Genomic DNA, 60,948 nt, shown 5'->3' on the forward strand with positions numbered 1-60,948 from the left:
GTGCCAGCCCCCTGCTGCGTCCGGGGCAGGATCCATCTTCTGTCCGGCCAGTGGCGGATGCTGCCCCAACAAGCTGGGCAGGAGGTGTCACTGAGCCCTGGGGGCCCCTGGAGCCCCTGCTCAGAAACTCTGGCTAGAAGCCCAAGTGGCCGTTCTGGAGTCCTGGATGGAGAGGAGTCAGTGTCCCTGGGGGCTGGGGCCCCCTCCAGATGGATGCAGAGCGGCCTGGGGACCTGACACTGCGGGTCGAAGGCTCGATCCCGGGCAGGGTCCAGTTCAGATATGTCCCCGACCGCCCCAGGCCCCGAGGCCTCGGGATCTCGTGCCCCTAGGCAGAGCAGCCCCAGACAGCATCCTCCAGCATTTAGTGGGTTTGGGATACTGCCTAGCAAGTGGTTCAAGTGCAGGCTCTGGCGCAGACTGCCTGCCTCAGATCTCAGCCACACTTAGCCACTGTGGGGCCAGTGTAAGCACTTCCCCCCCTAAACCCCCTGCTCCTCCTCCCTTAACAGGCTGTGACAACAGCAGCCCCTCCACGCAGCAGGCGGGAACTGCAGGAGGTGACTGCCCAAAGCACTCAGCACCCAAGGGCTCAGCAAGTGTCCCTGTGCTGATTCATGCTGCTCGTGCGGAGTCGGGCCTTCCTCCAGGCGCTGCAAAGCCCACCTCTGGCAGCCTCTCCACCCCACCCCACCACCCACCCACAGGCAGCTCCCAGCCAAGGAGAGCAGAACCCTCCTCACGCCATGGAGGAAGCCAGCGCCACCTCCCCAAGGCCCAGAGAGGGTCACACAGCTGCCACAGGTTCTTTCTTCCTGGGATGAGGAGGGTCCTGAAGCCCCCCCACCTCCGCACAAGCCCTCACGTGCACAACTTCCCACCTTCAGAGAGATTGCCCAGCTCCCCAGCCCTGCCCCGTGTCCCGCTGTCACGCCATCACCCCATCTGTCACAGGCGGCTCTGAGCTGAGCATGTGGGTGCACTGCCTTCCCAGGTGCTCTCGAGCAGGGAAGCAGGGAGGGGGAAGAGCTCCGAGGGCAGAACCATCTCTCCCCACTCCCCACGTCTCCGCTACCCCATTTGGAGGTCCTGGGGAGGATTCGGGGGTTGAACAGTCCATTGGTCACATCGTTGGAGGTGAAGACGATGACATTGCCTTTGGTGTCCCCATAGCAGAACACAGCCCTGTGATAGTCAGACCTGGGAAAAGAGGGAGACAGAAGAGGCCACGGAGCCGGCTGGGTGTGTCCGGTGCAACCCTCCCCCGCTCCCCGGCCTCTGAGGCCCTCCTCCACCTTGGAAGCGAGGGCAGATCCCACACAACTTTCCAGCCTTGACCTCAACAGCTGACAAACGTGGGCCCAGCCGCCCAGATCCAGACCATTGGTGAACCAGGTCCAAGAGAAATCAACACTTTTTTTTAACCAGAATAAATGAATCCCTGGTCCTTCAGCTGCTCTTTGTCAAGTCACCCTACTGATGGACCATGATGTTCCCAGAGACACAGCGGGACAGGCCGGGTTTGATGGCTGACTTGGTGAAAGGAAGAGGGGCCGACAACGACTCTGAGGTCTGAGTGACCATGAAAGGGGACCCAAGAGAGAAGCAGCTTGAGGGGAAGAGGACACAGGCACAGAGGGTGGGGATCTTTCCAGTGCTGCTTCCAGAGAGGCTTTCTGGGGGTCCCAGCCCCACTGCTGCCAAGCCCCTGCACCGGTCTCCCAGGAGACTCACCAGTAGTCCAAGGTCAGGACGCAGCTGTCCAGATCAATGAAGGTGAAGGCCCGGACACATTTACGGTTACTGATATCAAAGAACTCTGGGGAAGAGACAGAAGGGGAGGCACACATGAACCCAAACCCACATCCCAGGCCTCAGGAGTCTCTGGTGACAGTGAGAAGCCTCACTACCCACCACCCAGCAATACTCTCAGGGGACTCTAATTCATGCTCACAGTTGGCTGGGTGACAGCCCTCTCCAAGTGCAAATGCATGGCTTGCATGGCTTCCAGTGGCCAGGCGCTGGCCTGGGGAGCCTCGGGGACTCACCTATCTTCTGGTCGGTCGACGCAATCGCAACCAGGTTCATGTTGTGCAGACACACCATGTCAATGACCCACATCTGCTGGTTGTGGAGTGGATGGATCCGGTAAAGCTGCCAGAGGGAGAGCAGAGGAGACCTGGGCTGGGGAGGCTGACCAGGAGAGCACGCCAGGAACACAGCCTCCCCACAAACCCTCTCCTGCTACCCAAGGCCCTGGAGCCAGGCACACACCTGGTGTGGAGCCCAGCCTTACCACCAACTACCAACGGTGGGGTCTTGGATAAACTCCCTGCCCTGAGTCTCAGTTTCCATATCTGTAAAATGGGCTTAAAGAACACTCATCCTCACAACCCTTTAGGGAGTTTGACAAGCTCATCAAAGTTTTAAATGTGCATAGTTTGTGATCCCAGGATCCATTCCAAGAGGCATCTACGGATGTGTTTGCAGGTACTCACAGAGAAGTGTAAGCAGGAACGGGAACTGCTGCCCAGCTACAACAGCAACAGGCCAGAGTCTGTGCCTGGAAATGACACCTTACAAACCCACACCACCGATCACTGCCCAGAGATTAAGAACGAGGGAGCTGTGTACATACAATGCAGAATAGTTGCCAAGATCTGTTATTAGTGAAAAAGCAAGGTGACCAGCAGCATTATAATGTGCTACCATTTGTGTATTTAAAGAGAAGGGGGTCGGTGTATGTACAGGCTGTCCATGGAAAAGTACCCCCAAAGTGGTCACAGCAGTTGCCTCCAGTGAGAGGAATTAGGGTCTGGGAGAGGAAGACCGACTTTTCCACGACCTGCTCCTCTCTGCCTGAATCTTTTTTCTCTGATTTTTATTGAGATGTAATTGACGTATAATACTGGTATTCGTTTTGTTTGTTTTGTCCGAATCTTGTTTACCATCTGCCGGTGTTGCCTGGTCAAAGCGGCTTATCAACGAGAAACTGTCCTGCCAGGTTGTGAGGAACGAATGGAGCCGTGACAGCTAAAGCATCCATGTGCTGCCAGCACTGGGAGGAGCTGGGCCGGCATGGGTGCCTCCTGCACCGGTGCCAGCCTCACACAACCCTTACACAGACAGAATTTGAACCGGCACTCCAGGCAGGGGACACCACGAACAAAGGCAAGTCAGCAGAAATGAGCTGCCACGCCCAGGGAAGAGGAGGCCAGCCCGACAGGTCTGGGTTGGAGAGGACGGGCCATGAGTGAGGGGTGGCCAGCGGCGGAACTTTTATTTTACTCCCTGAGTAGCGCCATGCGGGCTCCGAACTGTCCCATCAGAACTCAGAGCACCAAGAGCAGGGGCCTGAGCTAACGGCTCAAACAATGCACCAGGGCCCCCAAGGCCCCTCTCTGGCCCAGGACTGGGGTCTATCTAACCCACACACAATGGAGGTGATGGTAATGCCCATCACCCCCCTAGACCCGTGTTCACACCAGAAACTGAGAGCCCTGGGGAGCCTCAGAGACCTGCCCGAGGTTGCACAGCTGGTAAGTGAAGCCCAGACTCCAGGGCCTTCCAGCTGCACAACCGTGGCCACGCAGTGAGTGTTCGAGGATGGTGCTTGGCGGCTCACTCTTGCCAATATCTACTTGCCAAAGCAGCCCCTCAGGGAAGGATGCCCAGGTCTGTGGGCCTTCTGGGGGAGCCTCCCTCTGTCCTCTTCGGCCCTCCCAGGCTTTGGCCCTCAGGAGCGCTGAGGTGACCATGTAGTAGCCACAAGCAGGAGCTCAGGCTATAATGTGCCCCCCTGATAAGCACACAGAGAAAAAGAGGGTGGAATGTGCCAGAAACCCCAGCCTCAGGAGTACAGGTGAGAATCCCCCTTGGTCCTAGGCTACCAAGTGCACCCAAGAGAGTCACTAGAACTGCACACACCTTGGTTCTCTCCCTTGGCAACTGGGGTCAGGAGGATGATACAGAATCCTCCTGCCCCAAAGGATGACCCCTGATGCACTTAGGAAACACTCTGCAGGCACATAGCATGCTCACTCAGCCTTCTCTGCAGAGCTGGGCCCTCATCTGCTGGAGGACTCTGGCCTGGCCTGGCAACAGCAAGTACACCGGGGTTTTCCTGAGCATTTTATCATTTACTGTGCTTGGCCAGGAGCTGACGGCACAAACGACCATGACAACGACGATGTCAGTTATGTTTATCAGGTGCTTGCCACATGCCTTGCCCTGCTCCAAGCACCAGGCATGGATTATGTCATTAAATCCTCCCAACAACCCTGTCTGTAGGGGATACTATTATTAACCCCACTTGACAGATGAGGAAACTGATGCACAGAGAGCAATATAGTAACTTCCAAGGTCACAGAGCTGGGGGGTGGTACAGTCAGGGCTCTACGTCTGGCAGTTGGCTCCGGAGCCCATGTTCACAGTCACTGTGACTTCCTCCCTGGTCCAAGTAGAGGATTTGAACCAGCAGGACTTGGGGGTGGAATGGGTGTGACAGGGAAAGGAAAGGAGGTTGATCTCCAGCATGAGAACCCTGGTGGATGATGATGCCATTCACTGACCTGGAGGCACAGGAGAAGGAAGCCTGGTGGGCAGGGAGGGCTACAGTGACATTCAGTTTGAACAAAGTGGGTTTAGGGTGTCTGTTGGACATCTAAGTGCAATGGACATCCAGGTGGAATCCTGCTTTCAGAAGAGAAATGCGAGGCTCATGATCCCATGGGGAAGCCAGGACCTGATCCCAGGAGCAAGTGTGGCTGTCTAGCCCACGGGTCCAGAGAAGGAGCCCACTCGGGTCCAGGGCATGAAGGCAGAGGCTTTCCAACCACCCACGTGGGCCCCACTCACCGTAAAGGAGCTGGTCAGCGAGAAGGACTCCGACCAGAATTGCAGGATCCCGTCCTTGGTGACAGTCAGGAAATGCCCGATCTTCTTGAACCGCTGGACTAAGAACTCCACTTTCACAATCTCACACCCATGATTCCTGCGGAAGGTGATAAGAGAGAGGAGCCCAAACCAAACCAGAACAAAGAGCACAGAGGAGGAAGGACAAAGCTTCCCTCACAGGCACCACGAGAAACTCGGGTGAGTTTCTGTGAGACGTGGGCTCTGCCCCTCCTCCAAAGGGGACTGTCACCACTAACAACCGTGGCCAGAAGGAAAGAAGACCCACATGGGATGCTGGGCTGACACGGGGCTTCCAGAGCAGTAAGTTTACCCCATGAAATAGCCAGTCAGCTTCCTCATGATGGGATGGGCCAAACGAGACAGGGAACAGATGTTCTTTCACAGGAAAAACAGTCCACAGGAGGCGAGTGGAGTGGGGCTTGTGAGGAAAACTGCAAAATAACAGTGTTTCCAGCAACTACTCTAGTGCTTAGAGATGGGGGGGTGGGGGGAATAGGGCCCAAGAACGAGATAAAAGTAGATAAAGGGATGGTGAGAAATCAGGGCCTTGTGAACCCAACTCTTCATCTCCAAAATCATGCCCTGAGCATAGCTAATAGCTCCTGGGGCATGCCTGGCCTCGCAGGAAGCCACTGAACGGCCTTCCCAGCAAATTTCAATGCCACCTTCCAGTGGCTTCTTTCCTGTCCCCAAGCTGGCTAAGCCAACTGGCTATTAAAGGGCCAGACACGGCACAGCACACTCTCTACCACTTGATGTGCCCACACCTCTGGGCTCCAGAAGGGCAGGTGATGTTGCCTCACCTTACAGGGAGCCAGGGGCTAACCGTCTGCCTGGAGGTTATGTCCTGGTTCCCAGCAGAGCTGGGACTAGAACCCAGGCACCTCGACTCCGACTCCAGCCGGAGCCCTTTCCACACGTTGCCATGGACGTGAGCTGAGCCGTGACTTAAGGATAACCCACGTCACTGGGAAATTCTACTGTGTTACAGACTCTGCACAAGAGACGGGGACTCGTTATCTGGACACGGCTCTCCCCTCTCTTGCCCTCAGCCCACAGCTCTGCTCAGAGCCTGACCAATTTTCTCAGTCACCCCTCTAGCCGTCCCTTCCAATTCTGCCTCCTCTGTCAGGGCCAAGAGACTGTAGGGAACAGACCCAAGAGGTGAGAGCTCTAAAGTGAAGAGTGCCCCAGGAAGCTGTCCCCTCCTGAGGTCGCAGCTTCCTCATCTCCACAGTGACAGCACCTCCACGGGATCAAGGAGATGGTGCGCTGGGTGAGCTTGGCCCAGGCTCAGTCCAGGTGAGCCAGTTTTCAAAGTTTCCCTTTCCTGATGGTGATGAAATATTATTTGGCTATCTTCTCCACCAAGTTGGACATGCCCTCCAGGTTAGTAGGTTGAGCAAATAAATAGGAGAAAACAGGGACAAGCTTCTTGTTTCAGGCCCTTGGGATCACCCTGGGGAATCAAACGTCCCAGGAAATAGACCAGCAAAGGTATGACGACACCCAGCAAAGTTTTCATGTAGAAATTTATGGTTACAAAGTGTGTCATCACTCATATTTATTGGCTATTCCTCAATTAAATCTTGACCAAACTGTTTTCAAAGTTACCCTTTTGTGGTTTTCATCACACCGTCTTCTCTATTAAACTTCAGGTTGGTTGAGGGCAGAGACACCCTTCTAGTTTGTGGTCTTCTCCGTGGCCTGCTCTGGGTGTGGTCCCGGAGACAAACTCACCCACAGCCCCTCCTAACCAGGCCACAAGTGGAGGCCAGCACATCTGTTACCACAGGACCCGGCTCCCGGGCCCCAGCCGCCTGCACGGGGCATCTGGTGCCCCAACCAAGGCGGACTCCGGGAGGAGAGCAAGGGGCCTGCAGCAGCCCAGCTCAGGAGGCCTGGGCCCACGGGCTGGATCCACTAGAATGTTCCTCGTTCTTAGGGAGTTTGGAGGGGTGGGGGAAGACAGGGCCAGGGCACAGAGAGAGGAGGAGCCACATGGAGGAGAGAGCCCGCAGGGTCAGGCACAGATCAAGGCAGGGACAGGAGCCACTTGCGCCAGGAGTGATCCAGGGGCTGCTCCCGAGGCCTGGTGCGGGCTTGAGGAGCAGTCTCCTGTGATGGCTCTCACTCCTGTCACCTCAGAGGAAAGCCCTATCCCCGCTATGTGAGCCATCTGTGCCCTGTGGATGAAACCACAGACCTGCTCAGCCCCAGCCAGAGCAGGAAGCAGGAGCAGCGTCTATGCTGCTGATAGGGAGGGTCCAACAGAGCGACCCCACCACTGTCACTTGGCCTCTCTGAGCCTCAGTTCCCTTGTCTGCAAAATGGGGACACAACGAGGGGATGCTCAAGCCCACCTATGGGGTTGCGAGGCTGAAATGAGCTAAAGAATACCGAGCTGCAGGCGTGGTGCCAGGCCCACGGTGGCCCCACAGACAGGCACGGGGACTTAGGAAGGGGCGATGCAGGGCTGGCCCCAGCCTGGTCCAGACACACCCTTCAGTCCAGGGAGTCCAGGGAGAGGCTCCTTACAGGGGTACGATCCTCATGGGAAGGTGGAAGCGCAGGCGGCACTGGCTCCTCATCATCTTCTCCTTCCCCTTGAACTCACGCATCACGTAGTCCAGGTACTCCTGCTGCCTCGGGAAGAAACGCCAGCGGGGAGGGCGTCGGCCAAACTGGCTGAGCCCTGGCTTCCAGTGCCTGTCCTGTTTCTCCCAGCCCCTTCCAAGGGACTCCGGGAGCCCCCTGAGGCTCTGGCCAGAGGAGGCAGCCAAGCACCAGAGCTGTTCTTAGATCTGGATTGGCAAAGGGCCTCTGTGCGTGCATTTGTGAAGACAGCACAGCAGCGCCTCCCTCCTTAACGCGTTTCTGTAATCCTGGATAATCCTCACGTCGCTCCACATTTGCCATTGCATCTGAGTCTCTTTATTCACCCCACTTTATGGATAATAAGACTGAGGCCCATATAAGTATAGATGAGTTGCCCCAGCTCATATATGAAGAAGTCAGTAGCTGGGGAGGACCCATAAGCCAGGCCACGAGGGCAAATCTAGACTCTACTGACCAGCCTCACGAAAATATGGCCAAGGTCGAAATTGGCCACCATATGAAGCTATAACAAGAGACAGGGGACTTCCCTGGTGGCACAGTGGTTAAGAATCCGCCTGCCAATGCAGGGGACACGGGTTCGAGCCCTGGTCCAGGAAGATCCCACATGACGCGGAGCAACTAAGCCTGTGCACCACAACCACTGAGCCTGCGCTCTAGAGCCCGTGAGCCGCAACTACTGAGCCTGCGCTCTAGAGCCTGCGAGCCACAACTACTGAGCCCACATGCCACAACTACTGAAGCCCGCGCGCCTAGAGCCCGTGCTCCGCAACAAGAGAAGCCACCGCAATGAGAGGCCCATGCACCGCAAGGAAGAGTAGCCCCCGCTCACCACAACCAGAGAAAGCCCACGTGCAGCAACAAAGACCCAAAGCAGCCTAAAATTAATTAATTAATTAATTAATTTAAAAAAAAAAAAAGAGGGAGCTATGAACAAAGATCACTGTGTAGATGACAGAGTGCTAGAAACATGTTTACTATAGAGTATTAGAGAAATGAAAGCAAAAAACAAACATAAAGAAACAGAATGTACATCTATGCTGAGGGGGAGGTATGACAGAGCTGTTAACACATGGGCTCTTGAGGCAAAACCCCTGGGTCTGAAGATTGGCCTGGCTGCTAACTAGCTCTGTAACCCTGGGCCAATTTACTCCTCTCTTGCCTCAGTTTCCCAATCTGTCAAATGGAGGCACATTACCAGCACCTACCCCATAGGATTCCTGTGAGGTTTAAGTATAATAATATATAAACTGCTCAGCACAATGTCTGGTGTAAATGCTAGTTATCGTTGTCAGCATTGCTACATCAATACATCAGACTGTTTTTTTGTACTTTACTGTGTTCTTCTGCATTCTTAAATGCTATATATGGTCACTGTAGAACATTTAAAATCAGGGGTAAAAAGCATTATTATTAATATGCTCTAAAACCCTGACATTTTTTGATTTAACAGCCACTGAGTGACCATAAAGGGCTAAGAGATGGTTGTGGCACCAGCTGGAATCCCCTTAGCCAAATGGGAGGCTGATGTGCAGGAGAGCCACGTGGCAGGCGGGGGTCCTTGCCGCTCACTGCTGTGTGCTCAGCCTGTCTCGGGCAGGGGTTACTAGCGTTTGTCACACACTCTCCTGTACCCCGGCAGGGGAACAAGCTGCAGTGAGCCCAGCTCACAGGGGTCTCGGGAGGGCCCCCTCAAAGACTCCAAGTGTTCCCTCTACCCAGCAAGCCCCCCAGAGTCTACCCCCCTTTTCGGCCCTCCGCGTGCCCCACTGACCAGCCAAGGCCCACACCCTCCAGCCACCTGCAGCAGCGGGGGCGCCCTCCTCACCCAGGTGATGGAGCCGTTACAGTTCATGTCCACCTTCAAAAACAGCGCCTCTATCATCTCGTTGGACGTATTGCTCAGAATCTTCTTCACAGCCTTAACGAAAGTCTTCATGTCCAGGGCTTCAAAAGAGAGAAGGAAGAACACCGTCCACTTCACCCCAAGTCCCTCGGCCCCATCACCAGCCACAGTGTTCTTGGGTGTGTCTGGGTGCTGAGGGGAACACACAGAGGATCACATTGCTGGGTCATCTTTTGCATCTCATCTGTTCAACATGCGATCACCCAAAAATACTGGCTGCACACCTGCCGCATGAAAGCACCGTGTTGGTCCCATGGCAGTGACGGGGGTGGGTCCTAAAAAAGATCAGATCCCATTTCTGAGCAAATCAGACAGACCAGGCATTGAGACAAAGAAAACTGATGAAAACTCCAAAATAAATAAATAAATAATAAAGACAGAAAGAAGAAAAACATAAGTAAACAATGGCAACAAAGGAACATAAATAAATTCAAAGCTATAGAGGGAGAGGTGAAACGCACCTTTTAGAGGCAATGAAAATACAAACTTGGGCTGGAGGGGAAGATGGGCAGGGGAGAGGCAGAGGGGCAGGGATAAAATTTCTTCCCCTGCTGGGTTTTGTGGCTACAGGGGAATCTGTCTGCAAATGGATCAATTACTCCTGTCTAGATTTTTTTAAAAAGAATCACAGTCTTTAAAAAGAACTTCTAAAACCCCCTCCAAACATTTGGAACTTGCGCCGTGACCTGAAGGCTGCTCCTCTCGGACCTCACCTCTCACCACAGTCCCCTTCATTCTCTGCTCCAGTCACCATGTCCCCACACCGTTTCTCACCCTGCCACCTCAAGGCCTTTGCAGCGTCTGGTTCCTCCACAGAGAAGTCTTTCCCCAGGGACTCTAGAAGGGGGTGGCCCAGCCCCATGCCTGGCTCCTACTTCCCCCCGCCCTTCCTCCTTACCAGCCTGGCCATGAGCTCGGGGAGTGCAGGGCTGAGCCTGTCCCCTCTCTGACTGGGTCCTCAGCGCGCAGCAAATGTTTGTTCCCTGAGCATTTCTGTTGGCACTGGGACGTGATGACGATGACTGGGGACCACTACCATCTGCGTTTATTCTTACTGATCGCCTGATGGTGGCGGGCGGGGGCAGGGGCGGGGGGGAGGGGTACTGTGAGGAAACTGTGGAACAGAGAGGTGGGGTCGTGTGCCCAAGGTCACATGGCTGGTGAGTGGTGGCACCCAGACCATCCCCAGCAATCTGGGGTCACGTTCTCACCCTATTCCACGTTCCTCATACAACGCCCAGCACGGCACTACAGCGACAATTATCATCGTTTACTGCTAAACTGAGGAACAAATGAAAGCCTGAACGAAAGCTGCCCTGCTTAAAGAAGGAGCCATGCTGCCGATGTGAAGCGACAGCCAAGAGCCTTACACGTTTGAGTGACATGTAACAGCCCCTCCGTGTATCAGATGGACGTCAGGGGACAGCCCACGAGCACAGAGCTGTCTCCTCGGGAAAGAGCTGGCAGTCAAAGGGCCTTTGTGCAGGGTTAATGAACAAACCCCTCTTGACAACACTACAGGGAGAGTCCCTTTCATTGGTGTTTAAGAACTTGTATATATTGTTCACTGCTGTATTATTTTAATATCCTTCTTAAAAACAGTTTACTGAAAAAACGTTGAGTATAACAAGAGGATACACACAAGGGTGTCCTGGAAAGGAAATGTACACCGTGGGAGCCAGTCGGGTCCCCTGCTCATCACGGCTAAAAGGAAGCGCTCACCCCTCACACCAAACGGTTCACTAACAGCTCTCGAAGCACAAAAGTGAAAATATCACGTCCCTGGGGAGGGGGCCACTACATGCCCTAGGATCAGGCAGGAGGGACTTTCTGGGCGGCTCCCTGCCTCCTGCCAGCTCACTCCTCTGAGCCCCAGTGACCTCGAACCCCCCCTGAGGATGCCGTTCCTGGTCCTCGGGGCCTCCTCCCTTCTGGCAGCCAAGCACCAGCCACTCTCGCCTCCCCGGGCTGCTGCGTCTCCCCCAGGCTCCGTCGCCTGCTCTGTCCTGTCACTCGTCCTGTGCCTCAGCTCTTCCCATCCCTGTCCCCTTCTTTTCTGCTGGACACTCTCCTTGAACGACCTCATCTATTCACCCATCTCTACATCTCAGGAGAGAATTTCTCTCCGTGTCCCTGAATATTTCCAAGTGTCCCCCTGGCCCTTTCAACTCAGCATGTTTAAAATCCAATTTCTTATCTTTATCCCGAAACTTGCTCCCATTTCCTGTGTTCACCATCTCTGCTAACGGTGTCACCTCCACCCAGTCACCCAAGATGAACACCTGAGGGGTGAGTCCCGTGGTCCTAGAATGATGCACTGTCATTCTCCCCATCTTACAGATGAGCACACAGAGGCACAAGAGGTGCGGGATTTGCCCAAGGACACACAGTGGTGCAGCAGGGATTTGAAACCAGAAGACTTCCTCCTCTCTGTTATAATCTCCAGGACCCCATGTGGGGCCATCACATGATGGAGCTCTTTCAACAAACCCCCAGGCTCCACATCCAGCCCGACCTCCTGGCCACCATGACACTTACCTTTCTCAGACAGGTCTAGATGTGCCACCTCCCCATCAGCCCCACTGCCGGAGTTCAGGGCCCTCCTGACCCGAGGGCACCCACCGCCCCCCCCAGGGACACCTGGCCCCTCAGCCTTGCCCCAGGATGCCCCACTCGCCCTCTAGCCCAGCAACACCTCTCCTATGCCAGGCCCTGCCTTGACCCTCCCTGTTCCCCATCTCCTGGGAAATTCCCACTTCACCTTTCCAGGCAGGTCAAGGATGACCTCCTCTGAACACAGTGGGGCAGGAGTCAGGGGTGGAGGAAGGGGGAGAGGCTCCCGCTGCACCCGCACCTCTCTGTGTTGTCTGAACTTTCTACCCGTGTACTCTTCCAGTGCCAAGTGCCCCCAGCTCCCCGCCCCTTTCTCTTCCTTTCTTTGTAATGCCAAGAGGTAGGATAATGGATTATTTACCTCTGTTTTTTATATACTTATAAGCATTTAAAAAAAATAAATGCTATATTAAAAATACTTAAGAAAAATGTTGTTTTATAATAACTTACATGGGAAAGAATCTGAAAAATAATATATATGTATGTATAACTGAATCACTTTGCTGTATACCTGAAACTAACACAACACTGTACATTAACTATACTTCAATTGAAAAAAAGAAAAGAAAAGAAATGAAAAGAAAAGAAAAATGTTGTTTCCTAGCCTCCACTCTGCCCTCCAGGGGAAATAAGCACCTGTTCCCCACGCTTGTCCGGAGCGCATGCCTGCCCTTCCCAGCACACAGACCATAGAGGACGGGACGATGCTGGGCACTGGACTCACACCCCTGCTCTCACTGAAGGGGCCTCCTTCATCTGCTTTAGCGTCTGAGGGGCTCCACACGGTGGGGGTGCCTGAGAAGGCACAGGCTTTGGTGCCACAGGACTGGCCACTCTGTCGGGGCCTGTGGTTGATGTCTGTCTGCGCAGAGGCCCCAGGTGCCTCCCGTGGACAGTCAGGACCCCTGCTGCAGGGCTTCTGGGAGAACTGAATAAAATCCAGCAGAGGCCTATATAACCCATAAGGCCCGGCAGAGCTTGGTAAAATGTCTGTTGGCATAAAGGGTGGGTGGCACTCAGCCTGTGTGCCACCCACGTGCACCCAGGAGCACCTGAGCAGAAGGTAAGCTCCCCCTGCCTGCAGGCCAAGCTGCAGGGCCCCCTAGCCCGGTGGTTCTCCCACGACCCCTGAGCAGCCTGCAGCCTCCCCCAGGCAGGCGCCCCTGGGCAGCGGGCCAGGGGTATGTGGACACTTTCAGGACCAGCAAAACCACTGCAGCCCAAAAAGGGAACTTGCAGAACAGGGAAGAGAACCATGTATCTCCCCTCTTCCCTCCGAGGCAAGCACAAATGGCCAGGGTTCCCGAGAAATAGTTTCAAGCCCATGCTCAGAATTCACCTCTTTTAAAGCCTTCTGAAAGAGAAAAAGGGTCCTATTTTCCTTTACCCTCCATCAACTAAGAGTGAATTTTCCTTTCCTCCGTTTAAAACCACAGCCAGTTTTCTCTTTTGTTTTTTAAAATGAGGAAGCTCTTTTTACACTGATAGGAAAAGATTTCAAGACATATTAGGTCAAGACATATTCAAGAGGGGAAACTAGATAAAAATTATTTTTTAAAAAAGCAAGGAGTAGACAATTGTGCAGATCCTTCACAATGTATACGGATATCAAATCATCACTTTGCACGCTTTAAATACATTACAATTTTATTTGTCAATTATACCTCAATAAAGCTGGAAGGAAGAAAAGCAAGGAGTAGAGCAGTGTAGACAGTAGTGCATATGAAAAGGAGGGGGAAGCAACTACAGGCAGTCTGTGCTTCTGAAGGTCACGGGAAACGGAAAGCAGTAACGCCTGCAGGGACTGCATGTTGGACGGAGCAGCACAGTCTGGCCCAGGGAGACATTTTCTCTGTATACCAAGAAAAGGTATCATGAGAAAAGTGCCTTTTGAATTGGTTTTTTTTGGGGAAAATGTTTGTAATGCAGCATTGTAAAAATACTGCATGGTGGTCTGCTTCGAAAAGAGGGAGAGATAATGGCACCTTTTGAATTTTGAACTGTGTGCCTATATTACCTGTTCAAAACAAAAGACAAACAATAAAAACTGTGGCTAAAGCTGGGGCTGTCAGGTCCTCTAAGACACAGTGGTGGCACCTCTTGGCCGAAGAACTCTGATTAGGGACAATCTCAGCTTCAGGTCAGACACAAATTGTCCCTCCCCCACCTCACTTTGCTCTTTGTAAACTGACCATTTGTTACCCTTTCCTGCCAAAACACGGTGTGGCTGTAAAACTCAAATTGATGGGGCAAGTAGCCATGGCCCCAGCATTGGCGCTCAGAGTCTAGTGGATAGAAATAAAGATGACTTTAAGTATTCCAATAGGAATAATAATTTAACTTTATGTGTATCTTCCCAAGGGGATAAATCAAGCTCTAAAGAGAAAAAAAGTTTGATGCACAAAGGATGTCCTTCACAATGTTATTTATACTCAATAAAACCTAAATGTTTCATTTAGGGAAATGGCTTAGTCAACCAGTAGAGCACTTGCATTCACTGCTAATGATGATTCAGAAGACCACATAAAGTATGAAAAAACCCTTAAGGAATTAACATTAAGAGAAAAAGAAGGGTCTGAAATTACATAAAGTACAATTACAGACATGTGAAAACACACATAGCCATCTGGGGCAGAGAGGCTGAAGGTGGCCCCATGATGTCCACCTCCTGGCATTCATGCCCTCCTGTGATCCCTTCGAGTGTGGCAGAACCTGTGACTTGCTCCTGGCCAACAGAATACGGCAAAGGTGACAGGATATACGGGACTGTGTGTGCATGATTACGAGACTGTAGCGCACATCGTGCTGGAGTTGCTATCTTCCTGCCTGACTTGAGTCTTGAAATCACCGTGTTGGTGAGTCCCACAGGGCCAGGAACTGGGCAGCTCTAGGAGCTGAAAACAGTGGCCCTTCAATAGCCAGGAAGAAACAAGAGCCCTCAGTCCTGCAGCTTCAAGGAGATGAATTCTGCCAACAACCTGGCGAACTTAGAAGTGGATCCTTCCGGGACTTCCCTGGTGGTCCAGTGGTTAAGAATCCGCCTTCCAATGCAGGAGACGTGGGTTCAATCCCTGGTTGGGGAACTAAGATCCCACATGCCGAGGGGAAATAAGCCCATGCACTGCAACTACTGAGCCCTTGTGCCTCAGCTAGAGAGCCCATGTGCCGCAAACTACAGAGCCCATGCACTCTGGAGCCCGTGCACCACAACAAAAGGGCCTGCCTGCTGCAACTAAGACCTGACATAGCAAAAAAAAAAAAAAAAAAGTGGATCCTTCCCAGTCAAGCCCCAGATGATGCTGCAACCCCAGCTGACACCTTGGCTGCAGCCTAGTGAGACCCTGAGCAGGGAAGCCAGCTAAGCTGTGCCCAGACTCCTGACCCACTGAAATGGTGAGATAATAAACATGTGTTGGTTTAAACCACTAATTTTGTGGGAATATTGCTACACAGCAATAGATAATGAACCATACATATGAAACTGTTTGGAAGAAACATACTGAAATGCTGATAGAGGTTACCCAAGTGTTTGGATTAGGGGTATTTTTTTCCTCGGTCCCAAATAGCCTCTAGTAGGCTTACAATACCCACACAGTATAACGATGAAAAGTTTTAAAGGAGATACTGGATATAAAAACGCTTGTCAAGTCTGCACCCTTCACCCACGCCAGGTCCTGGGTCCCTCCCTGTGCAGAAGCCAGAGGCTGAGCCCATGACGTAGCCTCACCTCCAGTCGAGTCGACCTCATCTTGAAACGTTTTCTCCATCTGGGCCAGGTGTGGCTCAGTGAACAGCTCAGACTCGTGCTGGAAGTCGGATGTCTGGCTAAGGGAGACGGAGGGTGTCGGGGAGCTGAGAACCTCCTTGTTCTTCTGGGACCCACCTGCAGAGGACACCTGGAACACAGATGACTACAAGAACCAGGCACTGAGAGGGGTGATTTCCTGAGCTGAACAGTTTAAGCACATCTTATTGAAAGAGCACACCTTTGGGGTAGGTAGTGTTATGGTGTGTTACTTACTGATGCAAACAAGTAAGTCTTTAACCACTTTTAGGCCTAGGAAGCCCAAGGAAGATCTAGACTGCTTCTCCTGACTCTGGGGAGGTAACTACTGTTCCCCTTTTACAGATGCCACGACTGAGGCTCAGCGAGGTTAGCAGACACAGCCAAGGTCCCACCTCACACATCACAGGACTCTACTTTACAAGGTGCTTCAGTTTAGTAACTATATAGTTTCAAATCTTCAGTGGTCAGAATTCAAGACCCCAAGGAATCCAGCTCCATCTTCTCCAGCCAATGTGATTTTGTGCTGACCAGCCCAGACACCCCGGATCAGGTCAGATCACCTGTGCACAGCAGCCAAGCTTATGCAGTCCCCTCCATCGGGGGCTCTCGGCTTCTGCCTCCTCCTGCTCACCTTCCCGCATTCTCCACCCAGCCTTCCCCATCCCTCCAGCCCTCCACAAAGCTTCCTCTCTGCCGCCCCTACACGTGACTCATTTTGACACTTAGCAGTGTTGCAGGTTCCTGAGGACTCAGGTCATCAAAGGCCACCTCCCCCAAAAGACTCCAGGTGTGGACTATGTGATAACCATTGGGTGTTGCCCACTGAAATGCACTGCTTTTGGGCCTTGGGCAATCAAGAAGATTTCGGTTCAGAAAGTCAAAAGACAAGGTGGAGTTTGGACTACTCACTCTCCCCAAACGCAGTGCTCCTCCAACTGTGAACTTTCCCTCATTCCCTCAGGGTCTATGCACATTCGGTGAGTGCCAGGCACCGTGGACACACCATCGCACAGAGTGGAGACCTGCCTTCATGGAGCCCAACAGATGAGCTAGTTAATGCCCTCACCAGCCACGCAGGCCCCGAGGTTAGAAATCCGACCACCATCTTTGGTTCTTCCCTCTGCCTCCCTTGCGTTCTTACTGTCCTTCCTATTGATTCTTACTATGATCCATCCCCTGTATCTAAACCCTCCTCTCCCACATCCCTGCCCCACCCTAAACCCTAGCCTTTTGCTGGGACAAGTACAATGACCTTCCCCAACTGGGACCAGAGTTTGGTCTTCCCTTCAAATCCACCTCCCAAAACACTGGCACCAATTATCTTTCTGGAAGGCAAATCTGATCATGACTCGACCCCAGCTGACACTTTCCAGGCTACTCCCATCACCCCCAACTCCTGAGTGTGGCACTCAAAGCCCTTTGCAATGTAGCCCCGACCTGTCTTTCTAGTTTTAATGCACACACCATGGTCCAGGCACGCCAACTGCTCTCCACCACCCCACAAACACAGACAGCATTCCAATTCTACTCACGTCTTTCCCTCTATGCAACACAGACCACCATCCCCAGAGATGAACTCCTACCCATGCTTCAAGCTCTGGCTCAAATGACACCTCCTCCAAGGAGCTTTTCAATAACTTTCAGGTGAGAGTCATCATTGCCACCTCTGTGCTTCCAAACTCTTTGTTCCTATCTGCCATGCATGCTTGACACCTGTGCATGTCTGTCCATATGTGTGACAGCAAGGTGTGATGGGAAACACACAACTGTAGAGTCCCAGAGCTCTCTGGGCTAGAATTCTGCCTGGCTCCCTGCTCCCAAGCTAATTCATCGTGGGCATATCACATCACTTCTCTGAGCCACGAGTTTCCTTATCTGCAAAATCTCTCCCCAGTATCCACCTTGAAGGGTTGTGGTGAGATAAAATGACACCTGAACACATGTGAAGCCCCAACAAATTGTATTACACAATCAATGAGAACTCCTGTTATTACTCCCCATCTCATAGTGAGCTCTTTGAAGGCCAGGGCATTTTAAAATTATCTTGGTTTAATCTACACTAATTCTATTTTCCCCAGCCCCAAGCACATAATGGACACTAAATACTCATCTGGCTTCATAATACTTTGTACAGCCCACCCCACCATTATCACAACTTAGCTGGACAAAATTAAGTACAGTCCATGTAGAGACTGCAAATTGGTGGCCTCAGTTTTATTGCGTTTGGCCCACACAATGCTTTAAAATGGAAAACCAGCCTACTGCAGTAGACTTGTTACTTTGTAAATATCTAAGCTTGCAACTCCCTGTGCAGAGGCTGATAACCTGATAACCGACAGACTTGGATGCCCATGAGTGATGCCTGGTGGCTCTGGAACACCCCCTCCCGTTATCAATTTTGATGGCTTTCTTACCTTTTGAGATAGAGAGCTCTCTCTGAAGTCCTCAGAAGACATTGGTCTTGACCTAGAATAGGGAATCATAATTGCTTTAACTCCAGTCTCTGTAAGGACCATGTGGGAGGCTGACCTAGCTGAGTCACAGGAGGGTGGAAAAAAAGTCAAGGTCAAGGGAGAGGATGGCTGCCCCGTGCCCATGGACCCCCAGCCCGTATTTGATGAGCACCCGTCTTCTCATAGGGGATCCTCCAACAGGGAGTTTTTCTAGAGCTTATACCTGTGAGCCTTCTTTCCTCTGATGGGAAAGAGTTGTCCTACTGAGGCCCTGAGGCTTCTCAAGTTACTATACTCCTGGCTTAATGCCAGAGGCTTCCTAAAGGGAGTCACCCTTTCTTCAGAGTTAGAAAAGGCTTAGGAGGCCACGCGGGGGTCCAACTATAATTCACAGATTAGGGAAGTAACGTCCGGGGCAAGCACATTTCCAAAGGGTCAAACACATGCACCAAAGGTGGGGCAAGATGGGCCCCCGACTCTCCACTGTGTGCACCCACCCGCCCTCAGTGCCCCTGGAGGCAGGACTTCTCCTCACGCAGCACGGGGTCAGGTGTGAGTGTGGAGGAGGGGTCCATTCCGTGGAGCTCTGCTCTGAGAATACAAAGGGCACATTTCCACTGGGTCAATGGCACCTCCACAGAGGATGGAAGACAGCATTGTGTTAGGATTACTGGAGCGTCAATCCACCTCATCGGCAAGTGTCACCAGCAGGAATCGAGAGGGCACTCTAGGATGGCATGAAAACTTTCATGAAGGCAACTATGAAAACTCATCAGCATAAGATGGAGGGAGAGAGGAGGAGGAAGACTGGCCCATAGTGTCCTAACCTAACTGTGTCTTGGCGACAGCTCAGCTATAAGGACCAAAGGAGAGAGAAGAGCCGAAGGAAAGGAGACTTGGAAGCCAGGAACCAGGGTAACTGAGGGAAACGCCAGAAACATTTCCAGAAAAGGGAGCATTGAGGGAAAGTGGCTTAATGCATGTGATGTTGGGCCGTCCAATTAGAAATAAAAAACAAATACCTAGAAATATGGGAACTGAAACTTGAGTGGCTACATTTAGGGGATAGAGAGAGGAGGAGAAACACACAAAAGACAGGATGGGTCAACCAGGAAGATTGGGATGCTCCAGAGTGAGCCAAGATGATAAGAAATGAAGGCCACTGAACACGGCGATGAAAGGTCACCAGTGAGAAAGCTGCAGAGGTGTATTCATAAGTCCATTTCTGTTCAGAATATATACCTGTATATGTTGCCACCTGCATGGAAAGAGAGCCTGGAAAAATAAACTCCAAATGTAATGTCAGTTATTTCTGGCAGGTGAGATTACAGAGAATTTCTATAGTCTAAAATCATGCATCTCTCTTTTTTTTTAATTCAAAAGAGGTTCATACCAATCTTTAAGATTTATTTCAAGGGAATGGATGGTGGGTAGCAATTTACTCATCTGTGAAAGACCGTTGTACAAGAGTGGTTGCTGGGAATTCCCTGGCGGTCCAGTGGTTAGGACTTGGCGCTTTTACTGCTGGGGCCCGGGCTCGATTCCTGGTTGGGGAACTAAGATCCTGCAAGCCATGCAGTGCAGCCAAAAAAAAAAGTGGTTGCTGCAACATCGTTCAGAGCAGCAAAAAATAAAGTGATGACTATCAGTAGAGGAATGACTGAATAAATCAGTACACCTGCACTCAGGACGTTACCCAAGGAATCAAAAGGATGAATCTGACCTTCGGCAGACGACTAGGAGGGATTTCCATGACATACAAAAAGAGTGCACAGAATGATGCCAATATTTATAAAAGAATGACAAACAGGTACGTGCTTATACATATAAGTACGTGTGTACACATACACACATCTGTAAATGGGACTACCCTTAATAATTATGGGGCCAAGAGCAAAAGAACAAATATTGGTCCACATAGCAAGTCTAGTTATTTAAAATGTTTATAAATTATTACACTGCTAAATAAAATACATTCTATTCTCCTACCTTCACAAATACACTTTCCTAACAAGCTGGAAGGCCAGGTTCAAATTTAGAACTCTTGAATTCCTCAGCTCACTGACAGAATCTGGCAGTGTGGCCTCCAAGCCCCCTGCCCAACCCCATGTCCTCTCCATCCTGCTGAGGGGGCTTGTGGATGGTGGCACGTGGACGGACACCCCAGCCCATACACCCAGGATGCATCCCCCCATGCCTCCACTGCTCCATGGCCACTGTAAGCCTTGGCAAGGCTGCCCTCAAAAATGACGCTCTGAGGGATAGGCCTACAAAGACTCTGGAATCAGCTTCAAAGTGATTTGGGTGGGGAATTCCAGTACTTAGAGCAGGCGACGGGGTTGGGGGGGGGGGGCCGGAGCGGGCAGCACACCGGTGGGGCCTGAGTGGCCATCTGCTTAGCCCCTTGAACCTACCTCATCTGGTGGAGAGGGACATGGCCAGAGGAGGGACAGAGTGGGATGCCCTAAAGCTCAGCCCGGGGCAGGGGCCCTTCTTGCCTGGGTCTAAGGGGGTACTGTACTGTCAGCACATACAAAATTATGAGTACATATGGATTATGGGGAGTTGGGGGCCAATGTGGCAGAAAAGGCAGGCCAAGAATAAAGGAATACAAAAAAGTCTGCACTAACACAAGGCACGTATATCACCACATTTATATTAAGCAACAAAGCACTGGTATGTATACAGAAATCAAGTATACTTTGTTTTGCTTTAAAGTCCTGGTTAACATGTGATTAAAGTTAACATCACTGATGAGGGAGCCAAAGGCCCTGCCTCCTGCCGTGCTGGTCTCAAGATCACCACTTCCGCGGTACCATCCACAAACATACGTAACCTGACAAACCCAAACTGCAGGACATTCTACAAAGTAACTGGGTTTTACTCTTAAAATCTGTGTCATGAAGAACAAAGACTAAGGAACTGTTCCAGATTAAAGGTGACTGAGAGAGCTAACAACCAAAGGCAATGCGTGATTCTGAAGTGGATCCTAGACTGGGTGGGGAAAAGGTCTAAGGGCCTTTATTAGGACCATCGGCAAAATTTAAACATGACTGCGTTCTTAGATAATATTGAATTAATGTTGTTTCCTGCTTTTGACAACTGTTCTGTGGTTATACAAGAGAACATCCTTGGTCTTAGGAAATACACACTTGGGTATTTAAAGGTAAAGGGACACAATATCTGTAATTTATTCCCAGATGGTTCAACAAACATGTACGATGATAAAGCAAATGCGGCAAAATGTTCACCATATTAGTCAGTCTGGGCAAAGAGGAGTTCTTTATACTATTCTCACAACTATTTAAATCTTTTTATTATTTTATAAATATTTTAAAACTACAATAATTATTTTATTTAAAACTACAATAATTAATTTATTTAAAACTACAATAATTATTTTTAAACTACAAGTTTTATGAGAAAGGGAGGAGCTCTGTATGTTCGTGGACTGAGGCCACAAAGGGGAAAAAATATTGGTTGAGGGCAACAGAGACACCCAAGAGCAAAGCACAAGAGTAAGAAGCAAAGAGAAGTACTAGTCCTCTGATACTGGAAGGAAGAGAAGATTCAGCTGTAGAGTTAAATATCTATCCGGAATGAGAGCAGGTAAGATCAGAGGAAGCCTCCTCTGAGGGGAAGGGGGCCAGGGTGTGGGGTTCGGTACAAACCTGGGAACAGGGGTGAGAGCTTACAACTGCCACTAGGGAAGCAGGCGGAGGACGGGAGAATAACTGGTTTGCTGAGTAATTCGTTTGTAAGAATTTACAGGGGCAGATGACTTAAGGCCAAATGCAGTTAAAGCTGTCCTGGAAATCTAGCTCAGACAGGCTCAGCTCTCCTGTTCGGCCTTTAATCTCAGGCAAATGGATTTTAGGGCCCAGGTGTCCAATCTTTTGGAGATGACTTTAACCCCAAACCCTCACTCACCCTGACCCAATTTGCTCTCCCCAGTTAACACTGCTGGCTATATTTGACAGAGGCTTATTGGTTTTCAACTTCCTTCTCGACAGAGACATCTTGACAGCTGTCCCCAAGTCCAAAGTAGCTCCTCTATGAAGTCACTGTGGAACTCCGAGGGCCTCAACCTGACTGCAGGGTCAGCTGGCCACACTTAGAACCAGGAAAATGAGATAGAATTCCAAATGCAGAACACAAAACGGAACAGCAGAATCCATCCCACAAACCATAACCACACAGCCATGTTTCATCTAATCTGAGACATTCTTTTTATGGATGAAGTTGAACTTACAGCAGACAGTGACAGGAGGAGCTACAGCACACAAAGGCAGGACAAGTATGAGTGGAGAACGACCCATAGGACAAATACAGCACAGAGCGCCCACAACTCATGGAAACTGTGGAAAATGCCCGGGAGCTTAATGATAAAGCAGCGTTCACCAAAACCAAAAGGCCAACTAGCCCCCACAGCTGGAGGACAGTGGGAGGCACAGCAGCTCTCTCAACATAAGATGCGTGAGCTCCAACTCTTTGAAAAGAGGAAGACTACAAGAGCACTGTGTGTAAGATGGGAGTCCTATAAACCCAGACTTCATGGCAGGCCTGGACTTGATACAGCACTGTTCAATCTTGCCCCTGGCACAATTCAGCAGCATGAGCTGGCCAAAGGCAAATCTCTTGGGCAGAATTCAACCAGGAACATGGATTCCAGACTTAAAGATACCCAGTTGAATCACATTTCATGATGATCTAGATGTTACCAAAATGTTAACTCATCACCAAGCCAAGACCCCTCCCCATATCTTCACCACAAAGAGAACACCCACACAGAGAAAAAACTTCTGCTCCCATTTCATCAACAGTGGAGACAAAAGACTTTGTCACACTGTAAAACATGAAAAGTAGAGTGGTTCAATGAAATGTCATAAAAGATGCAGAAGGTCTTTTAAACCAGAGTTTTATTAAACTAGGTATTAATAAACTAGAAGGGTTTATTAAAAAACAACAACAACAACAAAAAACAGAAACAGGCCAATTTGACTATTCCCCACTGTCTTTTGGTTTGGGGTTTTCATTTTCCAATCCAATGTTATCATTTCTACTTACAGCAGCCCCTGCGTTTATCAACATTTTTACATGGGCCAAAATATGCTAAATTCTATCACAATAAATGTAACTTTCCTTCCCAAAGAAGAAACATGAGAACAAAGGGGAAATAGTAAGATGCATTCATTCCACTTCTTAGGTAAGGAAAAGTTCAGAAAACCCCCACCTAAAACGAATAAAATCGTGATCATCAATAATTCAAGTTTATTAACTCAAGAAGTAGGAGGGAAGGTGTTTAAGAAGAAAAAAATCTCGTAGATAAACCTCTGCACAAAATAATTCTGGAAAAAAGTTCAAAGTCCTACTTGAGACTAGTTCAGCCATCGCTTGCCAATCCTAAGGAGATTCTACTCTGCTCCCTAAAAGCGGAGATGGAATGCTGCCCGAAGGCTTCAAGGACACAGTTACTGCTCCAGGGAAGGCAGCTCCACTCCACTCAGCAGCAGCGCCAACTCTGTCCTCGCCAGCTTTACCACTGCGGGACTTAAAACGTAAAAAATTGTAACCTAACATACAATTTATATGTGTGAATTACTCTTCAGTAAAGCTGCAATTATTCTTCACAGCTTTATAAAATTTATTGAAAATTTTAAGGTGCAACTTGATGGCTAAGAAGACAGGCTTTTTCCTTTTCAAAATCGAATATACAAGACAGAAGCCAATGACCATTGGAACTGGAGGGGACCCTGAGGATTAATGTCAAGATCACACCTTTAGTTGAGACTAACAACTCAACTCACATGACATTTAAAACAATGCTCTTCCTACCACACTGCCAAAGAGAACTCCAGATTCACGTACCAAAGATTTCAAAATACCATGATTCAAGAAAAACAACAGATTCTTGGGGTGGTTCAGTACCTAATTACCCATCTCCTCCCCAAAAAAGAAAGAAAAAAAATTAAGTCAGAGAGTTACAAATTCTTAGGAAATTTTTTAAAATAATTTTTATTTCATTCAACGTTGAATTACTGTTTCTTCTCTCAGCCTTTAAAATTACTAGGGAGGGAGGCGCACACACAGGGGCAAGCTGCGATTAGCCTACAGCTACCTGTAAAAAACAGGTTATTCCATTCTTCCTAGTAGGGTTTAAAATTTCAAAGTAAAAACAGCAGTCATATATAATTACACATTTAACTCACATTATTTTGTAGAAAAACATAAAATACGAAAAAAAAAAGGCAATATCAGGTTAGAAACCTTTAGAATGGTAAAATCCAGATGACCCTGAGGTATGCTGGATCTTAAAATCACTAGAACTACTCCAAAATATATAAATGGGCCCAATCAGGAGAAATATAAATATGAACGTGATGAAACAATTGTGAAGCAAGCAAGACAGGAAAGAAATCTGAAGGTCACTCAAGCTTAGACTAGGATAAACGGTGACAGATCCTGGGTGCAATATATTTAGATTCTTGCACTAAATGGTGGTTCAGGGATGGATGTATTAGCAAAGTTCTCCCTGCAGCTTGCAGCCTGTGGGGAAAAAAGCCAAACACATGTGTTGAGCCACTTTTTACTTCATCTGTCAAAATCTCTTCTTTTAGAGTCAAAACTTTTATTAAAATACAAAAGGATGTACACTTTACAAACCATTTCATTGTCAGTGCAAATTTTTTCAAAATTTCACATGCAAAATGTATGTAGCTGATGCTGAGAAACATTTTGCTTTTCTCTGAACCAAAACTTTCTCAACTGTTGAAAACTGGCCTCCAGAGGCAACACTTGCTGGAACTGGGCACTCTCCCACTCTTTCTGGCTCTGGTATTCTACTGGCGTTTACAGACCTAAGTAACTTTTCCTGGCTCAGAAAGGTTCCTGGGGAAACAATCCTCGCTCATCTCTTCACTGAGCCAATGAAAAGCCATGCTCTGCAGACCAAGGAGGCAGGGCCTGGAGAAGGACCCTGGTCCTGATCCTTGGCCTCCTGATCACAGCACTTCTCCCTTGTTCATTTTGGAGAAGCGCTCCAGCCACACACTCCCTTTATATATTCAGTCTACCCACTTGCATGCTTGACCTTGACTTAACTTTAATAGTCTAAACTGCAATTTGTGAATCATCCATGAAAGCTGAATCTTAGAAACTCATATTTGTCCCCGCTGGAAACTAGTAAGAGCCACAAAGCCAGCTTTGTTAAGACCTACCCCGACGGACTGAACCTCACTACAGCTTCCCAAATCTCATTCTCCCACCAAAACTGAAAATTAAAGACATTAGCAAATGGAATAAACTGCTCTTCCTCCTTTTCCTCATACCTACATCAAGCCTATCCTCACCAATTCCTGCAGACTGCGAAAAATATTCAAAGTAAACCAGGAAAAAGTTAAGGAAAAAAATTTTTAACTTTTAAGGTAAGACATCTCACAGAATTCCAAACTCACTTTGTAATTCTAAATCTATCTCTTGATACCATTCACAAAGTTCTAGGCTTTGATGGCTAACTTGCTTTGCTTTTCAAATGATCACAAGACAAAGATTTGCCTCTTCCTACCTGCAGAAACATGTCTGTGAAGGCTACTTTCATTTTACAATTCAGAACATCAGAGCATCCAATACAAAAGAAATATAGGTTACTTTAATTTTTTAAGTGTGTGTGTGTGTGTGTGTGTGTGTATATATATATATATATATATATGGTCCTGGAATAAGGGGCCTAGAACTCTGACTCTAGGGCTCGACCTGCTTACCTAGATAACGAAATTAATAAGGCAACCTGACCACCACCTCAACAGAAAGCTCTGTGCTCCAGGCTAAGGTAACACTGCTTTCCAACTCAGATTAAGCCAAAAGGGAAACAGACCTTCACAAATTATACCTGCATAACAATCTGGCTGAAGGCATCTGGGATAATGGTTCTAAGGATAGTCAAGTTCAATGTAAAAGCACAGAATTCCTCTGTGGGCTTTCTTTCGGACAAGGACTCTGCATATTCAGTTATACTGTCACATGTGAAAACTGAGAAAAAAGCTGCAAGTGTAAGAAGTAAGTATGAACTCATCGGGTTTTAAAATTTTATAACTGGAATGTATGAATTCAAAAATACGACATACTCCTAATTTTAAAACAACAGCAACAGTGCCAGACCAGCAAAATGACTGGTGATTCATGAACACTAACCGAAGGCTCAGGTTCAGCTTGGTTCAAAGCAATTACTTCCACTCTGTTGACAGCAGTCAGATTTGGGTCACCCACATACTAGCAAATTAATCTGATTAGGCTGATCAGGCTTAAAGCCTAGGTTTTGTTTGTAGACTATGGTGAACTACGGTAAACATCACAAAAGGAGCTCCTCATACCAAATCTCATAAAACAATCCTTAAAGAAAAACTTCCCTAGACTCATTTTGGTTATAGCAAAAGAAAACTGCTTCCTTTCCAACACCATATTATATTCTAGAGAGTAAACCCTGAAGAAATACCTATCTTTAAATCAATGAATCAATTACTGAATCACTGAATCTTCATTTAAAAGAAAAAGGGGAAAGGTGTGTTTAGAACACGATTTCACCTGGGGGAAAAACAGGATGAAAATCATAGTCTGAAAACTAAAAGGAGCTGGACTCATCAATCAATCCCTGCAAGCTGAAAAAGAAACATTAGAAGAACTTGTTACTTACTTTACAAAATACTCAAAGTCTATCTTAAGGATCACCCTCCTGAATTGTGCCCTAAGCTTTTCTGATCTATAAACAATTTCAGACTGGATCAAGAACCCATGCAGGGCTTCCTAACGCTGTGGTCACCTTTTGTTTCTCAGCTCATTCTGATCTCAACAAGCACCCAGTGAGGGAGGCACTGCAGCCAACATCATCATCCCTGTTTAGCAGGTCAGAACAAGAAAAGGGATCAATTAGCTCAAAAGTCACAAAGCTAGGAGGGACCTACAAGGACTCCAATCTGATATCCCCCCTGCCAGAATTAGACTTGAACTTGCAGGCATAAATGTTAGGCCAAAAAGTACACGTCTGAGGACTACATTAAGCCCAGGTCACCTGAGGTATATAGTAAAATGCAGATTTCTAATCTCCTGACTCAGAATTTCTGGGATTGGACTTTAGAAATGTATGTCAATCAAGTTCTACAGGTGATTCTGAAGCCCATCAGTTTGAGGACCACCAGCATGAGTGAATCCTAAATCTAAATCCAGCCATCTGTTTACCTATACCGCATGCAACACAGAACCTGCCAAGCAAACCAAGCAGCTTATTCAAGTTCACCGCACCAGTGATCTAACCTGAATTAGCCACATTAGAAGACTGTGCCTCAGCCTAAAGAGCCAGGCCAATGGACTTACTAGGTCAGAGATACACACAGTTATCAGCTTCACTCTTCCCAAGGTAACGTCTCAGCTGACATTACCCAAAATTATCTTCACAAACTCCATGCACTCCTGGAGGTAGCCTCTTGTAAATTACAAACACATGTGGTATCCAATTCCTTCTTGAAGGTGCCTAACATTTTAAGGAAGGTTTCATACCCTTAACTTCTACAGGAAGTAACATGGGTGTAACCCTAGTCAAAATCATCATCAAGTTGGGTTTACAGAGCATCCATAATTGTGGTGGGTACCCTAAAGATCATATAGCAAACTACCTTCTGACCATTTAACTTTCTTTTATACTGAAAATGGCAGCACGTCGCCTTTTGAACTCGTTTCTTACAGCACAGAATTTTAAAAGGGAAAAAAAACGGTGATGATTTCAGGTTACAGATTGACTGTGTTCACTGCCTTTGAAACATACTTTCAGGAAAAAAAAGTATTGCCCCATGGTATCCACCAAGCTCTGTCCTGTGTATCTCTGGAGGAAACAGCCTGAAAAGGTTTCACGGTAGCTAGGCCAAGCCCTGGACTTCTGAAAGACCTCTCACAGTAACATGAGAGTGTGAAACAGCAGGAGGCTGAGAAATGTACTGTGAAGAATGGAGAAAAAAGAAACAGCCTTTACAAATAAGCACATTTGGAAAAAAAAACAGTGAAGGATTTCAAAAGATCAGTCCTGATTTAAGAAAGAAGCGTGGGTACCTTATCATTTGAACCTAAAATAATATACCCAGGGCAAGACAAATTTCAGAAGACATGACACTCTTGAAATACAGAATTTTATTTAGAAACTGTTTAAAGTAGCAAAAAACCCTGTCAAGACAGACCAGGTGGAAAATGGGTTCCCAATAAAATGGAATTTTAGGGCAACAAAAGTCTAAAAGGCCACAAAAGAGAAATAGCACCACTGTTATTTGAACAATGGCTAGTTACTTGCATTTTTTGGCATTGTTAATCACTGAATCTGGGTTTTCCTCTGAATTCCACACAGAGCATGCACTACACAACAATTTTATCATAAAATACCTGCTTGCTACACACATTTTAGGACAAGCTACCACCAGAAACAAATCAATACAAATACATCAGGGGCAGAACAATCTCAGTAGTGGGTAACACACATTTTGCAGAATTCTGCCGAACAAAGGAACTGAATAGGCTGTGGGCAAAGCAAATGAGGGAGTTAAGGAATGAAATATTTTAAATATTAATAATTAATTCAGACATGGTACTGTATTTTCTGCAAAAGAAAATTAACATTTCGTAACACGCTAACATTTTTATCTCCAAAGAGATTAGTGCACTGGCAAAGTATTCCGATAACAGTGGAGGGCTGTGGACAGCAGGTACCGAAAACACCCAGCCTTGCAGATCCCAAGGTAGCAGTGGCCTTCCTTCACTGATCACTCCCTTTGCCAGAGGTCCAGAAAGAACTTGCAGCATGATCACCTGCCTGCTGAACTTCCACTCTAAGCAGCAAACTTTAAGGAGCCAAAGAGGAGTCCCCAGTGGGCAAGGGGAGCAGAGAAGAGAAACATGTTAAATGTAAACTTAAAAGACAGTAAAATGGGACACAACCCCCATTCAAATCCCAGAGATGCGGGCAAGTCCCCAAAAGTAGTTGTTAGATTTAAAAACTGGACACACCTCATTAAAAAAAAAAAAAAAAACAACAACAACAAAACACAGTACATAGAAATATCAGGGATAACTGGAAAAATCACCAGAGAAATGTTCTGTGAAAATCAAGCTCTTCAACTCAACACGTCTCAGGGCTGAAACACACCCTCTATTCATCCAGACAACAATGCCTCTTGCTTCTTATCAGGGATGCAACTGGTCAAGGACACTAAATGGCTTTACAAAGCAACTTTTCAAACTTTCCTTTTGGGCCAAGGTCTGGGCCTATGAGGATCAGGCAGCCCCGTGAGGGCTGGGAACAGCAGGTCCCAAAGGTTCCAGGTTCTGGCCCTTCCTTCCCAGACACAATGTCAAACACACAGAAGCTCCTGTCATGTTACATTTTACATTTTGAAATATGGAAGCATCTTTTAAATACTCTTAAGGCATTGATTTATTAAAATGTTCTCTGTCAAGATTTCACATTAGCTTAAAATTCAAATCAGTCTTTACACTTCTCTACTGAGAGGTCTCCCCCTTCTCCAGCCATCAGTGCTACCAGCATCCACACAGTGAGCCCCACGGTCAGCCTCTTTGTTCCCTGGGTGAACTAACTAGATGTTAATACTGCTCTGCTACAAGGTAAAAGCTCCTAACTCAAACTTATTGGAAAAGGAGTGAAACTTCTGCAAAGTGCACTTTAAGAAGAGGTACTTTTTGCTTATGAAAAGAAACCAGTGAGTCCTCTAAGAATAATAAAAGGGAATATTTTACAGTTAAGCACATGATTTGGAGTGAAGAATTCGGATGATGCTCAGCTGGTCCAGGCTGTTAATACTCTTCTTGTTCCTCCTGCGGGCCCCCTTCATCAGGTATCACGAAGCCTTCCTGAAATGGGAAAATGAGAGGGGAAAGTTACTACTCAACGCTGAATGAAAGATCAGTTTCTACTGTGGGTTCGCTTTCCTCATATTTAAAGCCTCTCTAAGTCAACGGTTCTTCCTGTCTTTACCACACACTTGGCATTTAATGGCACAAGGCCAAGTGACCACTATTTTATTAGTTAGGCAGTGGAATCACATCCCACAAAAGGCAAAAACTGAGCACAAATTTACTCTCAATCTTTCAGGGGTGATGGATATGTACACTGTCTTGATTATGGTGATGATCTCACACATCAAGTTGTACTTAAATATGTACAGTTCATTGTGTCAATAAAGTTGTTTAAGAAAATTTACCCTCAAAAATCCCTGAAGTCACCATAATGGTGCCATACCATCTCCTCTCAATAAACTGTCCATACAGCCAGCTTTTCCTTCATTCATTCTTTTGCCTGCACTTAGGAACCATGCACACATGCTACTGCAGGTGTTGTGGGTGTTCTGTTTACCCAAAACACCCACAACACACATAATAGCCGCAAGGCTGAGCCAACATCAGAAGCATGGGAAAACATCACACCCACAGCTCCCACCTCACACTCACTCCAGGGCATATGGCATGTGCTAATGGCCACACTACCATAAGAACTTAGACTTCCCCTTCAACCCCCATCTTTTTTTTTAACTAAATGTCTATGGCTAAATTTACTTAAGCTATGACTCCACTAAAATAATACTCAGACTAGATCAAGGACACCTATATCTTCAACCCCTCTGTTTGTATTATCTGGCACAGAGCAAGCCCGAAATAAGGATTTATTGAACAAATAATCAACTTTTCAGTCATCTGTCTTAATCCCCCCAAATTCACTTGATATGTTTAGAGCACACTGTTAGTAACAGCATTAATGCTGCCTTATATTTGTATACTGCCACATACTACGAAACACATAGACATATACTGTAGTTTGATCCTAAAGACCTTGCTAGGCATGCAGAAGAATTATAAATAATTGCAGCCATTAAACAGTGGACACAGCAAGATGTCAAATCCTAAATCTAGGGAAAATCAGTTTTCCTTGTTCAGCTAACACAGCATGATTCATATCAGCAGATTCGGCTGTGTAATACACATGGATCTCAAGAAACTTGACCACAAGGCACTCTGGGGAAATAGGAACCAGATACACTCCGGGTTGGGAGAAAAAAGGTACGCTCTGACAGCTGTGGGCAGCAGACATCAAACAGGGGCCATGTGCCTGGTTCTCCAGGGCATGCCTTGGGCCCTATTAAAAAGAAGGCAGCACCTCAGGCTGAGGGGTCCAAGCTGAAAGGGGTGGAGTGGGGATAGCGGGGTTAAGAGCACCTTGTGGCACTCATGACCTATCAGTGGCCACAAACTACAGAAGCAGGGCAGCCGGCCACCTGAGTGTCCTATGCCTGCCTCAAAGGCTGACAGACCTCAAGGCAGAGGCTGAAGCTGGGCAGAGGTGCCCTCTCTGGCTGACTTTAAGGGTCAAAGATGAAGTCTTTTGATGAATGTTATGCTGAAACACAACAAGCATCAGTACTGAGTTTGCCAAAACCAACCAGATAAAATTTTTCTATTTTCTCTTAGGTGGCAAAACGGCAAGAAAATATCCTCATGTCAACACGTACATCTGTGGCATAGAGAATGTCCACAATCCTCTGCAATACAGGGTTGTTTTCCCCCTCGTTCTCCTGGCAAATCAATTCAATGTTCCTTAGCTTTCCAAAGTAGAAATCTCTCTCTTTCTCCAAGTCTTCCACGGTAAGTTTCAATACGTTGACCTGCACAAAACATTAGAAAGGATGAGACACCTGGCATTCATGCACCAACAGCACATCAGATAAACTTCTAACCCAAAAGGAGATGTGGGCTTTCATTAAACTCTCTAACAAGGACAAAACCCCACTTTAGTTTAATGTCAATTTTCTTCAGCCCCAGATAAATAACATGTGCTTGTTCATGGCACCCTGACTATAACAATTCCCAGGAAAGGACAGGCCATATCATGGAACATGCAGGAACTTCTCAGGGACTACGACAAGATCAAACAGAAAAACCCATGGGAGCCTGAGACAAATACAGAAGCAGAATCCACAACCTGGCCCAGCAGAGTGGCTGCCCATCATATACTGAGTCTTTACCAGGGCACTTGGTCAATCAAGTTCAGGTCTTTCTGCAAGTTGAAGTCAATGGTAAGAGAGGGTCTGGTCCAAGGGAGCAGGGTAGAAATGATGAGCCAGGAGGGGAAAACTATCTAAAGATGACTAATACTAGCCAAAGACAGCTAGCACTGAGGCAGGCCTGGGCATGGAAACTCAATGGTTCTTTCTCCCCCCCAATATGTTGGGGCTAGGGGGCGATCCATGACTCAAAAGAAAAGCATTCTCTGATGAGAGGGTCCCTGCATCACTCTCTCTCCCAAGAGAGTTTCAAAAGGGAGAGAAGATAGCAGAGGCAGGGAGCAGACCCCACCACATTCCACCGCTAGCTCCCCTGAGCATCCTGTCAGCTCACACCACTTGTGCTGCAGGATCCTCCAGGAGCCCCACTGAGGGACTCTAATTTCCACAAAGGGGCAATGAAGAAATAAATCTCAGTGCTTGCGCCAGGACTCTATCCAGCCACAAGTAATAGAAGTCATAACAACTCTCACAGCCCTTTGTGTATTTTAAGCACAGTATGTCTTCGTTCTAGTATACTCAAATCTATGACGTGAATTCAATTTAACTCTCACTGAATGCAAATTACATGGCATAGGGTGTAGCTTATAATCCTCACAGGCCTTACAGGCTAGGGCCCCATGGAAGGCCGAGCCAGGGAATCAAAGGTGCAGCTGCTGAGAACAATTTGGGTAGCAGGGAATTCTGAGAGCCAGAAGCACCAGAGAAATCTAGTCCACCTTCTGAACTTCTAGCTGCAAAAACAAGCAAACAGCTTATCCAGCTTCCCTGACGAAGAAGCCAGACCCAACCGAAGGGATCAAATCCTGTCCCTTCGGAACCTGCAGTTGAGAAGCATCCAGAGATGATCCAGGAGCAGGTGACTGGAACCACCAGGACCATTCCGTCAAAGACTTAATTTCAATGTTCAACATCAAAGGCCTGAAAAGACCAAACTAGAATCAAGGTTCTAGACACCCTCTCACTACTCCTTTAGCAACCACAGAAATCACTTTTAAAATAACTGTAAGGATTTCCCTGGCAGTCCAGTGGTTAAGACTCCGCGCTTCCAATGCAGGGGGCACGGGTTCGATCCCTGGTGAGGGAACTAAGATCCCACATTCTGCACGGCCAAAAAAATAATCAAAAAAAAATTTTGGGCTTCCCTGGTGGCGCAGTGGTTGACAATCTGCCTGCCAATGCAGGGGACACGGGTTCAAGCTCTGGTTTGGGAAGATCCCACATGCCGCGGAGCAACTAGGCCCGTGAGCCACAATTACTGAGCCTGCGCGTCTGGAGCCTGTGCTCCGCAGTAAGAGAGGCCGCGATAGTGAGAGGCCCGCGCACCGCGATGAAGAGTGGCCCCCGCTTGCCGCAACTAGAGGAAGCCCTCGCACAGAAACGAAGACCCAACACAACAAAATAAATAAATAAATAAATAAAATTTAAAACAAACACAAACCAAAAAAAAAAAAATTTTTTTTAAATAAGTAAAAATAAAAATAATTGAAAGTTTCAATAAAGTACTAACACCACCCTAGTCACCAGCAAAACGAAATCATCCATCTGCCCCCACCCTTGCTTTAACTGCTATTTGTTGCCTTTCCTTAAACTATCAGTTACTCCCAAAGTGGAGTGAGTACAAGAAGGGGACAAAAGGGCAAGAGTAGACTATCCCCAGTAGTGGAAGCTGCCTTGGATCTTCAGCCCGAGGTCCACGAGCCAGGGAAGAGGCCTTCTAGTCACATGAGAAGGAAAGGGAAGTTAAAACAGCTTCACGAGGCACGGTAGCTTGGAGTCCATCTGTACACACACGTTACACTAGTGCCTCCCTCACAAACCCACTGAACCCTTCTCTGGCCTACAAATCAACAAGGGCACCAGAACCAAGCCGGATAGGTCCCACCCACAAGGCCAAAGCAGCAGCCCTCCTTGACATCACTCAATAACTATGAATCCACAAGAAACAACACGCATACAGTAAGTCATCAGCTTTCACTTGGCACTCCTCTAACTGGTTATTTATAAGGTTATTAAAAATCTGTGATTAGTAATCAGCGTCACTCTTAGAACACTCTCTTATAGTTAAGTAATAGCTGTAACCTAGGAAGCCCAAAGAGAACGCTTTGGGCCTGCACTGGCCAATACGGTAGCTATGAGCCACATGTGGTGTTCTGAGCCCTTGAAATGTGGCCAGTGCAATTGAGACAGGCTGTAAAGATCAAACACACACTGGATTACAAAGACCTAGTACAATGTTCAAATGTAAAACATCTCACTGATAATTATCTGTAATGATCACATGTCAGAATGCTAATATTTTAGATATATTGGGTAATGTGTTATTTGAATTAATCTAACCTGTTTCTTGTTACTCTTTTCAATGTGGCTACCAGCAAACTTTAAGTTCTATATGTGCCTCACATTTCTGGTTTACATTCTATTTCTACTGAACAGCACTGCTCTGGACTAAAATCAACTAAAAGAACATTTCTCCAGGATGACTTAACAGTGTGGAATCATTGCAGATCTCCCAAAGGCTATGGACACCACAAGGTAATTTGTGTAGAATACACTGTTCTCCTCTTAGCCCACCAAGCCCATGTGGCTCTACTTTCCCATCAGTCGTGTCCCCCAGACCTCCACACCTTTATCAAGGGTCACCACTTCAAATACTTTCAGGGTTAGAGACATCATGTAAATGAGCCATGGGAGTCAGTAACAGGGTGTGCTCAGGACTTTGGCAACCTGGAAAGAACCTAAAATCCTTCACATTAAAAAAAATAATAATAAAAATCAAAACCCTGTTCAGGCCAAACAAATCAGTTCTGAGGCAGGGCTGGACCAGCTGGCTGTGAGCTGGGTCCAAACCCCAACTCAGGCTATTTAACCTCTCCGAGCCGCACTGTCCTCTGTAACACCTCACACGGCTGCTGCAAAAATGAAAGAAAATGTTTAGTAGAGCACTGGCGCTCACACTCTAAAAATGGTAGTTTTGTTTTTGCTATTAACAGTTGTGTATTTCACCAAAAAAAATCTAACTCCTGTGAACTTTTAAAACATACTTCAGAACCTATTTCACTCTATCAAGCCCACAGACAAGAACCATAACAATCACAACTGTCTTTCATCCACTGCCATTTACCCCATTTATCCCAAACACCCTTCCAGGTACTTGGCAAAACATCAGCTCATGAAATCCGCTCAACTACCGTGACCAAAGTATTAGCCCCACTGCATACGAGGCAGTGAATCTGGAGAGGTTAACTGACTTGCCCCAAGTAGAAGGTAAGTGGCAGAGCCAGGATGCACCCCAAATCTACACAACCCAAAGCCAGAGCTCCCTCACACCAGACACAGCTGAACAGCAGTCCCATGGAACCCACTGCATCTTCTCCTGGAGAGCACAAGGCCGACCCACTGCTGACTGCCGGGCCTCGGCACTGACACCTCTTTACCCTATTTCTCACTGAGACTGCTTCCTGTGTACACCTGTGCCTGGACACCAACAGTTACAGGGAAGGCTCCTTATTCTCCAGGACTTATGCACTCACAGTGACAGTGCCCACAGGGTGCTTGAAGCTGCCACAACAATGGGGATGGTGACCCAGTCACTTCCACACTCCCAAGGCACCTATGACCATGGGGCACACACAAATCAAAGAATGAAAAAAACCAAATGTGATCTTTGAGCAGGCTTTTGTGTTCTGATTTCCTAGAAGTATGATCTGGGTCACAAGAGGTTCTGGATTAAAGTGAGGCCATTTCCTCCAGGCTTTAGGAACTTGGCTTTTAAAAGGAAAGTAAAAGGGTTCAATCCCCAAGTCACAGGAATCACAGAGCATCCTTGATTTTAAATCTGGAATGAATCAAGAGAATCATCCAAAAGCAAACAAACAAATAAAACAACTATAAGAATTAGTGAGAAAATCTCTGAAAGTCTAAAATTTGTTCTGATCTACAGAGACCTCTCCCAAGTACCTTCAGGATATTTAATCCTGAAGATGTTTCAAATCATCGACCTATTAAGAACAGAAAAGCAATAGGCTTTGCATACCAGTTCCACTCTCAACTTGATACTCTAGTGGCCCAGGATTTCAGCAGAGAGACTGCGGAATCTTTTTTTAAATTATCATTTAGAAGGGAACTCTATCTTTTGTCAGAGCCAAAATTCAGGAGACATTCTCCAAATCCCACAGAACCCTGACAGCGTTCCAAACACTTTCAACAGGGTTCCATCGTATGGGCAGGTTTCCAAACAGACATCGGTTACTAATAGAAATAGATCTAACAGCGCTCAGAAATGCCTGGCACCCCTCTCTTCCATCGTCACCTCCAGGCTCGCAGTCCCCACCAGCTCCAAAGCGCTCACACGTGTCACGAGGACTGCTTTGGTACGCAGACAAGGCATGTCTTCCCACAAGAACACGGACAAGCCTCCCTGGTCAGGGCAGCAAGCACCCTTTCCCCCAAGGCAGCTCCTGTCTTGGACACATGAGGTGCCTACCTGCTGCATCAATTCGGCTGCTTCGTCATCCCCGTTCCCCACACCAGGATTCTTCCGCACCACGCCCGGGCCAGCCTTAGGGGTTGCAGTAGTTCTGTGTGTTGCAATGGGCCTCTGTGGAGCTGAGAGGAGCAGAGTTGTTTTTTTTTTTTTTTAGGAGGAGAAATTTCAAGACAAAAAAGAACCCACCAGACAACAAGAGGAGGCTGTGACCAACTGCCCTCCACAGTTATGCAGTGAGGAGACCCACCAGAGAGAGCCCAGCATGCAAGACTGCACCCCATGTTTGCCCAAAGTGGTTTTTCATCCTGGCAGCACACTCAAGTACCAATTTTAGCCACGATCTTTCGTGCTGGGAATAAGTCCTTTGGCGTGGCCTTTTTTCCGCTGGGGTGGACAGGACTATCATCTGAAAGAGGCAAAGTCATCCTGGTACATACAGATGATCTACCTTAACCCAGCTCCAACCACATCCACAGACAGGGCAGCTTTATGGAGCAAAGGAAAACTTCAGGCCAGGAGCTCACAGTCCCAGCTGTTGTGGGGTGCCCACAATTCCCCATCTGGAAAGTAAGGTGCCTCCTAACTCAGAACCTCAGGCTCCTTGGATTGGGAAGATGAGGGGGTAGAGCCTGCTTTGACCACTAATGACTTCAAAACCCCATCCTGCTTCCCTTTTAAAAGGTGTTTAGAAGGGTTAGGAGAGAAAAGCAGCACACTGACCAGGACTTAAAGACTTCTCTCAGATGAAAAAAAAAAAAAAAAAAGACTTCTCTCAGTATGAATGGCCAAAGCAGACAAAGACGAGGAAAAAGCTACAAGGGGCCAATCTATCTACAAGTTAAAATAATTAAGAATAATCAAGAATGGGCTACCTCAAGGTAAATTTATCATTCATTATTTTATTCATTCAGCAAGTATTTTGTAAAGCTTGTACATTATGCCAGGCTTAGAAATATCTCATTTTCCTGACATCCCAAACTCTTCAATAACTATCAGGCCTTTCACCCACAGTAACAGGCATTTCCGCTGGAGGATCTCTAGCATATGTTCAACCTGAAGACTAAATACTTAATGCAAGTCTCCACATGCCTGTTAGTAGCATCTGAAATATGAAATGCACAGGGTTATCTATGCAGTTCCCCATTCTAAGAAGCTAAAGAATAAAAGTACTCAATATTTGGAGAAATCTGAACCCTCATATACTCTGCTGATGGGAAAATAAAATGATTCAGTCACTTTGGAAAACCATCAGGTAGTTCTGCCAACGGTTAAACACAGAGTTACCATACAACCCAAGACTTCTGCTCCAAGAGTATATACTCTTGGAGACAACCCTCAGAATGGGAGAAAATATTTGCAAATGAAGCAACTGACAAAGGATTAATCTCCAAAACATACAAGCAACTCATGCAGCTCAATATCAAAAAAACAAACAACCCAATCCAAAAATGGGCAGAAGACCTAAATAGGCATTTCTCCAAAGAAGATATACAGATTGCCAACAAACACATGAAAGAATGCTCAACATCATTAATCATTAAAGAAATGCAAATCAAAACTACAATGAGGTATCACCTCACACCAGTCAGAATGGCCATCATCAGAATATCTACAAACAATAAATGCTGGAGAGGGTGTGGAGAAAAGGGAATCTTGCACTGTTGCTGGGAATGTAAATTGATATAGCCACTATGGAGAACAGTATGGAGGTTCCTTAAAAAACTAAAAATACAACTACCATATGACCCAGCAATCCCACTACTGGGCATATATGCTGAGAAAACCATAATTTAAAGAGTCATGTAGCACAATGTTCACTGCAGCTCTATTTACAATAGCCAGGACATGGAAGCAACCTAAGTGTCCATTGACAGATGAATGGATACAGAAGATGTAGCACATATATACAATGGAATATTACTCAGCCGTAAAAAGAAACGATATTGAGTTATTTGTAGTGAGGTGGATGGACCTAGAGTCTGTCCTACAGAGCGAAGTAAGTCAGAAAGAGAAAAACAAATACTGTATGTTAACACATATATATGGAATCTAAAGAAAAAAAAAATGGTTCTGAAGAACCTAGGGGCAGGACAGGAAAAAACACACAGACATAGAGAATGGACTTGAGGACACGGGGAAAGGGAAGGGGAAGGGTAAGCTGGGACGAAGTGAGAGAGTGGCATGGACATATATACACTACCAAATGTAAAATAGATAGCTAGTGGGAAGCAGCCGCATAGCACAGGGAGATCAGCTTAGTGCTTTGTGACCACCTAGAGGGGTGGGATAGGAAGGGTGGGAGGGAGACACAAGAGGGAGGAGATATGGGGATATATCTATATTTATAGCTGATTCACTTTGTTATAAAGCAGAAACACACCATTGTAAAGCAATTATACTCCAATAAAGATGTTAAAAAAAAATTATTTTTAAAAAAAGGGCATATACTCTTGGATATATACCCCAAGAGAAAACATACGCCCACACAGAAACTTGTATATGAATGGTCATAGCAGCATTGTTCGTAAAAGCTAAAAAATGAAAAGAACTCAAATCACCATCAACTGATGAATAAATAAAATATGCTACAACCATACAATAGAATGTTATTTAGCCATAAAAAGGAATGGAGTACTGATATATGATACAATATGGATGAACCTTGAAAACATTATGCTAAATGAAAGAAGCTAGACACAAAAGACTATGTATTCTATAATCCCATTCAGAAATGTTCAGAATAAGTAAATCCATAGAGAGTGGATTAGTAGTTGCCTAGGATTGGCAGGGAGGGAGGAGAGTTGGGGGAAAATGGGAAGTGACTGCTATTAAGCACACATGAGGTTTCTTCTGGGGGGTAATGAAAATGTTCTAAAACTGATCATGGCAATAGTAGAACACATCTATGAATGTACTAAAAACGATTCAATTGTATACTTTAAATGGGTGAATTGTATGGTAAGTGAATCAGAGCGCAATAAAGCTATGAAAATTACAAAGTACTTAATGTCCCTCTCTGCCTACCAGATGGATCAGCCTCTCTCTCAAGGTACTACGTGACTTTAACTGACGTTCTTGCCACCTTCTGAGGAGGAGTTAGCACCTGCAGAACATCCACCCTGCCCCAAAGTGTATGTTCTGTGAGTGTACTACTGCAAACAATTTGGGGAAACCCACCAGGACAAGAATTTTAAAGAAAGTCTCTAAAAACAGCCTCCCCCTGACTCCTAGATTCTGCTGGCATCACAGAACTTAGCACTCTAGGGAGGGCAGGGAAGCCGTGAGTAAGCACAGGAAGCTGGTCTGCAGACAGAACAATGACGCAGAGCCAAGAGCAGTCCCCAAGAGACCTAGAAAGCTCCTTCAGTGCCTGGGAGTTCAGGTATGGTTGCAACTTCCCATCCGAGGGCTCTAAGATGAAATGCCCTTGTGTTCAAACTAACTCTCTTTTATGTGAGCTAACCTGAGGGACTTCTGTTCCATACAACTAAAGTGTGTTGGCAAAATCGATACAGTAACCCATTCAGGCCTCAAGAACAGCCCTCTGGGGACAAGTACTGAAATTCCCCTTTTACAAAGGAGGAAACAGCAGGGTAGAGGTGAAGTGATTACACAGGGCTCCAGAGATCTAAGAACAAACACAGGACCCTGATGCCACAATCCATGCCTCTGCCATATGGCTGGGCTTACGCTCTTTAAGCTCCCTAAGCCTACGGCTACCCAAACCCTTCTGACTGAATACTATAAGAATGAATGTATTTGGAAATGGTATTTTTTGTGTGTGGGTTTTTGGGTTTTTTTTTGGTTTGTTCGTTTGTTTTACCTGCACTGCTAGAGCTGAGAGGTTTCTTCGGTTTGTTCAGAGCTGGAGCAACAAGGGAGGGGGCCACCGCAGTTTCTTGACCTTGTCTGGCAGCTACAGGGTCATAGTCTTTCCCGTCATAGTTTGCATCAAAAAACTTCTTGAACCACTGAACAAATTCAAAATTGTCCTGAAACTTTCCTTTTACTAATTTGTCCACAGGAATTATCTGTAGAGAAACACAAGACTATTTAGCCCAAAAGCTAGAAGAAGCTTCTGGCAAGCATCAAACATGTCCATCAAATCAGTATAAGGCTCTGCCAAAGGAGAAAAAAATATTTTAGAGGCAAGAACTAAGTGCTAAGTAAGCCCCTGGAAGTTTGTAGAGCAAGTTTCATTCAATTTGCCTTCCACAGAGAACTTAACAACAGCCAGTCCCCCTCTAAGTCCATCAAAAGAAATCAGAAATGCAAAAGAAACAAGTATCATACATAAGTCACATATACACATCCAAACACATCCTAAGATATGTCATTCCACTGTAAAGAGTAAAGCTCCCATGGAACTTGCATGGCCATGGTGCCTGTCACAAGGTGTGAAATCCAGAGCACAAACTAACCACAGGCATCCACAACAAACTGTGCTAAAAAAAAATTGTCTTAAAAATAGGTCAAGGTATGGAATCAGTCCTGGGATAGACTTCTACAAAATGATATGTTTTTCAAGTAATTCCAGTCCTATTAAAACATACTTTAAAGGACCTGTAAGTTTTTTATTGTACCAGAATACTGTGTTACCAGGTATTACTTCAAATGGTGAGACTGCTGGCCAGAGCTTAACTATCTTTTAACTCTTCAAGGATTCCAGTTACAATCTGAACTATATCCACCCATCTGAGCAAATAAATTTTTAAAAATTTCTCTGTGTGATACTGAAACATTTACAAATAAAATGTTATGTAACTCACTTCAAAATAATCCACGAGTACAGGGGGTGGGGTAGAGGTATACATGAAACAAAATTGGCCATGAGTTGATAATCACTGAGGTACATGGGAGATCACTGCACTATTCTAACTTATATACTTCAGAAATTTTCCTTATTCAAAAAAATAAATTCCATAAAAAGAAAAATTACTGCGTATAATAAGCTACACCTAGTTTAAACTATGCCTGATAACTAAATGATATTCTTCCAACACAAATGTGTATTTTATATATTGTACAGAAACAAAACTAAAATAAAAGTAAGACTGATTTCCAAGTAAATAAAAACCAGAAACAGCAGCAAGATAATCAGGGGACGATTACAAGCTTTACTAAAAAAAATGTCCCCCCCCCTCAAAATGGCTTAAAGGATAAGCCCCTTCTAATGGGGGGAAACTACTTAATTTTGCAATAATCTGTTATCTACTAAAACAAAGCTATTTACCCTAATGAAGCCTGGTGGTCTGTGTTTCTGGTAGCTTCAAATAACCTTGGGGGCAAAAGGGAACATTCCAGCACCTGCCAGCCATCTTCTTTGTACTTTGCTATAAAAATCAAGTTCTAGAATCTTCTCTATTAGAGCTACTTATTCTACCATATGGTATGCTTTACAGAAGTAAATTCAGAGATTAAACGAGTTAGACCTCAGACTAATAGAAATTAAACAGTAATAAAATTAAAAAACAAAAATCATGGGTACAGATTTACAGATTGATCTTTCAGACAGTTACCAACTTCATGATGAAGAAAGAAGACAGTAAGAGAACCGGGGGTAGGAAAGCAGAGGGAAACTTTGCTCCCAGTAAATTGTTAACTGGAGAAAAGATAACCATATAAATTGGGAAAAGAAAAACAAAAATGTCCAAAGTCATGGCCCAGAATCTGTATCCTTAGTAATTACCACTAGTTAAGAAACACCCTAAATGAAAGAATAAAGTTTACTTACTTTGTCAACACCCATCCTCTTAAAACCTGCTTGTAGTATTTTGAAGTTCTGGATGTATTCGTGTTCTAGCTTAGCTTGGAATTTCACTTTCTTCAAGGCAATGGAGCCAGGGAACAGCATGTCCATAAACTGACAATAGGCAGCCCCTGAATGAGTAACAGAAGAAAATACACACTAGGTCATTAAATGCAGTAGCTATTAAAGCAGCAGGGTGAAAATTTACCCAAACCTGCTTAACCCACTAAATGTTAAAAGTTGTGAAGTGGACCTACAAAACCCCAAAGCTTCATTACCACTCGACTTCGAAATTGATAATAGGACTGTGGTTTTACCTGGTAAGTTCTACAACACACTTGCAACCTGGAACCCCATGACGAGAAGAGGAATGTTCCCATGAAATTTTAAAACTATTCTTTATAAGAAAACCAGCATGACAATAAAATGACAACTACAGGGGCTTCCCTGGTGGCGCAGTGGTTGGGAGTCTGCCTGCCAATGCAGGGGACACCGGTTCGAGCCCTAGTCTGGGAAGATCCCACATGCCGCAGAGCAACTAGGCCTGTGAGCCACGATTACTGAGCCTGTGCGTCTGGAGTCTGTGCTCCGCAACAAGAGAGGCCGCATGAATGAGAGGCCCGCGCACCATGATGAAGAGTGGCCCCCACTTTACGCAACTGGAGAAAGTCCTCGCACAGAAACGAAGACCCAACACAGCCATAAATAAATAAATAAATAAATAAATAATTTTTTTTAAAAAAAGTAAAGTGGGGCTTCCCTGGTGGCGCAGTGGTTGAGAATCTGCCTGTTAATGCAGGGGACACGGGTTCGAGCCCTGGTCTGGGAAGATCCCACATGCCACGGAGCAGCTGGGCCCGTGAGCCACAACTACTGAGCCTGCGCGTCTGGAGCCTGTGCCCCGCAACGGGAGGGGCCGCGATAGTGAAAGGCCGCGCACCGCGATGAAGAGCGGGTCCCCGCACCGCGATGAAGAGTGGCCCCCGCTTGCCGCAACTAGAGAAAGCCCTCGCACGAACCGAAGACCCAACACAGCCAAAAATAAATAATAAATAAATAAATAAAGTAGCTATAAAATTAAAAAAAAAAAAAAAAAGTAAAGTGATTCTTTAAAAAAAAAAAAAAAATGACAACTACAAAGAAAAATTAATGTCAGCGGGAGGAGGGATTTCCCCAGTATTTCAAAGATCCATCCTCTGACACAGGTTTAAAAAAAAAGTTTTTTCTAAGATGTTTGCCTCCCTGAGCTTTTTACATCTCTAAATAAACTTACCTATCATTTTATAAACAAAGTTGAACAGAAGACATTTTTGTGTTCCTCCATTTAAATTTTTTCAATTTTAAAGGCCACTATAAGAAATTATTGCATATATTTCATCCCATTTGCTCCCCAATTTCACTCCTTCCTCCATTTGCCCATTTTTATCCATCACCACCCCCAAAAAGTGTTTTCTTGGCACTTAATATTTCCAGGAATGTTACTTCTCTAATGCCTACCAAAATACACTCTCCTAATACAGGGCAGGCTTCATGTGCACTTACTGCCCTTTCAGGAAAGGAGGCAAGAAATCCAGCGACTAAGCAATAGGTGTTGTGCAGAACGAGGCCGCCTTAATACGCATATTCAACTTATTTTACATCAGGCCAAATTGGCTCCCTGCCAGATTTGGCATAAACAGTGCCATTATCATTATTTTTGGAAAGATACAAAGAAAGCAGAAGCACTTCAATGACCTGCGTGACATGCTTAGTAGAAAGGAGCACCAGAAAGTGAAAGCCTGATTTTTTTTTTTTTAATAAATTCATTTATTTATTTTTGGCTGCGTTGGGTCTTCGTTGCTATGTGCGGGCTCCCCATTGTGGGGGCTTCTCTTGTTGCGGAGCATGGGCTTCAGCAGTTGTGGCAAGCGGGCTTAGTTGCTCCAGGGAAGCCCAAAAGCCTGATTCTTGAGGTGGCTGATTTATTTACTCATCCAACAGAAATATACTGTGGGAATTATGTACCAGGCAATGAATTAGCAATATTTATGCTTTTTAAAATGGAGGCACTGGGCTTCCCTGGTGGCGCAGTGGTTGGGAGTCCGCCTGCCAATGCAGGGGACACGGGTTCGATCCCTGGTCCGGAAAGATCCCACATGCCGCAAAAGCAACTAAGCCCATGCACCACAACTACTGAGCCTGCACTCTAGAGCCCACCAGCCACAATTACTGAAGCCCAGGCGCCACAACTACTGAAGCCTGCGCACCTAGAGCCCGTGCTCCGCAACAAGAGAAGCCACCGCAATGAGAAGCTCACCCACCTCAGCGAAAAGTAGCTTCTCACCGCAGTGAGAAGCCTGTGCACCGCAACGAAGAGTAGCCCCCACTCGCCGCAACTAGCGAAAGCCTGCTTGGAGCAGCGAAGACTACGCAGCCAAAAATAAATAAGTAAAATAAAGGAAATTTAAAAGTCATAATTTACCAATTGCAATGTACAGATCTGGTTTGGATCCTGATGCATACAAATCAACTTAAAACACACACACACACAGAAGATAATCTATTAAGCATCTATACCCACAGCACTGCTTTACACATGAAAGATATTCTTTCTGAACCAGCAAAATAATGTGCATTTACTAAATTCTCAGGCCATTCGTGGGACTTTCCATTCAAAACAGCAGTCATCTGCTTCTCAGAAAAAACCTGCTTGAAGAATGTTGCTTTTATTTTAGAGATAGAAGAATCCTTATAGCCATTATGAATGTAAAAACTGAGGACCAAAAACTGTAGCCAAAGACTACAGAGGCAAGAGACCAAGCTTAGAACCAGACCCCAGGTATCCTGACTCCCTGTCCATTGCTCTTTTCCATGTCATTATACACCATATTAGAACACCCTACCCTGGAATAAAGAAGCATTTCCTGAATCAGGGAAGAAACAGGTTTACCATGCTGCTACACTCTGACTGAAACAGAGTTAACAAAGAAAAACACTGAGACCCCACTAAAAATAGACAAATCAACTGGACAATTCACACACAAAAATGTAAGCAGCTGATAAACACATGGGGAGTCAACCTAAGGAAATGATTTTTTTAAAAAATATAGCCTGGCAGTCCAGTGGTTAGGACTCTGCACTTTCACTGCCGAGGGCCTGGGTTCAATCCCTGGTCAGGGAACTAAGATCCCACAAGCCACCAGTGCAGCAAAAAAAAAAAAAAAGTGAATTTAATAAAGTAATACCAATTTTAAAAAAATACAGCAAAGATTTACACATGAAACTTGTGTAACTTTATTTACAAGAGTAAAAAATGGAAGCAACCTATATGTCCCAAAGTAGGAGCAATCAATTACATAATCTGCACACCATCACCTAAGAGAATATTATGCAAGCATTCAAAGCACATTTTTTTTTTATAGAACTCTTTTTATTTATTTATTTATTTAATTATTATTTTGGCTGTGTTGGGTCTTCGTTTCTCTAGTTGCGGTGAGCGGGGGCCACTCTTCATCGCAGTGCGCGGGCCTCTCACTAGCGCGGCCTCTCTTGTTGCGGAGCACAGGCTCCAGACGCCCAGGCTCAGTAGTTGTGGCTCACGGACCCAGTTGCCCCGCGGCATGTGGGATCTTCCCAGACCAGGGCTTGAACCCGTGTCCCCTGCATTGGCAGGCAGATTCTCAACCACTGCGCCACCAGGGAAGCCCCAAAGCACATTTTTTTAAAATTGTGGGGGGAAAAGCTCAAGATTTAATATTACAAGAAAAAGCAAGATACAAAAACATATCTATAAAATGTCTTCATATATGTAAAAATATCCATCTTAATATATATGCATAGAAAAAAAAAAAGACTAGAAGAAAACACAATGTGGAGACTTCCCTGGTGGTCCAGTGGTAAAGAATCCACCTTCCAATGCAGTGGACGTGGGTTCAATCCCTGCTCAGGCAACTAAGATCCCACATGCCATGGGGCAACTAAGCCCATTAGCCACAACTACTAAGCTTGTGTGCCTCAACGAGAGAGCCCGCACGCCACAACTAGAGAGACGCCCGCACAATGCAAGGAAAGATGCCGCGTGTCTCAACGAAGATCCCGCGTGCCACAACTAAGACCTGACACAGCCAAAAATAAATAACTTAAATAAATAAATAATATTAAAAAATAGAAAGAAAACACAATGTATTAGATTAAACCATACAAAGTTATTGTTTTATAGATCAAAAATGATTGAACAGGGCTTCCCTGGTGGCGCAGTGGTTGAGAGTCTGCCTGCCAACGCAGGGGACACGGGTTCAAGCCCTGGTCTGGGAAGATCCCATATGCCGCGGAGCAACTGGGCCCGTGAGCCACAATTACTGAGCCTGCGCGTCTGGAGCCTGTGCTCCGCAACAAGAGAGGCCGCGATAGTGAGAGGCCCGCGCACCGCGATGAAGAGTGGCCCCCGCTCGCCGCAACTAGAGAAAGCCCTCGCACAGAAACTAAGACCCAACACAGCCAAAAATAAATAAATAAATAAACAAATTTAAAAAAAAAAAAAATGATTGAACAGTGGCCATATCTGGGGACTGGTACTGAATACATTCTATTTTTAAAATATTAATTATGTACTACAATGAATATTACTTTTATAATCAGAACACAAAAAAAGACGGTAAATGTTTTTTACAAAGAAGTCTGTCAGCTGCTTTTTTACAAAAGGGCTCAAAACTCCTGGCCTGTAGATGTCTCAGCTTGTTTCAGAAGAGGTTAAAAGGGGCTTTCCTTCCAGTCTCTGCCTTAATAACAAAGGCTGGCAACATAAGCAGGGTAAGAAGAGGACCCCTCAGGTCCTCCTTGGTGGTGCAGTGGTTGGGAATCCACCTGCCAATGCAGGGGATGTGGGTTCAATCCCTGGTCCGGGAAGATCCCACATGCCTCAGAGCAATTAAGCCCGTGCACCACAACTACTGAGCCTATGCTCTAGAGCCTGCAAGCCACAACTACTGAGCCCGCGAGCCACAACTACTGAAGCCTGCACGCCTAGAGCCCATGCTCCGCAACAAAAGAAGCCACCGCAATGAGAAGCTCACCCACCTCAACGAAAAGTAGCCCCCCCACTTGCCACAACTAGGGAAAGCCCACGTGCAGCAACGACAACCCAATGCAGCCAAAAATAAATAAATTTAAAAAAAAAAAGAAGAAGAAGAGGACCCCTCTTACATGGCTGCTGTCCCAATGATCTGGGGCAGGAGAACAGGTCCATGTAAAATCTGTGGCTGGAAAATGCAGACAGACTTAGGGTTGGACCAACTGTGTCATGGCACCAACCACCAAGTCTCTGCTGACTGCCACAGCCCCATTCTACCAGGATCTGTGCTACTAGCAAAGAACACACAAGAGCACAATGCAGCCCCTTCTCCAAAAGCCTGCAATATCTCAAGTGCACTGGCTCTCAACCCTTTTGGGTCAAGGGTCCCTTGGAGAATTAGATGAAAGCTGAAGTCAATATTCTACACAGGATAGATGCCTTTCAGGACTTCCCTGGCGGTCCAGAGGTTAGGACGCTGCACTTCCAATGCAGGGGGCATGGGTTCGATCCCTGGTCAGGGAATTAAGATCCCACATGCTCTGTCACGCCAAAAAAAAAAAAAAGATAGATGCCTTCCTATCAGAAAACTCTAGATGAAGAGTCCTCAAAGTTTTACACATAGGAAACACTCTATTAAATGTAAAAGTGTTCAGACTTTTGGAAGTAGATGAGGCTTAAGTCATCTTAAAGGATGAATAAAATTTGGAAATAGAAGGCTGTGAGGAGTCATTAATGCAGACATTAAAAGTCGGCCTTGAGACATTTTAACAACTGAAACATAATCCTATTTTAATTTTAAAAGCAAGAAAGAAAACCGTACAACATTGTGTGCTTGTATTTGTTACTTACTGCAACAGTCTGTAATAGCAATAGACTGGAAACAAACTAAATGTCCATTAATAGGGGACTGATCCAAGGAAATTATGGTACTACACAGCCATAAAAGAAAAGAAAGTGGCACCTGCTACATGGATATGGAACACTCTCCAGAGTGCCCAGTGCAATTAAACACTACCACTTGTGTAAAAGGGGGGAAAGAGAACACACACACAAAATACAGACAGATGGATGTTTCTGCTTGTATACACTCTCTCTGGAGGCCACCCAGCTGATAACACTGGTTACTTCTGGGTTGGGGAACTGGGTGGCTAGTAGATGGGCTTACTTTTCACAGGGAGACTTTTCACTGTTTTTTTGTTCCTTTTGAATTTCAAACCATTTGAGACTTTCAGTTATTCAAAAAGTATGTCAATTATGTTTTTAAATTATAGAAAATACTGAATGTACAGCTAAAATGAGTAACCTTGGGCAAGCTGTTTAACTTCTCTGTCTCAGTTTCTCTATCTATAAAATGGGGATGACAGTCCTTACCTCCCCCCCCACCCCCCCACGCCAAGGTTATATAGGTAAAGCACTTTAGAAAGTGCCTGGCCTATAGTAAGAGTTCAATAAATAAAACCGTAATTAGGGGGAAAAAACACAGCTAAAAGATAACAATGACTATCACTTGTGACAATACAGCAGATTATGGTTTTCTTCTTAATGTTTCTATGAAGAAGACCTAATTACTTATAATCAGAAGAAAATAAGTTTGTTGTCTCTTGCTTTAATTAACACCAAGAGGTACTTGAAGAATTAGGCAAAAAAATTTAAAGAGATACTTCCTTGAGCAGAGAAGTGACAATAAAAAATGGTCTCTTTGAAGGCTGCAGACTATCTGATACAATAAAAGAAGAGTGGGGGAGGGGAGCCTGCAGGGAACGTAGGGCCCTGTTAGGAGGCCACTATGGCAGCAGCCTGCAAACTGAGAAGGGGTTACAGCAAAAGACCCTGCAGAAGACACAGAGAACTTTGTGAGTTAGCCTAAAAAGATGATTCTCAGGCCTGCGACACTAGAAGAATGGTGGAATTATGGCCCAAAATGGAGTGTCTGGAAAAGGGAGCCAACTTGAGGAGAAAACAAAGTGGGTGAGGCCTGGTCAGGCTCCTGGTCTCACTCTCAGAGCAGCTCTGGGAGCAAGACTGACAAGCTAGTTTATATCAACTCGAGGGCTGGCAGGGCCCCACAATGAGCTAAGAAAAAAGGAAACCTAGCTTTTGCCTGGGAGCATCTGAACACCTCGCCTACTCTGTACAGCACAGAACTGTGAAGGAGGCCAGGATGGAGGGGAGAAGGCAAGGAAGGGGGATCTGAAAACATTCAGTGAGGGCCACCTGACATGTTCAGAGCACCATGCTGGGCCCTTGGAAAAGCACAAAGGGGCCTGATCGTGGACTGGAATCGAAGGAAGAGAGGAATGGAAAGCAAATGGCACCCCCACCCCCACCCCTTCTTTTGGGCCACACCTCCTGGCTTGCAGGATCTCAGCTCCCCAACCAGGGATTGAACCCAGGCCACGGCAGTGAAAGCCTAGAATCCTAACCACTAGGCCACCAGGGAACTCCCTTTTTTTTTTCAGCATCCCCCTTCTGACACAATCGATCCCATCAGAATCTTTCTTTGTGATCAGGGTTTTTTCCTTGATGACTATCTTTTCAAAATACTTGACTAACTCTCCAAAACAGAGAGACTACGGAATGTAATGAATCTTGAAACAAGCGGCCAGCTCTATCACTGAAAGTCATCCTCACCTTATCTCACTACAAGAGCCAAGCAATGGCTCACTTCACTGTTGGAGGCAGGGAGCCCACAATGCTGATAAAACTCAGCCATTTCACAGGCAGCCAGCACATGAGTAGTGTAGGACCTCAGAGCTTTGCCCTCTCAAGGGAAAAACCTATTCCTACCTTTCAAAGCTTGGGCTTGGTAGAGAATTCTGATCTGCATGACCCCCTGCTCATCAGAGGTAAGACCAGGAGGGACCAGGCTCCAGTGTTAAACGTCACTCGGATTCTCCTCGGGCTTCAGTAAACACAAGGATCTGAGGAGCCTCACTTTCTCTCTGACTCCAATCCCCAGGCAGCAGACCTTTTTTGGGGACACAGTGTCTGCGGCTCATCCTGTTTGGTCTCATACTTGAAGCTGAGACCCCATTTCCTAAAGACCAATGTGAAACACAACACAACCTTCTACATACTCTGAGAAAAGTCCCACACGGCTCTCAAAAGGTGAACTAGCTGTGAACAGAAGTTTGTTTATAAATCACGTGCATAAGTATTCTGCACTGGGACTTCCCTGGTGATTAAGAATCCACCTGCCAACGCAGGAGACACGGGTTCGAGCCCTGGTCTGGGAAGAACCCACATGCCACAGAGCAACTAAGCCCGTGCACCACAACTACTGAGCCTGTGCTCTAGAGCCCATGAGCCACAACTACTGAGCCCACGTGCCACAACTACTGAAGCCCACATGCCTAAAGCCCATGCTCCACAACAAGAGAAGCCACCACAATGAGAAGCCCACTCACCGCAACGAAGAGTAGCTCCCGCTCGCTGCAACAAGAAAGGCTGTGTGCAGCAACGAAGACCCAACGCAGCCAAAAATAAATTAATTAATTAAAAAAAAAAAAGAAGTATTCTGCACATTATACTGGGGAAAAGCCCTTTATCTAGGATACGAAAAATGGCAGGCAGCAGGCAAAGTTGAAACTCTTCACAGATTTTTAATGAGACAATATCACTATAATTGATAATATGTAATTTACATTTGTTCAACTCTCCTCCAAATGCTTCTTTTAAAAAGACAGAGCATGTATACAGCAGAAAAGAGTACAGGCTGTGTGGTCAGAAAGATCCTGGGTTCAAAATCAGGCTCTATAACGTCTAAGCTGTGCCCGTGCAGTCTCCTCCTATGTAAACGAGAATGGTCCTGCCCCTTGAGAGACCTAGGTTCACCTCAAGGGTCTGGTGCAGAATCAGTATCTGAGAGCTATTTTTACAGGTAAGCCTCACAACAGCACAAAAGGTGAACCAGATCCTACTACCCCAGTTTTACAGATGAGGACCACAGAACATTATGGGACTCGGGACTTCCCTGGTGGTCCAGTGTTTAAGACTCCGTGGTTCCCAATGCAGGGGGTGTGGGTTCAATCCCTGGTTGGGGGAACTAAGATCCCACTGGCTGCATGGAGCGGGCCAAGAAATAAAAATAAATAAATAAGAATAAAATAATTTTTTAAAAAAGTTATGGGGCTCGTCCAAAGTCACATGGCTCAGTGCAGACTGAAGTCTCTTCATGCCCAGTCCTGACTACTCATGACAGCTCCCTGTCTGAGACAAATCTGAAGCCAGATCAGCACATATACAACTTATCTACATGTGAAAAGAGATCTCATTTTTTGAATTAACTAAGTGAAATACATCTTGGAGTATATTTATAATAGAAAGAGGTAATTTTTAGGGAGAAACTGCTGGTGAAAAAGCTGGCTCCAATGAACACTAAGATGACCTCATCCCCTCCCATTAATCACAAGGCAAACAAGTGCTTTAAAAGCCTCCAACAAATGGGGATGTGGCAGTGAAACTGAGGAAATTAACAGAAAGTAGGGGGAAAGCAGCACGGATCTAAGACTAACAGCCAGTGCCTAAGACTAACAAAGCAACTGATGTTTAATAAGCATGACTCCTGGGCAACTCTGTCTCACTGTACAACTTCACATCGAGCCTGTCTGACTATCTATAAAACTGAGATTAAATCTCACAGGGGAGGGATTTCCCTGGTGGTCCAGTGGCTAAGACTCCGTGCTCCCAGTGCAGGGGGCCCAGGTTCGAGCCCCGTTCAGGGAACGAAATCCCACATGCCACAACTAAGAGTTCACATGCCACAACTAAAGATCCGTGGGCACTTCCCTGGTGGTCCAGTGGTTAAGAATCCGCCTTCCAGGGACTTCTCTGGTGGCGTAGTGGTTAAGAATCTACCTGCCAATGACACAGGTTCAACCCCTGGTCCAGAAAGATCTCACATGCCGCAGAGCAACTAAGCCCGTGTGCCACTACTGAGACTGCATGCCACTACTACTGAAGCCCGCGCACCTAGAGCCTGTGCTCCACAACAAGAGAAGCCACAATGAGAAGCCCACGCACTGCAACAAAGAGTAGCACTGGCTCGACACAACTAGTGAAAGCCCACGTGCAGCAATGAAGACCCAACGCAGCCAAAAAAAAACAAAAAGAATCCACCTTCCAATTCAGGGGACACGGGTTCGATTCCTGGTCGGGGAACTAAGATCCCACGTGCTGCTGGGCAACTAAGCCCACACGCCACAACTACTGATCCCGCGCCGCAACTAGAGAAGCCTGTGTGCCGCAAAGAGCCCACGTGCTGCAACTAAGACCCGACGCAGCTAAATAAATAAATAAATGTAAATAAATTTAAGAAAAAACCAAAACCAAAACAACAAAAAAACGAGGTATGCCTGTACATTTCTACAATCATCTGAAAGGTTACAAAACTTAATAACAAAAAAAAAAAAATCCCACGTGCCACAACTAAGACCCAACTCCGCCAAAAATAAATAAATAAATAGATTTATTTTTAAAAAAAGAGGGTTTCCCTGGTGGAGCAGTGGTTGAGAATCTGCCTGCCAGCGCAGGGGACACGGGTTCGAGCCCTGGTCTGGGAAGATCCCACATGCTGCGGAGCAACTGGGGCCGTGAGCCACAACTACTGAGCCTGCGTGCCTGGAGCCTGTGCTCCGCAACAAGAGAGGCCGTGACAGTGAGAGGCCCGCGCACCGCGATTAGAGTGGCCCCCGCTCGCCGCAACTAGAGAAAGCCCTCACACAGAAACGAAGACCCAACACAGCCAAAGATAAATAAATAAACAATAAATAAGTTTTTAAAATAGTAATATATATTTAAAAAAAAAGAAATTAAAAAAAAAGCTGAGAATTATAAAAAGAAAAAAGAAAGAAAGTTGGAATAACCTAAAATGTCCAAAAAATTGGGGAAGATATTAAACTCCACCATATCTACAGAAAGAAATAGTATACAGCCATTAAACGTAATTATTTCCAAGACAGTGAAAGACACTAGAGATATCCACAATTTAATGTTAAAGTGAAAAAAAGCTTGGAATATATACAAATATATGTGAGCACAGAAAACACCCAAGCAGTGGCTTTCTCTCTAAATGAAAACGACCAGCATTTTTTATTTTCTTCTCTCTAGTTTTCTAAAGGTTATACAATTAGTATAGACAGAAACAGAACATGTTTTTGTTCTTGTTTTAAATCATTACCTCTCTGCCGGATTCTTAGTAACAGTAGGATCAATAAAGTTGTGGCCAAAAATGGCAAACTTGCCCGAGTTTGGGCTTGTGCTACTTGGGAATAGAAACACCAACTGAGGGCTTCCCTGGTGGCACAGTGGTTAAGAACGTGCCTGCCAATGCAGGGGACATGGGTTCGAACCCTGGTCCGGGAAGATCCCACATGCGGTGGAGCAACTAAGCCCGTGCACCACAACTACTGAGCCTGCGCTCTAGAGCCCGTGAGCCACAACTACTGAGCCCACATGCCATAATTTACTGAAGCCTGTGCGCCTAGAGCCCGTGCTCCGCAACAAGAGAAGCCACTGCAATGAGAAGCCTGTGCACCACAACGAAGAGTAGCCCCCACTCGCCACAACTAGAGAAAAGCCCACACGCAGCAACAAAGACCCAATGCAACCAAAAATAAATAAATAAATAAATAATTTTTTAAAAAAAAGAAACACCACTGATAAACTAATATAGAACTAGAACAATTACAATTATTGTCCTTAAATAAGTCACTTCAAATTTGGATGCACAACAGTGCAGATGGAGAAGCTGGGACTAAGCTGCAGGCCTCAAAATGGAGCCTCTACAGCGGGAGACGGTGGACACACAGGTCAGAACAAAGCACACTCTTTTTAAGCACAGTTCCTCTCAGAAGTGGAACCAGGGCAGAGCTGAAAGAAACGGGGCAGCCCCAACACAGAACCTGAACCTGAACCTTTTGCAATCAGATACGGGCCTGTGCATCCCTGAAGGACCCGCAGGCTTTCCTGGAAAAGGGGCCGACTGATTTCTCTTACCTGAGCACAACTGTTCAATCTTTGTCAGATTCAACTGCAGAGACTCATTGATCCAGGCCAGCATGTCATGTCGACTGAGGTTATCACTGGTGACCGACGTTGAGTACACATTCACTGCCATCTTCTATAGCATGTGAGGAAAAGAGAAGGACTCGTGTTATTGGGCAGCAAGAAGGAGCAAGCATTTCCTGGAGTCACCAGAGCAGACCTGTGGGGACACTCAATTTATAAGCCTCACCTTCTTCACCAACAGGCCAAACCAGAGACACTAGGATTCCAGCCACGAGCCTGGATTTCCATGAATAAACACGACCTGAAATGAACTGCCCAACATCAGCCAGCCTAAAATTCAAGCCCCATTTTAATGTGATTGGTATAAAATTTTAAGCTACAAAAAACACTAAGTAAAGGAATGATTAAGTGTTTTATGAAGGGAGGCTGATGCACAAGCAAAAATGTTCTCTGCTTAGAAAACGTCAATCCAAGTTTATCCACTAACTTATCAAAATGTTACACCAGTTTTCTTCAGATGGTGGCTTTTGTATTAATTTCTCTTTATAGTTTCCACTATGAAGTTTTCCAAATTTTCTTTAAAGACTATGTCCACTTTTATAATCAAAAAAGTAAATAACCTTTTCAATAACCTAAGTACTACAAGGTGTTGGCAAACGACCTCACAGTGAAGAGACCTTAGTACCAATTCTCTGCTGAGCCTCCTGAAGACAGGGCATCTGAGGGCCTACTAAGCACCAGGAGCTTAGCAGACACTTGTCACTTAACCCAACAACTTGCTGCAAGGCTCACTTTATTCTCCTCATTTTACAGATAAGGAAAAAGGTGCAGCACAGAAGCCCTAGGAACTGGCAGCCAAGTCTGCCCGGCCCCATCACCCACATTCTTTCCCCTCCCCAAGAAAATCTGCCCCTCACCTTCCTGCCAGGCTTTCCAATTCAAAACAACAAGCACAGAGAAACACATTAACTGAAAATGTTTACCAAGCACTGTTCTAGGGACAGGGAAACAGATATGCAGGAAAGACAAGTTGCCTGTCCATAGGAAGCTCACTTTCTAGTACAAGTCTGACACTGACCACATACACAAACAAATGTCATTTCACGCGACCATTTACGCAATGAGGGTGGAGGGGAATGTGGTCAGGGAAAGCCTCTCGGAGTGGATGTTTGAGCCTAAGAATCAGAAGGAGGCAACCCCGCGGAGATGTGGAAGAAGGGTGCCTTCAGCCCAGTGAGCAGAAGGGATAGCAGGAAGAGAAGTGGGAAAAGAAGTGAAGACGCCAGATCCTGTTAGGACTCTGCAGGCCGTGATGGGGAATTTAGATTTTATTCTTTAACTGTTAAGGAATCCATTGTGGGGATTTAAGTGGGGTAGAATCACACACTCTCGTTAAGTTTGAAAAAAATCACCCTGGGACTTCCCTGGCGACCAGTGGTTACGATGCCATGCTTCCACTGCCAGGGGCACGGGTTCGATCCCTGGTCGGGGAACTAAGATCCCGCAGGCCGTGTGGCATAGTGTGGCAAAAAAAAAAAAAAAGAAAAAAAGAAAAAGATCACCCTGACAGCTGGTGGAGAACAGACAGTGGGAAGGGAAGACTCAAGCAATACGAGATAAGGGCAGGTGTATCCAGATCTAAATGAAATCCATGGGCAATACCATGAGGACAACATGACTAAAAATATTAAATTCACGATGACCTTGACACTTGTTATTTTCTTGTTTCATATGACATCAATATGACCAACAGGAGGAAAAAAAACTCAGAGCAAATTTGGAACCACCATGGGTCGCCATGCTCTCTTGTGGCACTTCAGTAGTCCTTCACCTAGCGACTAGCTAGACTTCCCACGTGTCTCCTGCACACCTCACAAGTCACCAGCTACAGAATTTGAGAGCCGGAAGACGAAGATCTCCCATCCATCCCCTTTTTATGAACAAAGGTGACTGCGGTCTAGAGAGATAAAGACTTGGCAGGTCTGTGCCCTCACATCCCACATTCCCCATCCCCCACAGCACTTGGCCACGGCCATTGCACAACGAACGGGCTCAGTAAATGTTTTCAGGCTGCAGGAGACAGAAAAATGTGTCTGTGTAAACTTTTTTCAGAAAGCAAACTATCAACACTATTACTTAAACTTAAGTGAGAAAACCATGTTATACAAGGAGCCAACACAATTTAGTTCCTGACTCCACTGGGAAATTAATCCCACAGCACTTCATTCAAACCTCTGCAACTGTCATTACCTCTTCATTTCTGAATAATTCCCGGATGAGATCTGGACCAGTAGGCAATTTGCTCCATACCAAGAGCTGAGTATTTGAAGCCTGGGTTTGAACGTGAGGCTGTCACTCATTAGTTGTATGACCTTGGGCAAGTTACTTAACTTCAATATACCTCAGTTATCTTGTGAGTTAATGCTACCTATCTGAAAAGGGTGAGGTGAGGTTTAAATGAGATAATGCACAAAAAATGGTTTGGTATTAAACAAACAAGCGCCAGGGCGGGGAGGGACCTTGTCTCACTCATCCTCCTATCTCCAGCACCAAAAACAGTGCCTGAGACCTGCCACCACCATCTCTCATCTCCATCCACCACAACAGCCATCAAATTAGTCTCTAACTCAAACTGTTTTTACACAGCAGCCAAGGAGAATCTTCTGAATCAAAAATAAGACCAAGTGTCTCCTCTGTTTAAAATCCCCAAATGAATGAATAAATGAAAGGCATACTGGTGCAAAATGCTATTATCAAGGTACCAAGGCGAGACACATCCAAACAAAAACCACCACGGTCCCAGGCTGAGCACTTGTAATCTATTTTGGCGACATTCATACATACATACATCGGGTAATGTGTGTGTCATGCTGCCATAAAATGTAAGCAGCTGGTTAAGCCACGTGTGTCTCCTGACCACACCCCAGCTCAGAAAACATTAATGGCCTTTCATCATCATGTAATTCAAAACTCTTTCATTAGCAGTACATTAATACCTGGCCCCATGTGCTTTGCAAACTCTGCAACCACTAAATACATGGGGTTAGGCACCCTGTGGATGTGCAGTAAACATCCACTAACTCAACTACTTAATTGGCTCTTCCGGGCAGTCAAAACAGAGCCCAATTCTCAGAGCATCAGCTACAGCTAGCGACAGCTCACTCTTCCTCTACAAGGATCCCACTGCTTGGCCTCAATGGAAGACCCCATGAACACCACGCAAACCTCACCCCCTTAAAAGGCTCCTTGATCCAGTTTTCAAGTGCCTTGAAAAAAGCTCCGCCTTGCCTCTCCAGGTATCTCTTCTCCTTCAGCAGGTCTCCTAGCAGGCCCCCCAAACCCACTTTGATTCACTGATGGCTGATGAGCACCTATTACTTTCAAGGCACCATACTGAGCCCTATGGAAAGAGGGGGAGGAAGGTGCCACCAGAAAAAAAGCAATGTGACCCTAAGTAAATACTTCACCTCTCCGGATCACAAAGAGCTCACCTGTAAAAGATGAACAATATCTTCATCACAAGATGGTGGTGAGGATTAAATGAGAATCTGAGTGAAAGCACAGCATGTCCTAAGCTTCCCTATGTGCCAGAAACCACTACACACTTTGACACACCACCGCAAAGGGCACATTGGATGAAACATGCCCTCTAGATCTGGTCCTCAGGGAGGCAGCATAATACAGAGGTTAAGGGCCTGGACTCAAGAGTCACAGATGTGGATTCAGCCACTTGCTGGACACCATAAAGCAAATCATCTCTCAGAGCCTCAGTCCCCTAATTTGTAAACTGAAGACAATAACTCTTAGAGACAGTGTAATATTAAATGATATAATGCCACACAACACCTGGCACACAGCAAGTGCCCAATTAGCAAACAGCTATTATTACTACTCTTACAGATACCTCATTACAGAGGTGGATGGCAGGCCCGGTGTACCTTCCTTCAATGGGCCTCAGGAGTCTCATTTCCAAAATGGAGGAGAGGCCAAGCTCTGCCCTGCAGCACCCCAGGTCAGCTGTGAAGCAGGGGCTGAAAAAGCACTGTTCATGTCACCTTGTTATATTGTCTTCCCAGTGAGCATATAAAATTATCTTTTCCAGGTATTAATTTTCTCATTTCCTGTCTTCCCACCATAATGTAGATTCCTAGAAAGCAGGCCTTTGCCCTCCTGCTCCTGGGTGTATAGCCAGCGCTTAGCACAGTGCCTAGCACCTAGTGGACGCTCAACAAATACCGATGAAGAAAGAAGGAAGTCCAGTGAGCTGGCATGCTTTTTGCTTTTTTGCTATGCACCACGACGAGAGCTTTCTGCATGTAGTATCTTTGTCCCCCGTTTTACGGACGAGAAAACTGAGGCCCAGAGAGATTAAAGCACCTGCCCAAGATCGCACAGCAGGGAATTCAATACAGGTATGAATCCAAAACCCGAACTCTTAATCATCAGGCAGCACCGTCTCCTACAATGGGGGTCCTCAGACCTCCCAGCAGAACCCACTTCAACCACACACACGCCCCCTACCCGGCCCAGCCACCCCGGAACCTCCTGCCTCCGCCGTCCGGGCTCCACGCCTCGGCCGCGGCCCATAAGCCCCCACGTCTCCGAGAGGCAGCCCCCACTTCCGGCCCGAGGCCCCGCCCCCCGGCAGAGCGGAGAGCGAGCGCCCCCCAGCCTGGCCCGCGCGCGCCGGGTCACGGCCCCGCCCTTCCCCCACCCGGCCCGAACCGCACCGCTGAGGGGAGCGGCCCGAGCACCGCTCGCAGGACCCGCCGGCGCTCTACCCGCCCCAAGGCCCGCCCGTCCGCCCCCGGCCGCCGCCCCGTGCCCGCTAGCCGGCTCACCAGCTCTCGGCTGGACCGCGTCCGCTGACCGTACCCGGCTCCGGTTCCGTCTTCGTCTCGTTCAAACCGCCTGACCCCGCCCGCCCGCCCGCGCGATGACCTCACACGCACCCCCCCCGTTACGCGCCGACGTAAAGGCTCGTCATCGCCCGCCGGCTCCTTTTATAGAGAGGGACTAAGCCGCACACTGGGGGCGGAGCCCGACCCTTGATGGACGGCTGGGGTGCCCAAGGGGCGGGGCGCCGGCTGCCGGGGCAATGCAGCCGCGTGGTCTGCCGCAACCAATGAGATCCCTCCTCGGGCTGGGGTGACTCCGCCTAGAAGGCGGGATCCAGTTACAAATTCTACACCCCGGTAGCCAAAAAAATTGGTTTTACAATGAATTTCTACAAAAATGAGTTATTGGATAAAAAATAAATCAATACGGTCTTTGAGGAAGGACTTAAAAGTCACCTCAGAGACACATTCTGTGACTCTTCTATCTAGAATGACCCTATAATCTCATCATCCGTTTTTTTCTTAGTATAGTCATCTTGTTTGTTTATGCCTTTATTGTCTGCCTTTCCATAAGTTCCACGGAAGAAAGGTTTTTCTCAATCCTGTTCCCACCGTGTCCCAGAGCCTGATACATACGTTCTTAGTAGAGACTTGCTCAAAGAATGAACTACACCCACTTTACAGAAGAGGAAACTGAGGGTCAGAGAGGTCAGCTGCCCAGCATCACAATGACTGATCCAGGTTTCTAGCTGGTTTCCTTGTCCAAATATCATTTATTCTTGTGTTCAACAAATATTTATTTTCCCTGATCAATCAGGCCCTAGGATTTTGGTGATGACCAAGAACCAGACATAGCCTCTCAGCTCTTAAAGTTTCCAGTCCAGCAGGGAAAGCAAAGCACGTAACTAATTACACATCACTATTTAATTACAAACCAGACTTAGTGTTAGGCAGGAGGAGGCTGTGGCAGGAGTGATGGCACCTGCATTGCAAGAGGTAGGGTCCTGGAGGCCTCTTCTGGGCTGGGTCTCTCCCTCCCCTGAGGCCTGGAGAGATGTTCAGGGAAGAATAGGTTGGGGAGCTGGGGCAGGAGCTATTTATCAACTGGCCTGGAGGCACTTCAATATTTTAACCACCAGTATACTGCTGGGTAGTCTCTCTGGTATGCAGTGCTCCAAGAGTGCAGCATGAGACCTGACCTCACCTGACCAGTATGGGAAGGCTTTCCAGAGTTGATAGTTGCCCTAAAATATGAGACGTTAACCCAGCACAAGAGTAAGGGTAGGAAAAGACAAACAAGAGGATGCAGCAAAGAGCCCTGCAACCATACGATTACAGCAGTAGTAGTAATATTAGCACTATAGTGAATTGATACGAAGTCTGGATAATTGAGTAAAGATATTCATAAGTGATTTGG

At 46.5% G+C, this 60,948-nt stretch overlaps 2 protein-coding genes across 4 annotated transcripts in view; both read right to left on the reverse strand.

The window, feature by feature from the left end:
* The window catches only part of EFCAB8 (EF-hand calcium binding domain 8), a 69,128-nt gene extending 50,829 nt beyond the window's left edge, over window positions 1-18,299 (reverse strand). Inside the window, 8 exon segments of the mRNA XM_036825247.1 lie at window positions 1,076-1,200; window positions 1,735-1,819; window positions 2,049-2,154; window positions 4,858-4,993; window positions 7,456-7,559; window positions 9,362-9,480; window positions 15,780-15,963; window positions 18,254-18,299. Coding sequence (XP_036681142.1) covers window positions 1,076-1,200; window positions 1,735-1,819; window positions 2,049-2,154; window positions 4,858-4,993; window positions 7,456-7,559; window positions 9,362-9,480; window positions 15,780-15,963; window positions 18,254-18,295 — 901 coding nt within the window. The 5' untranslated portion in view covers window positions 18,296-18,299.
* Window positions 18,300-28,445: 10,146 nt separating this feature from the next.
* MAPRE1 (microtubule associated protein RP/EB family member 1) lies at window positions 28,446-59,631 on the reverse strand. 3 transcript variants are annotated; one of them, XM_036824929.1, is made up of 8 exons: window positions 59,535-59,631; window positions 54,682-54,805; window positions 42,621-42,766; window positions 40,710-40,917; window positions 36,884-37,005; window positions 31,846-31,998; window positions 30,090-30,193; window positions 28,449-29,166 (listed from the first exon to the last, which is right to left on the reverse strand). In XM_036824929.1, the coding sequence occupies exons 2-7, from the start codon at window positions 54,800-54,802 to the stop codon at window positions 30,137-30,139; spliced, it is 807 nt and encodes a 268-aa protein (XP_036680824.1). In that variant the 5' UTR covers window positions 54,803-54,805; window positions 59,535-59,631; the 3' UTR covers window positions 28,449-29,166; window positions 30,090-30,136. The 3 variants fall into 3 exon arrangements, with proteins under 3 accessions (XP_036680821.1, XP_036680824.1, XP_036680823.1); XM_036824926.1 differs by having other exon boundaries at window positions 28,446-30,193; XM_036824928.1 differs by having other exon boundaries at window positions 28,449-30,193; window positions 59,569-59,631.
* Window positions 59,632-60,948: the final 1,317 nt, after the last annotated feature.

This window comes from Balaenoptera musculus, chromosome 15, assembly GCF_009873245.2.
Source record: "Balaenoptera musculus isolate JJ_BM4_2016_0621 chromosome 15, mBalMus1.pri.v3, whole genome shotgun sequence".
In the NCBI taxonomy this organism is placed as follows: Eukaryota; Metazoa; Chordata; class Mammalia; order Artiodactyla; family Balaenopteridae; genus Balaenoptera; species Balaenoptera musculus.

Excerpts from the sequence above, each read along its gene's own strand:
- MAPRE1 (XM_036824926.1), bottom strand. The coding sequence starts at position 54,802 with ATGGCAGTGAATGTGTACTCAACGTCGGTCACCAGTGATAACCTCAGT. Across the intron at positions 42,767-54,681 it reads GATTGAACAGTTGTGCTCAG|GGGCTGCCTATTGTCAGTTT; the intron begins GTAAGAGAAATC and ends TTACTCATTCAG. Across the intron at positions 37,006-40,709 it reads TCTCAGCTCTAGCAGTGCAG|CTCCACAGAGGCCCATTGCA; the intron begins GTAAAACAAACG and ends TGCTCCTCTCAG.